The sequence below is a fragment of the Rhipicephalus microplus genome, chromosome 7 (assembly GCF_043290135.1).
Source record: "Rhipicephalus microplus isolate Deutch F79 chromosome 7, USDA_Rmic, whole genome shotgun sequence".
In the NCBI taxonomy this organism is placed as follows: Eukaryota; Metazoa; Arthropoda; class Arachnida; order Ixodida; family Ixodidae; genus Rhipicephalus; species Rhipicephalus microplus.
Genome location: NC_134706.1, coordinates 139,659,361 through 139,731,449, shown reverse-complemented (window position 1 = coordinate 139,731,449; position 72,089 = coordinate 139,659,361). Strand labels below are relative to the sequence as shown.

General features: G+C 46.7%; 2 protein-coding genes across 2 annotated transcripts; both read right to left on the bottom strand.

Annotated features, from left to right (window-relative positions):
- Positions 1 to 14,291: 14,291 nt before the first annotated feature.
- LOC142767886 (phospholipid-transporting ATPase ABCA3-like) lies at positions 14,292 to 65,433 on the bottom strand. Its single transcript, XM_075870130.1, has 16 exons — positions 65,205 to 65,433; positions 61,446 to 61,637; positions 56,516 to 56,694; positions 50,481 to 50,609; positions 49,050 to 49,167; positions 48,746 to 48,900; positions 47,671 to 47,826; positions 45,294 to 45,499; positions 36,272 to 36,693; positions 35,188 to 35,313; positions 33,765 to 33,944; positions 22,627 to 23,117; positions 22,129 to 22,358; positions 19,698 to 19,871; positions 17,917 to 18,130; positions 14,292 to 14,579 (listed from the first exon to the last, which is right to left on the bottom strand). The coding sequence occupies exons 1-16, from the start codon at positions 65,425 to 65,427 to the stop codon at positions 14,334 to 14,336; spliced, it is 3,441 nt and encodes a 1,146-aa protein (XP_075726245.1). The 5' UTR covers positions 65,428 to 65,433; the 3' UTR covers positions 14,292 to 14,333.
- On the bottom strand, positions 39,480 to 42,738 carry LOC142767647 (uncharacterized). Its single transcript, XM_075869786.1, has 3 exons — positions 42,494 to 42,738; positions 40,394 to 40,446; positions 39,480 to 39,985 (listed from the first exon to the last, which is right to left on the bottom strand). The coding sequence occupies exons 1-3, from the start codon at positions 42,685 to 42,687 to the stop codon at positions 39,540 to 39,542; spliced, it is 693 nt and encodes a 230-aa protein (XP_075725901.1). The 5' UTR covers positions 42,688 to 42,738; the 3' UTR covers positions 39,480 to 39,539.
- Positions 65,434 to 72,089: the final 6,656 nt, after the last annotated feature.

Here is a 72,089-nt window from a genome sequence, read left to right as displayed (position 1 = left end):
CCGTCGACGCTAGGCTGAGCCCGGTAGGGTTAGCCGAGCCGCGACGCGTTCCACAAGAAAAGTTCCAATAATTCGGCAAAAGAACCACTCACCGAAAAAAGTCTGGTATCGACGGGATCCTCAGAAGAAACTGCGTCGAATGAAACGCAGCTCGAGCACAGGCACCACAAAAATCCTAACGAAAACATTAACAGAAACGGGAGCCGATCTTCTCGCGTCCGCACTGGTCGGCGCCCCCTGCGTCTCCGTGAAGGGCGCAATATTCTCCAACGAAACATTGACGCGCATGAACGCTGGGCACAGCGACGCTACGTTAGCAAAACGCGTGCACTCTAAAGTCTGACGCCAAGCGCAACCGGCGCGACCAGCGTCCGTCATCGTGGCCCGACGGCAACTGGCGCCAAATGCGAAATGCTGCATTCGGCGCCAATGCGTTACCCAGACAGCTCTGCGTCTCCCTCTTTTCGAGACTGGGGGACGCCGAACGCGCTGAAACGCGAATGCGTCAAAGCAACGCAGCGTGCGCCTGCGAGTATATGGCAGGACCGCCGCTTTGCGTGGCAACGCTGGCGTGACGCGACGAAACGAACAACGGCGCGCACGTGCGCCGGGTCTCGTCGAAGTGTATTGGCGTCTTCACTGTGGCAGGTAGTAATGTTCTCACTTGACACGCACCTCATCATTATCATGTTTGCACCACTTACATACCTTGTTCATCCATTGATGTCACGTAATACCAAATTCGGCATATGTGAGGCTAGCGAAACGGCTGCGAGCGTATCGTGAGTGTGGCATGTTCTCATGTTGTTACATGACACGCATGTCGTGATTTAATGTTAGGGTATGTCGCTTGTGTTCACCGTGCAATCATGTCATACCATACCAAATTTCAACATGTCATGTGAACGAAACTACCGCAAGAGCAGCAACACCATAAAATATAAATCATGACATTCATGTCCTACATATCATTATTTTCATGTTGTGACTAGTCAAATATACTCGTCATGCAGTCATGTTATGTCACACCAAGTTTCGTATCGATACCATTATCCAAACAGCAAGGAGGGCTAAAAGTCGTAAGCGGCTAGATAGATAGATAGATAGATAGATAGATAGATAGATAGATAGATAGATAGATAGATAGATAGATAGATAGATAGATAGATAGATAGATAGATACGCTCGATGTCGCCGAAGTTCGCTGAGAAATGCTTCGTATTTAAAAGCCAAATACAGGGCGTAAAAATGGCAGTGCAATTGAAATGCAGATTTTACAATGTAAAAGACAATAGTAGGAAGGCAGAGTAAATCATTATTATAAGATTTGCCGCTAGTATTCATGAAAAAAAAATTACTGCCGTGCTTCATTTGAGCCTTGTTTGGAGTGCTTTGCTATGTACAAGTTTGCAGATGAGTGCTTGGCCCGGGTGGAGTCATTTTAATGGCAATGAAAGAAAAAGCAGGAACATGGTAACGAATATTTTGTGTTCGTCAGCAAAGCTCATAATTGAATTTGTATAGCTTTACATGACCGGCCAGGTCATGTAATGCGATATACAGAATATGGTGTCAATAAATTAGAGGACTCACACAGGGCAGAGTGAATTAGAGGTAATTCGAAGAGGTTTTTGTCCTGTTGTGCACATAAAACGTAAACTCATGATCATGATGTGGAAAACGGAAACCGCATTTTACACTCACATTAGCTGTAATCTTTTTATTCAAACAAAATTATATATATTCGATAAACGAATGTTTCAAGCAAACATGTTTCAGCGACACTATATCGTCCTCTTTTACATGAAAACAGGAGTACTCCTTTGATGCTTTTATAAAAAAAAAACTTTATTCCACATGAGCCCAAATAAATGAAAGTTCACTTTCAAATGGTCATTTCTGATTTCAAGAAAGAATGAATATCATCTCTTGGTTACCGTTGTTCTCACCCGGCTGAGCAGACACCTACGAATGCCTCAGCGAATATGTAGACAAATGCCGTCTGCTGAGCAGACGACACGATTCTATGCGTATGCTATGGCGTACGTAGTTAGCCGGAATAATGCAGTAGCGATGAAGCATGTACTAACATGGACTCTATGAGCAAATACATTTAGTACCCATGAATGCAATTAATACGCACTCTTTTTTTTTTGAAGCTTTGACACCAAAACGTTAGGCGGAAATAGCACTACTTCATTGTATAAGCGCTAGCATGTATAGACGAGGGAAAAGTTTTTTTCTGTGACTTCATATTTTCATTATTCTGATATTTATACTATATAAAGTGGCAAACTGTGTGTTTCTGGTGCATGGATTAAACTGACTGGCATCTGAGTTAAAGTCATTAGGGAGTTTCAGAATAACGTTTGCAGGCGCTGCGGGCGTCGCCGGCATTGCGGGTGCCATGAGCGTTAGAATAGCGTTTGCCCTCCTGCAAACCGCAACGCACAATCGCAGCGACACCATAGCCTCGAAGCTAGCGTTTGCAGACCGCACACACGGTTGGTATTTCAGATTTTCTGCGGGCGGGCCGCGAATGCGAACGGTGACTCGCGTTACGACGCATGCGCAGTGGCAATGACCTCACCGCAAGGGCTCGCGGTGTCACTTGAAACATGGTGGCAGTTGGATTAAACTCACTGGCACGCGGCCTCATTGAGTTGGCGCTTGGATTAAATATTTGGCACATGCTCGGCGGTCAGATAATTTCAATGGCGTGCAGATTATTTAAGCTGGCACTTGGATTAAAGTGAGCGGGAAAACCTATAGTAAGCCAGCGCCTCGAATTTAGCGACAAAGCAGTATTTTTTAAAATTGCTTGGCTGAATACAACAATACATTTATAAGCAACAAAGCTACCACCCCACTCTGTCCTTGTAATGACTGCCGCTCCAAAGTTTGTCTCTATTCTTAGCGTAACTGTGGTTCTATGCCATTGTTCGGTCGTGCGGAAGTATACGGCCCCAGCCGCCTGCTGTCTCACCACCACCCCACTTTGTTTTAGGGGTGAAGCTCCTTATACCGTGCTCATGCGGCCACGTTCTATGTAGTAGTAGTAGTAGTAGTAGTAGTAGTAGTAGTAGTAGTAGTAGTAGTAGTAGTAGTAGTAGTAGTAGTAGTAGTAGTAGTAGTAGTAGGTAGCCATCTTTTTTAGTTCTTGAAATGTCCGCTGGATGGCGGTACTTGTATATAATGAATATATGATGAAAAGTTGCGAGACGGTAGCACTTGGAGTGTTAACTAGGTAGACGGACAGACGGATGGACGTATGGAGGAATGGATGGACGGACGGATGGACGGATAGATGGACAGACAGACAGACAGACAGACAGACAGACAGACAGACAGACAGACAGACAGACAGACAGACAGACAGACTGACAGACTGACAGACAGACTGACTGACTGACTGACGGACGGACGGACGGACGGACGCACGGACTGACAGACAGACGGACAGACGCACACACGCACTGATGGACTGACGGACGGACGCTGGATCAATGGACGCATGGACGGACGGAAGCAAGAACGAACAGACGGATGGAAGCACGGACGGACTGACGGTGGCTTCGCCCCACTTAAGATCATTCACTCCGTGGATATGCTGTGATTTCTTGCTTCTGTCGCCGTCGGGGACTCGAGCGCATATTCGAGGGGAAAGGATATTAAACGAAAAGAAGAGAAAAGTTAATCCCGTAACTCTCTCAGGGGGGGACCCCTCAACAGTAGCTCACGGAGGATGGGGGTAGAGAAGGTATCAAAAGGATAGGATTATAAGGTAAATAGATAGAGAGAAAGGAAGGAGAGAGCGAGACACAGGGACAGGGAACGACGGAAGTAAGGAGAAGACGGGAAAGGTTGACACGGTGGCAGGAATCTGAGGACGGGGCACCACTTGCAAGAGCTCTTGTCGGCGTCAGGAGATGGCGTAAGGCAAGTCCAGTAGGCCAGAGCTACGCTGTCGTCAAGGCGTCAGGAGTTGGCGTAGGGCCAGCCCAGTCGGCCAGAGCTACGCTGACATCGGAGATCGCGAGAGCACAACCGGTCGGCACGCAATCCAGCAAGCGAGTCCCTAACGTATATTCGAAAAGCGCATCTCTAAGCGGTGACGTGTATTGACGCTGGTGCGACGCCTGTGTTCACTGCAAGCTTTTCGTCATCCCCTTCCTTCACAGTATCTTTGCGCTGATTTTTCATGTTTGTGGTCTAACATGCGAGATTTACGCGAATTGTGCATACCCATTAGTAGGAACACATCAACAGCTGCATAGAACTGCTTTTTAACGATGCGAGATAACGTATGCTGTGAAAATTTGTATCAAGTTGTTTTTAAAAGTCCTTTGTTGAACGTTCTAAAAAAGAATGCCATCCTTATGATTGATGGGACTGATGTAACAGTGCTCAATAGTTTCTGTAACTTCACAAATGCGATAATAATTAAAATACAAATATACCTTTCCTGCTTAAACAGACTTTCACAGTCTTTCTGTATGAGCTCCTTAGAAAAAAAGTTAGAGGTATGGAAATCAGTGACATAAGCCAGTCCGGTGTGAGCCGTCTTGTGTGTTTGTGATGTTAATCTCAGTTCAGAGTAGAATGTACGCTTTAGCTTTGCCAAAGATCGAGAGGTTATGTCGAATAAATGTTTGTGAATAACGCTTTAGGCTGGGTACACGTTTTGGAGGCGAAACTCCTTATGCCGTGGGTAGTGCGTCCGCATTGTTTTATTATTATTATTATTATTATTATTATTATTATTATTATTATTATTAGTAGTAGTAGTAGTAGTAGTAGCAGTAGTAGTAGTAGTAGTAGGTGGCCACCTCTCGTTTAGTTCTTGAAATGTCTGCTTGATGGCGGTACTTTTATATTGCCACGTTCATATTCTCAAGTTTTGTTATCGCCTCAATACACTACACAATTCTCAGCGCAAACCGCGCCTGCAGTTTTGGAGAAGCTTCAGGACTGTAGTAGATCATTTCGATAAGATCACGCCCACTCTGCGAACTGTACAGATTATTCCGGAACCTACGTCACTGCCAGTGATAACGCTAGAGCATTCGATGGCAAGAGTATAAATGCCGACGCACTTCACCACTTGTCAGTAGTTGATCGACGGCCGACGCTCCGTTCGCCCCTATCAGTCCAAGAGTGCTACTGTATAGTTCGACTTTCCGTTTACTGGGCACAGGTTCGCCCAAATGAACAATTTATTATTCGACTTGCAGTGTGCTCAATTCGTCCACGTCATGACCCCGTGACATCTGAGTACCTCTCGCAAGCCAAGCGAAACGTACTCAGATGGCCAGCGCAGTGCGCCGAGGAAAACGGACGTTTGGCGTGCACCTGACAAGCACCCGCTCTGCTACCACTGCGGCGAGGCTGGGCACACATACCGCCGTTGCCAGTACCGACAGATGGGACTGCGTGGCTTCGCCGTCGATGCACCACGTCCGCAGCCATGGGATCGGCCACGTGACATCGCCGACTACCTGACAGAAACTCAATGGAGACCACGAAGTCCTTCCCGTTCGCCGTCGCCCAGCCGCCGCATGCCACCGCACCCCCGGCAGTACTCCGGCCCAACGCGGGGTCGGTCTCCTAGCCCGTATCCGGGAAACTAAGGGCAGCAACCGATGGAGGTGCGGTTGCTGTGCGACGAACTACCGAAGATGCTCCGACGACGCCGCGACGGAGCTTTCCGAACACGACGCCAACTTGGAAAAGTCCTGACGGCGAAATCTCACTTACCGAAGGTGACTTGACGACGCAACATGGAAGCAGCGGAACAAGCCGACGCAGCCGTGACCCGACGCCACGCCCTAACTGTAATGCGAGCCGGCGAACTAGCGACCTCGACGTTCTTATTCGACGGCCACAGTGTGACTGCTCTCGTCGATACTGGAGCCGACTATTCCGTCATCAGAGAGCCGTTCGCAGCGAAGTTGAAGAAAGTTAGTACTGCTTGGGAAGGTCCCGAAATCCGCACAGCCGGAGGTCATGTCGTAACGCCTGCAGGAATATGCATAGCGAGAGTCACCGTTAACGGCCGTATTTATCCTGCAGACTTCGTAGTCCTACAGCGTTGCTCGAGAGATGTCATTCTTGGCATGGACTTCTAATGCCTCCATGGTTGGTACTGTCCTCAACCTAAAAACAATGTCGATAACGTTATCCACAGAAGAAGCACTACCGCTGCGTACGCCGTCAGGAAACCATGCCTTGAATGTGCTGGAAGAACAAGTCACCATTCCGCCTCGCTCCAGCGTCATTATTTCAGTCGGCGCTCCCAAATCACCTGACTTGGAAGGCGTCGTTGAAGGCAGTCAGCATCTGTTGGTCACCCAAAATATTTGCGTCGCAAGAGGAATTGCAGAGCTGCGAGGAGGCAAAGCAACGGTTATGCTCACGAATTTCAGCAATGAGTACAAACATGTGAACAAAGGAACAACAGTCGCATACATCGAAGAAATTGTGGAAGCCACCAGTGCTTTCGCCCTCGCCGATTCTGCGGAACCTGCTCAGAGGGACCAAGCCCCTCCCACAGTTTTCGACGTCAATCCCAGACTTCCGAACCATAAGCAAGAACAGCTCAACAGCTGCTCCTGTGATACGAAGATTGCTTTTCGGCGTCATCGAAAATTCGGCAGACCCCAATCGCGAAACATCGCATCATAACCGAAGAAAATGCCAGGCCACTCCGTCAGAGCCGTACAGGGTTTCGAAGCGAGAACGCGAGGCCTTGAAAAGACAAGTTGATGAAATGCTGCGGGATGACATCCTCCAGCCGTCCTAATGTCCATGGGCGTCCCCCGTGGTGTTAGTGAAGAAAAAGGATTCGACCGTACGTTTCTGCGTCGATTATCGCCGCCTGAACAAATTGACAAGAAAAGACGTGTATCCTCTCCCACGAATAGACGACGCACTTGATCGGCTCCATAACGCCAAGTACTTTTCGTCAATGAACCTCAAGACTGGCTATTGGCAGATTGAGGTCGACGAAAGAGACCGAGAGAAGACGGTGTTTATAACACTGGACGGCCTCTTTGTGTTTAAGGTGATTTTCTTTGGTCTTTGCTCAGCGCCTGCAACTTTTCAACGCGTTATGGATACAGTACTGGCAGGATTGAAGTGGCAGACTTGCCTCGTGTACTTGGACGACGTCGTGGTGTTTTCCTCGAGTTTCGACGAGCATCTTCGGCACCTTGAAGCTGAACTTCAAGCCATCAAGACGTCCGGACTCACATTGAAGCCAGAAAAGTGCAGATTTGCGTACGAAGAGCTCTTGTTTTTGGGGCACGTGATTAGCAAGTCTGGAGTTCGTCCCGATTCACGGAAAACAGCCGCCATCGCCGACTTCCAGCCGTCCACTGACAAGAAGGCGGTGCGTCGATTTCTGGGCCTGTGCGCTTATTATAGGTGGTTCGTGAAAAACTTCGCCCGCATCGCCGATCCACTCACTAACCTTACCAAGGCCGAAGTGGAGTTCAAGTGGGAAACGCTGCAGGAACACGCTTTCTAGGAGCTTAAACATCGCCTCCAGGCACCTCCGTTACTTGCCCATTTCGACAAAATCGCCGAGACAGAAATACACACTGACGCAAGCAGCGTAGGTCTTGGAGCCGTTCTTGTGCAGAGGGCTGACGGACTTGAAAGGGTTATTATTTACGCCAGCCTATCGCTATCCAAAGCAGAAGCCAATTATTCCCCAACAGAAAAGGAGTGCCTCGCCATCATCTGGGCTACGTCAAAATTTCGCCCCTACCTCTACGGCAGGCCCTTCAAAGTTGTAAGCGACCACCACGCCTTGTGTTGGCTAGCCACCTTGAAGGACTCTTCAGGTTGCCTCGCACGATGAAGCCTGGGAATTCAAGAATATGACATTACCGTCGTTCACAAGTCCGGCAAGAAACACTCCGACGCCGACTGTCTCTCTCGTGCGCCTGTCGACCAACCACCGCCTGACGACCCGGGTGACGACTACTACTTGGGAACGATAACTACCGACGACTTAGCTGAACGACAGCGGGCTGACCCGGAACATAAGGCCCTAATAGAATACCTAGAAGGCAGGACCGCCGAAGTCCCGAAGGTATTCAAGTGCTCACTTGCGTCGTTCTTCCTGCGAAACAGTCTTCTCCAAAAGAAAATCTTTTCACTGCCTCGAGCCAAGTACCTCCTTGTGGTGCCTTCAGCTCTGCGACCAGAACTCCTGCAGGCCCTGCACGACGATCTGATGGCAGGGCACCTCGGTGTTTCTCGCACGCTCGCGAGGATACAAGAAAGGTACTACTGGCCACGTCTTACCACCGACGTCACTCGTTATGTGAGGACATTCCGGGACTGTCAGCGACGCAAGACACCACCGACAAGGCTAGCGGGACTTCTGCAGCCAATTGAACCACCTCGATGACCATTCCAGCAGATTGGTATAGACCTACTGGGGCCGTTCCCGACGTCGGCTTTCGGAAACAAGAGGATCGTGGTAGCTACCGACTACCTCACCCGCTACGCCGAGACAAAAGCCCTGCCCAAAGGCAGTGCATCCGAGGTAGCTAAGCTCTTCGTCGAAAATATCGTCCTACTTCATGGCACCCCGGAGGTCCTTATCACCGACAGAGGAACGGCATTTACTGCTGACCTAACTCAAGTGATCTTGGCATACAGCCAGACAAACCACCGCCGGACGACAGCGTACCACCCACAGACCAACGGCCTCACCGAGCGGCTAAACAAGACAGTCGCCGACATGCTGGCAATGTACGTCGATGTCGAACACAAGGCGTGGGACGCCATTCTTCCGTATGTGACCTTCGCATACAACACGGCGGTGCAGGAGACGACGCAGATATCTCCATACAAATTGGTCCACGGAAGGAGCCCAGCAACGACGCTCGATGCTATGTTACCCAACGTAACTGACGAAGAAAACCTCGATGTGAGTGAGTACCTTCAACGCGCCGAAGAAGCCCGACAACTCGCGCGTCTTCGTATCAAGAATCAACAGACGACAAACAGCCACCGTTACAACCTTCGACGACGCTTCGTGGAATACCAGCCCGGTGAACGTGTTTGGGTGTGGACGCCGACACGCCGACGTGGACTAAGTGAAAAGCTTCTGCGACGGTACTTCGGACCGTACAGGGTGGTTCGACGTCTCGGCCCACTTGATTACGAGGTTGTCCCCGACGGCATCACGCACTCTCAACGACGCCGATCGCGACCGGAAGTCGTCCATGTCGCGCGTCTCAAGCCGTTTCATGCGCGTTAACAAACTGAAACAGTGTTTTTCTTGTATTATTGCTGTATCGTAATTTATTTATTATACTTTCTTGCATTATTGTTGTATACCTTCATCTTTAGTTAAAGAAGTTTTGTTATCGCCCCAATACACTACACAATTCTCAGCGCAAACCGCGCCTGCAGCTTTCGAGAAGCTTCAGGACTGTAGTAGATCATTTCGATAAGATCACGCCCACTCTGCGAACTGTACAGATTATTTTGGAAACTACGCCACCGCCAGCGATAACGCTAGAACGTTTGATTGCAAGAGTATAAATGCCGACGCACTTCGCCGCTTGTCAGCAGTTGATCGACGGCCGACGTTCCGTTCGCCGCTATAAGTCCGAGAATGCTACTGTAGTCCGACTTTCCGTTTACTGGGCACAGGTTCGCCAAAATAAACAATTTATTATTCGACTCGCAGTGTGCTCCATTCATTCACGTCGCGACCCCGTGACAATATAATAAATATATAATAAAAAGATGCGAGATGGCGGTACTTGGACTGTTCGCTAGATGGAAAAACGGAAAGACGGACGGACGGATGGACGGACAGACAGACAGACGGACGGACGCACGGACGGACTCACGCACGAACGGACAGACGCACGGATGCACGCACGCGCGGACGGCCTGACTCATGACCGCACGGATGGTCGCATGGACGGACGCACGGCCGGAAGCAAGAACGAACGTATGGACGGAAGCGCGGACAGACTCATGAACGCTTCGCCCCATCCATCATCACTCACTCCGTGGATATGCTGTTTTTTCCAGGAATGTGCGCTTGATCTGCGTGCATCCAATCGAGCGACAAGGTAACCTTGGTGGAAAACAAGACTATCCGCTAAATAGTTTGTTTTACGAGTTCATAGTCCGAAGCACAGTCCCAAACTTTTGGCGAAGTTCATTCATGCTGCATAAATTGTTCCACATTTACAAATATTGAATATTTCCGCTTTTATACGCTGAAGAGGTTTCTATAGACAAAAGAAGCCTAGGTAACCCGCATAGGCTAGTAATGGGAAAATTGTAGTTGGCGATAATGAACAGCTTCTTTTAACAAAAGAATGAAATTATACAGGCCTTAGGAACATTAACAATCAGACGGGTACAGCAATCATTTTAACATAGTTTATACTTTAAGGTATAGTGAAGCCAACATTGCCGGGTTCGAGAAGAGAAAACAGAAGGGAAGGGCGAACCTGATCAAAGCACCTTCGCCAAATCTGCTAGTAGCATTACGAGTTGTTCATGCGAATGAAAACAACGTTCGAATACCGTGCGAGTGATGTATATGTTGGTTTGTATTGAACGGACTTTCAGACTACCACATGGGTACCATGTGTGTAGTGACACTGCAAATTGTAGTCTGTTTCATAGCACTTTTGCAAATATGTTACAGTCGATGTTACACAGTGTCATTGTTTCATAGCCATCAACACGACAAAGTTCTGCAAAAATTGTGGCTTAGTATTAACGAGCTAGCGTTAAAGAGCTAATTTGTTTTGCAGAAATTCCGGCATCGGCGTCGTTGGTTGTGAGCGAAAAACCATAATCTTGGGCGTGACCGAAAAATCGAGAAACATGCGAATAAGATAAATAATAAGAAAAATGATTGCGGGGTTCAAATCGGTCCACCCCATTAATTGGTGTGTAGTTGCTCGAGCATGCACTTTGAGGCGCGTGATAACTACTCCACTAATCAAAAAATAATGATGACTAAGTGGGCTCATTACAACTGTACATGCTTTATAAAATATCTACAGATGGCTCCGTTGGTGAGCCATGATTTTCAAAGCAGCAGAGCACAGGCGTATACGATCACGGACACATAAAATTACGCAAGCACAGCGCTTGTGTATGCGTCATTTTATTCGTTCGTGATTGTGTCCTGTTGCGCGCTGCTTCCCGAATTCTATAGGATAGTTTGAAACGGGCAATGGTACACGCACTCCGTTCCTTTTCTTGAATGCGCACACGTTCCGCTTACGCTATCGCTTTGTGGTCATGAAGGTATCTCCAAGGTTTTATTGTGGGTGACAAGAGGCACCAATGTAGACGTCCAACGCTGCAGATTATCGAGAGGCCCGTAGAAACGAGGTTCTTTTTTGGAATTAGTGGCGCTCACGCGGTTTGTCGAGCTGGCGCGTATGACATTGTTCATCGTGACGGTGTTCTGAACTCGACGCACTGGTTAAAGTGCCGAAAAAACTATCTGAGGTAGCTTACCGGCACAATTGGCATGGCTGACAAAAATAATTATAGCATCGCTTCGAGTCACTCTAGATGCATAACTTATCTGCACATCTCACGATCAAGTAACTCCCAGCTGAATTTCAAGAAAACGTCTGTTTGCGTAATTTTGGACGCCCGGGTGTAACAAGTTATTGCCCGCATCGTACTGCAGACGCCATCTCATCACTATGCATACACACTCATTCGTAGGTCATGAGGGTTCAATGCGGGCTATGGTGGGTGAATCCTTTAAAAAACTTTTTTTTTCAGAGCGCGGAAATACGCATGGACACGAGGAGGCACAAGAGGACGCCACGAGCGCTCGTGGTGACTTCTCGTGTCCATCTGTATCGACAAAAAAAAAAAAAAAACGGCAGATCCCACGTACCCGGGAATCAACGTTATGCGAAGCATGCGAAGGGAAAGCGACCATGTCGCAATTTTATATTGAGTGACACGTCATCAAACGACGCTAAATATATCTAAAATGTTGCACGCACAGGCATACGTTGAAGAGTTTCAGATGTTTATACAACCAGTTGTTTGCACTTGCGCAACGATGCTAACTGGAACATGCGTATTAGCAACACCCTGACGATGACTTGAAGCGCTGATGCTATAGCGAGCATGCAGGCCCTAGACATTCCTACATAAATCAACTTCAGTGCATGGATACTAACCACACTTGAAGTTAACCCGACGTGACAGCTGTATCAAAGGAGTACACATGTAATGTTTAAAAAATTGGGATAGGCAGCACAGCAACCACTATTGACGTTTCACGAATAGCGTCTATCCAAAAAGTAGTTTCGAGACCTAGCGTAGCTTTGTAGTACAATGCTTTATCGCCACGCAGAATGCTTGGGTTCGCCTCCAGCTGGGATACTGACATTTATTCTTTGCATTCGTCGGGTCGACGCTACCATGTCGGGTATTTCTTAACACTCGCGCGTTAAAACTTCCCTCGTTTGTTTCCGTCGTTCCTGGGTAAATACCAAGTGTCTATCACCTGTGGCCCATACTCGCATACCAGTGGCACATACCCTCCCGTGGGTATGTGCCATTGTCTGGCACGAAGTGTTTGACAACGTACGCGACAGGATTGTGACATTATTCAGGTGTTCACCAGAGCGTCATATTCGTCAAACCATGATAGCACTAAAACGTAAGCGGCTAGATAGATAGATAGATAGATAGATAGATAGATAGATAGATAGATAGATAGATAGATAGATAGATAGATAGATAGATAGATAGATAGATAGATAGATAGATAGATAGATAGATAGATAGATTCAAGGTCACCGAAGTTCGCTAGAAATTGCTTCGCAACAAAAAAATAAAGCCGTTCAAACGTAGATCTTGGTTGCGCGACACTTCGAACGGCACCTGGTGAAGCCCAACAAGCCACAATAACGTTACAATCGTGCGCTGGAAGAGGGCCATTCACCTGTAGCAACCAATTAGCCTTGCTTGAAAATATTGTTTTACTCTCTAATGCGAAAGTCTACCTATGCTCTTAAGTTCGCTCTTGTTAAAGGGACTGACAACTGGCCAGAACGTGCGATTAGATCGTAATAGATATGAAAAGAGCGTGAAATATAGGGACATATTCCGGCATGCTTTTCGCATTCTGACAAGGATTCATAGCGTTAAATCATGTTCAAAATGATCAAAACCATCTTGTTGCGCAGCCTAGCGGCAGAGCCTTGAAACTGGACAGTGGAATATGCAGTGCATCACTATGGTGTACCATAACATCACCTTGCTGAACGTGGTGGCGTAGTGTGATGCTTTCGCGCGTGCGAGTCCTCAAAATTAGAGTGTTTACATCATTACCCGGCCCCGTTCAATTCTATGCTGCTTACGACTTAATAGGAGTAGCACGGTGACAAACGGCGCTGCCGTCGCGGCCGCCAGTGGACGAAGTCGAGCCGTGGCGCATGCGCGCGGTGTGCACGCATGCGCAGTACACCGCTACCCTCTAACACGAACCACCCGCACGCTCACTATTTGGAGCACGTGAGCTAGTGAGTGAGAGTGAGTGAGAACAACTTTATTATGGTCCAGTGCAGACACTGAGGTTGCCACGCGTCACCCGGCTACTCCCACGTGGGGACCGGCTGGTCTAGCCTGACGGCCCTGTCGCGGGCACACTGGACGGCCAGGATTTGGTCCTGAAGTTCTGGGCTGGGCAGAAGCACATCCCACTCGGGTTTGCTATAAGTCGGTACAAGCGACCCGCAATGTGTGCTAACGTAGCGGTCTGTCTGCAAGCGGCGCAGGCAGCATCGGGGAATTCGTGAGGATAAATTGCATTTAGGTACGCTAATAACTGGTACGAATGGGTTTGAGGTAAGCTCAACGAGACGGCCTGTACTATATTGAGCTTTGAATGTGGCATTGCGAATGCCCGCCTTGCAGACAACTTCATATTCGCTGCAGATAGAAAAACAATGGCTAGAAAAGTTTCGCGGCGTTTTCAACTTTACCATTCCGGTATAAGACTCACTGACAGCTCAGATTTCCTTCACGCTAAGAAAAATAGGCCCCATAAAGAATGGTTGTTGGTGCCTTGAAGCAATGTGACTGCGGTCACAATTATGAAAGGACACATATATTATACACGCAATAGATATATGACTTTATATTGACCACGGAAAGACCGTTCTTGCTCAGGCTTCGAAAGGCAGTGCTCGTATGCAACGAGACAAGGCACGAAGCTCATTCGATGTCACACAAGTCTTTAATCTTCCCCACACGATGAGGCGCGAGTCACATTCACGCTGGATGTCCTTTCCTGCTGGTCACACCTGTGGGGTCGCCATCGACGGACTAGCAAATGCTGCGGGTACCGTGACTGTCGGCGTCGTGTTCACCGCCACCAGGACACTGTTGTTCACCTGCGCTTTGGCGAAGTTCAGGAAGATGTCGTCGAGGGTGTTCTCCCCGACCAGGACGTGCTCGAGCTCGAAGTTCTTCCGCAGCTCCCCCAACTTGGTGAACAGCTTGCTCCAAGGAATCCGCTGTGCCAGGTGATAGCTGAGCAGATTCTGGATGACAAGGAGCATATTCAGGCACATCGCGCCTGGCATAATAGGAATATATGAAAATTTCGCAGGCTCTATAGAACGCATCTTAGCTGAAAAAAGACGCTATGCCTGCGCGGAACGTTCCCGCAGTCACAGACAAAGCTGGACGAGTGCCCTCAGCCTCGAGCAAATATTATTGGGTTGCTCGAACCAACCCACCAGGTCATAAATCATTATTGGCCTCGGGGACATGCCGTGGCACCACCTACGTGATGACGTCACTCATAGGATGCCAGGTTGTGTTGTCTGCTAGAACACAGCACTTTCTGCGCTTTTGCTGTGGACATCATGCGTGCTTCCCTTCGTTTTCAAGCTCAGTGCTCCAAGAAGCGGTAAGATCTGATGATACGGGCAGGCAAACTACGAATCGGGGCCCCCGGTCGCACTCTCGTGTCTAATGTGCAATCGTAAAGCCGCGACTCAGTGCAGCCATGGGTGACGATGCAAGTGGTGTCGCAAAAGCAAAGCTGCTGTATTGCACAACTACTATCCTACGTCAAAAAGATCGCAGCGTTGGCCTCTCCGGTGGAGGCCCTCGCGGCCAATGGCTTTTGTGAAGAAGGGAAGCACCCCCTACGCAATCAGTCGTTACTCGGCGCTGAAGCAAGGTAGCGGCCGCTGCGTCATTATTCGGCCTTCTTTGGGGAAGCGTGGTACTCAGTATACACCGATCTCGCTGTCAGACGTTGTGTGCATTTTGTTGGTGCTGTGGCTGAAGACGATGATGAATAACGGCTGAACCTTTTGTAATTTTTTCGCGAGCATTCAACGACCCACTCGTTACGCATTGCGTGACGCCTTATTTTTCATTTACTCATCAAAAACACTACATCACACATGTCCACGAATTTCCCGCCCTGACATGAAGCATGCCGTGGGTCTGTTCGCAGAGACGTTTCAAGCACCGGCATGGTTATGAGATAGGGCCACGCTGAATGCCACGCTTCTGCCACGCTGACTCATTCTTTCCTGGATATTTTTTCCTTATTTCGCGTGATAGTGGTTACGAATGAAATCAATGGAATAAACGGGCGATGAAATATAAAGTCGGGAGCAATATGAGCTGCATGGAACAAAGAAATTGCTTCGAAGTGCGGAGCACTTTAGGGTCCCGGGCTGTCGTTTGCTGTCGAGTGATGTCGTCGTTTCATGTCGTTTGGCGTAAAAGCATGCAAAACCGCCCATAGCATAGCCATGCATTGCAAGGAGGTGAGAAAGGGAAGTGAGGCTGAGGAGGAAAGATGTGAGGGTTAGGAGTATGGGGAGGGGTTGCAGGGAAGGGCATATGCTGTCCTCTTATGTCGCCACTTGTCATTACGCGCGCAAAACAGACTATAGCGTGCCCACACATGAGAACAGAAGCAAGCGCGCTGAAACGAGCGAACGACCATGCGCGTCCTTTCACGCAGTAAGAAACGTGGTCCACTGCGGAAACTATGATTTAGAAAATATTTCAAGGACCACGCGACGCGTGTGCTACGAATCAGCAGAAGTTGAGAATTTTCTGCCAAGGACGTCAAGTTGCCTGCTTGTGCTTATTGCTGGACCCCTCCATTTGGCGCATCTTGCGGCGCGTCCTGTCTTGGGGGTGTACTTGTGCAATGTCTTCAGCAGAATACAGCAAGCCGAATGTTCGGAATGGTGGCCAATAGCGGTGGCAATTTAGCCATGCATGACGGTGCTAGAAATACCCGAGACAAGGTTGACGGTGCCACCGTGAAACGAGCCAAATGTTATGATGATCATTTTGTCTGTTAGCAAGGCATAGTCGCAAACTCGTCGTAACATATAATCTAACGGTTGAAGGAAGCAAGTGTAAGTTTAAGGGCTTGTTTTCTTAGTTAGATACGATATTAGAAGTAACAGGTAGTAATGCCAGGAAAAGTATAGGGTACGTTATTTGTGGTATTCAAAATATTAATGTGAAGAAAGAAAAGCGCACGAAAAGATAACCTGCCGCCGGCGGGGACCAAACCCGCTACCTGCAAATAAAGCGTCCGATACTTCACCAACTAAGCTAGAGAAATGCCCCCCCCCCACGTCAACTTTGTTTGGTATTCATGTTCAATTAAATATAATTGTCGGTGATAGTTAAAAGCTCATATCTACCCCGAAAACTGGACGAGAGAATGACCAGCACTGTAGCGCAGTTAGTACAGCGTCGGACGTGCGATTCGAAAGTCGCCGGCGTAGAGTTTCTCAAAATTAACTAGGGGGCACTCTGGCGCTGCGATCGTTCAGCAACCATGGGAATGATGGGTAGCACACACATTTGCCTAGTCTTCTTACTTGCGGGCGGCGAATCGTACTTGTGGCTTCGTTTGTTGCTGTGTTTCGGTTTTGTTTTGAAAGAAAGACTGAACCCTTTTGAACTTCGTGACCCAATTTGGAAAGGTAATTCGAAAAAAAAAAAATTAGGTGGTGAAGCGCAATCGCTGAACATTTGCTGATTTTTGTTTCGTGAAAAAACAACTTCAAGCCACACGAACACACACGGAGCCAAAAGCAGGCCAGAAGTACGAAGATTAGAAAAAATGTGTGTACTACCCATCATTCCCAAGCTCGCTGAAGCGCCGTGCGTTGCAGCTCCCATAGACACTAGTGCCAGAGTTCCCTCTAGTGCATATTGGGAAACTCTATGGTCGCCGGTTCGGACCCTGCCGGTGGCAGGTTACCTTAACTTTCGTGAAACTTTCGTTCTTAATATTGATATTTATATGATAATTACCACAAATAACGTCTCCTATACTTAACTTGGCAATTTGGCCTGAGTTTACTCACTAATCTTATGGTTGTCATTATGTCTCCTAGATATAGGCATTAGCATACTCGCAATCTCGTCGTTCGCGACGAGTGGTGGCGAGTGGTTGTACCGTATATTAGGCCACGCGAGATGTCATTGAATGCTTCACGGATGTCTTAAGCCGGTAGAGCTCTGGTATGCACGGCAGTGCGCCTTCACGACTTATTCTTTTTCTTGTGGAAGTATCGTCTTGTGTATGCAGATCGGCCTGGTACCAAAACAGCGTGCTTGGAAAGAAGCCTCGAGTTTCTTCCCATGCACCGTGCCAAAGGAAACGCTCTTGCGGAGGAGTGCTTTTTTATGTTAACGTGATTACAAAAGGGAGATGATTTATAAAGTGTGGAGTTCGATAGTGCAATGGTCGTGAAAAATGTGGCGCAAAACTGCAGCAGTAGATTGTTCCGCAGGCAGTTTATGAGGAAACACCAGTCTAAATATGTATGAATACGGCCTCCAGGATATTACGCGAAATCAAGGAGTCAAGCCACAGGATACCTGATGAGCTTCTTTCAGTCGAGCTCCGGCGAAGATGGTCAGCACCGCTTGGTTGAGGCTGTGCGCGTCTGCTGCAGCAGTGCGTTTCAGCAGCAGCTCGAGCCGGTAGCCCTGGCCGTATTTTTCACGAAGGTGCTGGACCGTGCCCAGGCACATCATGCGGCCTCCCACCATGATGGTGAGCCGGTCGCACGAGAATTCGCACTCGTCCATGCTGCGCGTATTCAGAGTTGTGATAGAATTAAAAGACACCGCCATCATCGTCATCGACCTGACTACACCCACTGCAGGACAAGGGACTTTCCTATGTTCTACCAGTCAACTCCCTTTGCTTGCTGCTGCCCCCTATACCCGCAAACTTCCTAATCTCATCTGCCCACGTAACTTTCTGTCTCCTCCTCACCCACTTTCCTTCTCTTGGAATCCAGTCTGTGACCCTTAATGACCAGCGGTTTTCTTGGTTTCTCGCTACGTGCCCATATAGACATCATAAGACATCATAATACATCATACAAACATCAGAAAGACATCATAGTCATCATGAAATTGGCTAACGCTGCCGGAAGAAAGCATCTGCCAATGATTTTCGATCGAGCCTGTTCTGCGTAATATAATATGCATGATATGTCATTGATGACAATACTGAGATTATATGTATTTTATGACATGATGGCTTCCACGTAGTGTTTGTGTGACATGTTTGTTTTCATGAAGCTGTTTGTATGGTGCGTACTTGTATTGCTCTATTTGCAGTTAAAATTATGCGCATGCGCTTTTAATTGAATAATTTGGTTGCTCTATACTAGAATCAAACCATGTACGTGTAAGCCGAATGTGCGTATACGAGTAAGAACATCTGTCAGTCAAATGGCTTTTAATTCTTACTCCTCTTTCTGTAGACTTGTAATGTCAATTTGATTTGGCATAACTAAAGACAGCATAATAACCATAAACTTGGCTTCCGCACGCTGCAAAACGGAGGCCTCTTACTATGATTTCTAATCCAACCTGCATCGTGACATTCCATTAGCTGCCTGCATGTTTTCTCATTTCATCGCATCGCCCGCATCATTTGCTGTCCTCAGTAATGTATCCCGTTTCTCGGCCTCCACTTTGACGTTATGAGAGACGGTTATCTTTCCTTCTCGCGATGTGACCTGCCCAGGCCTATCCCTTCGTCGTCATATATCTACCAGGCCCTTTTAATACATAATCCATGTAATGTGTAGCGTGGGATGGAAAACTCGCAAACGTGGGATGTCGCGGAAACCGACGTTTCAGCACGCGGACTTGTCTTCTTCAAGAATGCAAGTAGTCGCAGCCTTAGAGAGGATAAATTGACTCCAGTCCGCTATTTTTTTTTCAACTTGTCGCGTCAAGCTTCCATCCTCCCCTAACCTTCGGCTGTGTTTTTTTTTGTTGTTATATAGGTATTTTTGTTGTTTAGGCGCCAAATATATTGGAACTTTCGCAAGAGGTTGTGGCTGTGGGATTAGGTTGTGTGGTCGGCCGGGGCTACGTGTCCAGAGTGTTCGTCAAGAAACGCGCATGATTTGGCCAGAAACACGAATGAACGCAGCATGTCTACTCCTGTCCGTTCGGCCCTCAGAAATGAAGACCATTGTCTCTGTTCATCACTCCCTCTTGTCTTATAGGTAGAAGGAAGTCACTTGACGTCATACCAAGGCTGCTGTTTCAGTGCTGGTAACTTCACCTAAAAGCTCTCGATAGCGTCGCTGCCCATATCGCTTTTACCAGGATGTGACGCAATGGATGCTCACTTGTGCGACGTGAGGACAAAAGTTGTGCGCGAGCGCTTCTTGATTCCTGCAATGGCGCGGGAGATCTTGTTGCGAGACACCACGTCCACGCCGGCGTAAGGCTCGTCCAGGAAAACGAACGGCTGCAGCCCCAAGAGCGCAGCGGCGATGGACAACTTCCGTCGGTTGCCTCCGCTGGCAGGAAGAGAGAAGGGCGTCTGATCAAGAGGTCGATACCATTGTCCGGTAAACCGCGGCATTTCCACGCCTCTTTGCGTATGCTAATACTGTACGCGCAAAATATCTCCGTACGATCTTACCGCAGTTGTGCTTCAATCTTATGTATGCTTAATATAGCATAAGTGTACCCATCATCACTGTTTGGTAGCATACCCAGCAATTCGTGACATCGCTTTTAGTTTTGTTTTTCACACCACGTGACGTAAACACCTTCATGCTGTACATCACAATGTACATCACATCTGCAGACTTTTGCTGAGGTTTTACCATGATCAATGTTTACTTTCTCATCGATTTACCGACAGATGATTCTTTTACCCATGTAATGCTGCTTTCCTGCACTATTGATTTGGGAAGCCTCTTCAGGAAAAAAAAAAATCCACCCAGCGTAATCCCACGAAATCGCAAACACAAGGACAGGTTGTTCTACGGTATACCGTACATGCCACTAAAGTGAAATTAGCGAATAACTTAAGGTTGCGCTACAATTAGGTTTTCAAAAATCACCTCATAGATTTTCAATAGATACACAAAATTGTCTCGGGAAAAAATCCAGCAAGCTATTTAAAACCAACGACATTGTATAGCATAAGGACATTGTCAGCATTAAGTGCCTGAAGTGCAACTAACGAAAACTCAGGCATTGCTCAGTAATCATTTTTTAAAAGAACGCTCCCCATAGCGTTACGCCCAGCGCTTCCCCTTGGGGTCGGCTTTGCCGCACTAATATATGTACCAAATTGCTGGACGTGTCTACGTAAACGTTTACGATTGCGTCCGCACGTCAGGGTTTTCACCATGAGAACCTAAAGCTCAAGAACACTCGTTGCAATAACACGATAAACACAGTCTGGTATGCCGATAACAAGATAGCTCTAAAAAATTACGGAGAAAATGAAGACCCATAATATTAGTACAAAACAAAACATTTTCAAGAAAAATGAAACAAATATACTCGTATACTGTTCTATATATACAATCGATACGACTTATCGTAAGGGATGACTCATAATTATTCTAACTTCCACTTCCATCCTCTCAATGACATCTACCGGTCCTATGCGAGCCCCATTGAGTGCCTGCAAAATTCATACCTTTGTCACACCGCGTATTTCTCCACAATTTTCGACAGTAACTCCAAACGCCCGCAACGGTGCCATTATATTAGACCACGGGATATACTTGCATCGCTATGGCGGTTTAGTGGCTAAGGTGACCGAATGCTGACCCTACAAGGTTGCGGGATCGAATCCTGGCAGCGGCGGTCCTATTTAGATAGAGACGAAGTACTATAGATCCGTGCACTTTAATTTAGATGCACATTGAAGAAGAACTCCAGATCACATCTAACACCGTGTCCCAGATGGTCGAGATTTCCGCAGCGCTACACTGCGGCGTCCCTTATAACCATATCGTGGTTTTAAGACGCAATATCCCAACGGTTATTATTATTGCTGATTACCTGCCCACGCGACGGTTCAATTTCTTTTTTTTTTAGTTTTGTCAAGCTTTTCGTGCAAGAAAATCAAATGAGCTCAATTATTTCGCTGTATGTGTTACTTGCTTTGAAACAGTTGATCTGGAAGTGAAATTTGGAGCTGTCGCAACGCTATGGACATTCAGAGGTATTGTGCTAGTTTTCAATTATTTGTGACGTTTCTGGTCAGCTCAGTAAATTTACACCTGCATCAAGTATTTATACAAGCAACATGGATAAACCCGATTTCCTTATTTTAGAAAGCCACTTCAATTCAGCCTTTCAAATTAGCCGAACAACATACTGTTCTATGTTCCCGATCTCTGCGGTAGAGCTCATTCGAAACGTAAACAAGACCAACAAGAAATACGCTATAGTTACGAATTAGTTATTCAACATAAAGTTTGTGCATGAGAAACTTAATTGGCTACAATTGACACCTAAACACAAGTGGAAGAATCTTGAGCTCTAGCCCCGCCGCGGTGGTCTAGTGGCTACGGTACTCGGCTGCTGACCCGCACGTCGCGGGATCAAATCTCGGCTGTGGCGGCTGCATTTCTGATGGAGGCGGAAATGTTGTGGGCCCGTGTGCTCAGATTTGGGTGCAGAACACCAGGTTGTCGAAATTTCCGGAGCCCTCCACTACGGCGTCTCTCATAATCATAGGGTGGTTTTAGGACGTTAAACCCCACAAATCAAGCTCTGCGGGTTCGAGTAATTTCTTTGTGCGCCAACCTGTACACTCCGCACTCTTTTGACGCGTGCTCTGTGAGGTCGACGACGGCTAAAACGCCGTCCACCATAGGCTGCAGTTCCATTTCAGGGATTCCTCGCAGCCGACCGACCAGGCACAGGTACTCGAATGCGTTGAGCCGGTCCAGCAAGCCCCCCAGTTGGAAGCAGTAGCTTATCTGGGACTGCCACTGCGGGTCACGTGTAAAGAACAGGTAGGCAAAACTTATGCACTTTATGCATGGTAGCACTCACTACGTGTTACCTTTGGTTCGAATACAATACCGGCTAATGTTGCCGTCGTAAAAAAAAACACTCTTCAATATCTCACACATGAGTGATTTATGAAGCGTATTTGACGCCACTGGTATTCTAGAAACATATCGACGCGGACAGCAATTCGAGATGACTGAAATCTGAACGCTGACTTTGAAGTATAAATTTTTTTGTTTCATGGTTGTTTTGACGCATGGTCCGCGTGCTTTATTCACATGTACATGCAGCAGACGTGGCAGATACTCGGAAGAGGCCACTCACCCTGCGGGCGTTTCGGCTGAGTGTGGCCACCGCGGTGCTCGCGTCGCCGCAGGAGACTCCGATGAGCGCCGCTAGCATCTGGAACGTGGTCGTCTTGCCGGCTCCGTTGACGCCGAGGAGGCCGAAGCACTCGGACGGCCGAAGCGCCAAGTGGATGCCTCGGACGGCGTGCAACGTGCCGAAACGTTTGTGCAGGTTCCACACGAGAAGCGAGTGGGCCGAAAAATCTCCTTCTTGTCTCAGGGTGGCCACCTTCTTCTGCTCCTGTTCGACGTCTTCGTCACCGCTGGTCGACTCGTCGGCCACAAAGTAGTCACCCCTCCTCGCGTAGCCCGACGTCAGGAAGACCATAATGGCCAGGTAGAGAATACCCTCCGCCAGCAGGGCCACTAACTCCCAGCCTATTCCTTGGGGGGTAAATGAGAATATACCAACGCTGCAGTCGGCTCCGATGCCTGCAAACATAAAAGACACGTTGTTATTAGTGGCGCTGCAGACAAGCTCGAACAACACTGACACAAGTGCTAATTCGATCGGTATTTACACGTAGGACTACCAAAAGCATACTAACACTACGTTTCCTGGCTCAAGATGGTGCAGTTCAGCCAACAGAATTCCACATTGCATCAGAGCTGGCGTACTTCGAAAGAGTGGTAAGCTTGGCCTGTTGGTATAGATGCATAATAATGAACACTGCAAAAAAAGAAGAGGAAAAAAAAAAACGGGAGGAGCTACACAGTATAAGCGCTTCTTTAAATTTTTGTCCTTCATTTACTTCGTGTTGTTGATTACTGTGGTAACATATTTTTTGTTTTTGTTTTCTGCACCCCTTTATGCACCGGGTCCTCATACATCAGGCGCAACGCAGTGAAAGTCATGTACGGAGTTTGGTCAGCAAAATCTGTTAGTCCGCGTGTTTCGCAGCTTCGCTCTTAGCTTTCGTAGCTATTTATTTTATTTGTTTATTTAATACATACTGCGCACACAAGATCCACGCAGGGTAGGCAAAACACATTCAAAAAGTAAAACAATGTTGTTAGTTGAACTATACAGTCTTTATCATACAATTGAAAAAAAATTGCCCGCAGCTTCCCTCGGGGGAACACTGAGGAGGATGCGGAGCATATAATTGGTTAACGGGGTGTTAAAGTGCGACTTACTTGGGTCGATGGCTAAATTGGTTAACGTGGTTGTGAAATGGGGTGTTAAATTGCGACTTACTTGGGTCGATGGCTAAATTGGTTAACGTGGTTGTAGGAGGGGGTGTTAAATGAGTGAACACGTACACACGTATGCGAAAGGACGGCGCTGGTCGAAGGGACGTCGATCATTGTGTTTGTGGATTCGTTGGAATTCATTTCACCGCGACCTTGGACGTCGACGCGCCGTACAAACCAACCGACGAGCGGCAACTGAGCGAGCGAGCGCCGACCTTGAGTATATATACAGCGCGACGGCGCATGCACTGTCAGCTGTTGAATGTTCTCGAAGGAGAAGCGCGCGCGCGGCACAGATGGCGACGGCGCGACGGCGCATGCGCTGTCAGCTGTCGAATGTTCTCGAAGGAAAAGCGCGCGCGGCACAGATGGTGGGCGACGGCGCGACGGCGCATGCGCGCGCGTCAGCTGTCGAATGTTCGAGAAGCGGTGCGGACGGCGCGGACGGCGCGGACGGCGCACTACAAGGCGAGTGTATAAGATGCTTCCGCATCTAAAAAACGCATTTTAATAACCCACATTATGCAATACAACCGTGCAAAACAAGTGATACAGCGTGTTAGTTGTTCCAATTATTGGTTGTTCGCGGGAAAAAATATTTGAATCAGTCAGTTCAGGTGAAATAGGGGGTTAGAGCATTCGGGTGGTGTTGGCGAGTAGGCCGCGTCAGTAGTGGACTCGTCAGTAAACGCTGGTGCGAGCCGAGCACGAGCCTACGCGTGAGGCGTCGCGACAGGCTCCAAGAGTAACACAAAGAAATGAAAACAAATAAACGCTAAGAGCTCAAGAACTATACCCATTGAAAGCCTTACAACAGGGTTTGCTTACTTTTAACACACAAGGCATCGTTTGTTACTCAGCCTCAAAATACACACAAAAAAGTAAAATTATTGTTGGTAAATTCATTAAACTAATTGTTCGTGCGAACGCATCTACTGCAAAATAGTATCCGTAGCCTCCACCGCACCTGATGTATGAAGCGGATTATGTCTAAATTATTATAAACGGTATGGACTAACGTCTGTAGTCTCGAGAGTCAGGACAGACAAATTGAATGACATTTCCTTTTACAGGCAAATAAATGATTACTTTGTCAGTGCTTTCATGAATGTTTTGAACTACTTCGGGACTTCAAGAACCTAAAGACTATGTTACTTTCGGTACATACTTGATTATTTTATAATTCGACCATGAAGCTTATAATTTATGCTCGTCTGCTTAACAACATTCGCTGGGCACCTCCGATATCCTTCAGATCTGTGTGCTTTTTATGTTTCCATAAATGCCCAGAGCATTCCACTGCTGGGCTGTTGAGACGCAGAGTCACGTCCGCTTGATCAACAAGTCTAGGCTGCGTCAAGATAGGACTAGGAAAGTGCACCCTTTTTGGGACGAAGCACTGTGTCTCTTCTGCAGAAAATCGTAGCGCCGACTGTGTCTCGTGAGGTCGATGAAGTTCAAGAATCAAGAAAGAAAAGAAGGGTGTCGCTGCTGAGCGCTTGTTATTCTTGCTCGTTCTGTTAGATCCAGCTGACGGCGCACCATCAGTCAACCGAAGTCGCCAGTTGAGCTGAAGGACTTCAGAGATGATGTTTCATTGCAATCGGTGTCGCAGCCGTCGCAGTGACCCTATGTGACAGTACGGACCAAGAAGGCAAGCAAGGGGACGCTCGATGAGGTCTCGCCACGTTGGCTTCGTGGTAGTGGCGAGTAGTTCAAGGGCGTACAATTCTAGCAGTCCGTACATAAACCAAGACACCTGAAAAGGTAAATTTCGCAAATACAGTAATCTCGTCGTTTCTGAAAACAAGCAAAACTGAGCTAATGTTCGACAAACATGGTTTAACCATGCACGTTACACTAAAGAAATAAAATGTTTCGGTTTATTGTTTGTGCTCGAAATTAAAGATTATGAACAATAATGAAAAGTATTCGTCCGGCGAGGGGTCCAATGAGCTCATCAAGTGTTTAATTTAGATCAGTATTGCCCCCTTCCGACGTCCAAACACTATGGGAGTGGCGCCGCTCTGCCGGCGAGGTCAGGTGCCGCTCCCATAGTGTTTGGGAGTGTGACCTGTGCCTGTGATCAAGCACGGAAAACAGCATGGTTTTATTAGGCTTGACGTGGTCGGAGACGGTCTGCTTTCGGAAAGGTCAGTGGGTTCGATTCCGCGGCCCACTGCCATGGACTCCTTCGTTTAGTAGAACGTCGACGAAGCCGCATTCACGGTACATTCTGTGTCTTATGTTCCCTGTGTGTTCAAATGGCATGGCAGTGAATTTTTTGGCGTCTTAATTCAGTTATATTTTAGACTTGGCCGGCGAGCTTGCCATCGGATATACATAAAAGCTCTCGATAAATGTCAGCGTTGTCTTCATTTGTTCCGAGGTCTATGCTGTTCCGAGACCCTGCACCCACGCTCAACGTGGGGTTCTCGAAATTTCGGACGGTAACCTTAGCATAGCTCTCTTCTGTTTGTGTTATAGTACATCAGGCTGTCGAGTTTTTTTTTTTTCGAGCGTACGCAACAGAAGCGATGGCGTCCGCGCGGCTGGCCATCTTCAGGACATCGTCCTGAAGATGGCCAGCCGCGCGGACGCCATCATGGCAAGTAATGCGGGCAAGACATCTCAAACAACGGAGATGTCGTGTAACCTGCGTATCTGCCTTCAAACCGAGGCCCCCAGGGGTCCTGCTCGCAGCTCTCGCTCAGAAGCCGTACGGGCGCGGGTGCGAGCGACGTTTTCCCGTACCGACACGCGATGACATTCGTCTTTCGCGCCGACTACCTATATGACGCATTTATGGAGCTTAGGCCTGGGGTCTCAATCTCGAGCCTGCAGACAAGCGGTGTGAACCAATGGTAGTGTCGCGGTGCGCGGACATCGGTTAGACATATTTCAGCCACATGTAACATCTTTCTATTGTCAGCTGGTGTAACTTTTTGCTTATTAGGTTTATTTGTTGGTGCATGTGTTTATTTAAGATTGGGGGATGGAGGATTTACGTGGCATTGTCGGCGAGATTGTACGGGGGTACAAAGAACAGCAGGGTCTTTTGGGTTTCGACGATGGTTGCGGTGGTGGTTCGAAGAAAGAGGCACTCATTGCTGTAGGACAATGGGTAGCACGGTGCAGTGCCTTGACGATGGGCGGGAAGGGGGGGGGGGCAGAAAAAAATGTAGGAGGATAAAAAAGTGGGAGCACTCAGCACCCAGCAGGCACGACAAGAAAAACGTAGAACAGGGAGAAAAGATAGGGAGTCGGTCTGAGGAGAAAGAGGATGGGGCACCGATTGGCGAGGGCTACACGGGACCAGGAGATGGTGGACGGCGAGCTGATCGGCGAAGGCAATGGTCGGCTCTCGGGAAGGTCCATGCGAGAAATTCTGCCGCACGTTCCCGCGGACTTCTTGGTGAGTACTGAGTAGAATGTCGGCGACGCCACAATCATGGTAATTGTGTGTGATACATTCTCTGTGCGCCTTACTGGCACCATATTGGGTTAGTTGGTATGTTACATCAGTCACTTATTAGATTCGGCAGGTGAACTTCCCATTAAGAGGTGTTAATAAACGTCCACGAGTACGTTATAGAACAGCGTGTGCTGTGTCCGTTTGTTCCGAGGTTGAGGCTCTTTCGAGACCTCACAACACCTCAGAAAAGAGCCCTAGAGCATTCCTTGCAATACCCTCTAAACGGCCGAGAGTTCCACAGAAAACACACATTTCTTACAAATAAATGAGTTCAACCCAAAAATTCACAGAGGTGTCGGCATTATTTTTACTATGCCTCTGTAACATATTGAACCACCCTTTTCATTCATATAGCAATTTATCCAAGACCGAAGTAAGCTGTTTTAATATGAGGAGAAGAGAAATCGGCATGCGGCCTTGAAAGAAACACCCTGTAGTGCCATAGAATACGTCGCACTGAAGACGTACGAGTTCTGTTATTGCTGCCGTCACATGCGTCTTCCATTGACGCTAATAAATTCTACATGACGATGAGTGGCAAAAAACAGGTGACATTATTTGTGGTTTCCTAACTGTACTATTAATGGTGATTAAAGGGATACATGGTGGAGCGGACGAAAAATCCGATTTGCCATCGGTTGGACAAGAACATACCGCCTTCAAATAGCGCGTGTCATGCTCTACCATTTCAGCTACAACGTAAGGTGGTCTCCCGTCCACTTTTTTTTCTAGGGAGTTTACGCATGCTTAATACCAGAGGGCGCTAGTCAGCGCCACTGGGTTTGGTTCAGACTGTCATGGTGAATGGACGTGTTTTTTGAGCGCCCCCGATCGACTGTTTTGAGTTGTTTTGCATGTTTTAAGCTTTTTTTATAATTAAAAGGCAGCAGTTAAAATCCCTGTAGCACTTATTTTATTGTACGGCTTTTTCGAGGGTCAGTCACCAGGTATTTATTAGTTTGTGCTTGTGTGTGTGTGTTTGGTTTTTGTCTTTTTGTTGTTGTTTTTTTCTTTTCCCACCCCGTGGGGGAGGTGCACGTGCATTGAACACGCAAGTTTTTGTAGGAGAGCTTAGACTTTCTCTTTTTCGTAGGGCAGGGATCGAGTTTTGTAATTATCGAGTGAGACAAGTCATAGGTACCATTGGTGTCAGAAAGACATGGTTAAAAAGACTGTAAATTGTTCAGGATGTGGGGTGGCTTTGAAAGTGGACCCAAGTGTAGAAGCGGAGGGAGAAGAGGCTGACGCGAAGTGTAGGCGATGTGAGGTCGAGGAAAAAATGGAGAAAATGATGGTTGCCCAGAGTGACCTGCTGATGAGAATCACCGAACTCGAGATTGCGTTGGCGACAGAGCAAGAGAAAACGAGGGCTATGGGAGAAAGGCTGAAGTCCGCCGAGGAAGCACAAGCCAAGAGGAACAGAGGAGCGACCTACGGAGAGAACAGTAGGGAACCGGAAACCAGAACGGCGAAAAAAAAGAGCAAGCAAGTTCGGAAAAAACAGGTTCAGCCGGTTCAATTGTCGCAAGGCCCAGCTTCAGCGAAGTAGTGGTGGGGCTGGGAGGGGACAATGCAGCTGGCGTCACAGGTGCGAGAAACCCCCAGGTGCAGGACGCTCCAGCTGAAAAGTCACATCATGTGATATACGCCGGGGACTCGAATTTAAATTGATGCCCAGAAGCCATCAAATAGAAGGTAAAAGGTGACAAGAGGGTTGCAGTAGGGGCGTTCCCAGGACGCAAGCTGGAAGCAGTCATGAGGCAAGCGAGCACTAAACTCAAAACTACAGCTGATAGACGAAACCTCGTGATAATTTCAGGTGGTTTAAACGATGTCTTAAATGAAGATACAGCAGGACTAGCAACCACATTGGCGAAATGCGTTGATGACATGAGTGCCACTTCTCCTCAGGTACAGGTAGTGATATGCACGATACCGAAGGTACCGGTGCGTGATAGCAACCTGAAAAGAGCTGTTGTCAACGCAAACCAAGAGATATCGCAGATGAGTCGAGAAAAAGGCTTTGAGGTGGTGGAAATAAACAGAGAGGTGCATAGGTGGGGTGGTTTTCAACGAGACAGAATTCACTTCGATGGGCGGCTAGGTCATGAGGTGGGTTGGCGACTTGCAGGACGCGCAGTAGATTTTTTGGGGGGCAAGCGGGCTCTTCGAGGTGCAGGATAGCTAGTAACGAGGAACACAACCAGGGAGACTCTATGACAGGTGGTATTGACAGATACGATTTTAAAGTGGCACCAGTAACTAAGATAGGTAGAGTCCGGGGCAGAAATAGACATAGCCACGAGCGCCGAGCCTATTCAGACATAGCGTATATTAACATGCAGGGTGGTAGGAACAGTCTGAATTGGGAAGAGATTGAAGAACAGCTAAGGGAGGGGAGGCCGATGGTATACGGTTTCGTAGAAACACATCTCAGGGACATAGAACAACCTCCTAACAATGCAGACTACGCGTGGGAATATTGTAATAGAACGGAAGGCAGCAGAAAGGGGGTGGTATTGGGGCATTCATTCATAAAAGTACAGACTGGAAAAGGGTCAAGCAGGAGTGCAAGGAACATTTATGGCTGAAAGGGAAAGTGGCAGGACAAATGACACTCCTTGGTTTCGTGTACTTGTGGAAGGGAGCAAAGGCCAGAGAGGAAAACCTGGCAATGGTGGAGTGTATATCAAATGACATTCAGGAGTTAGGAGGAGAGTGCGAGATAATTATACTAGAAGATATGAATGCGCACATAGAAGATAGAGATGGGTATGCTGACCCGACAGGCAAAATGATCATGGATATGTGTGAAAGGTTTGATTTGATCATTTGCAACAGTACCGAGAAACGTTAAGGGCAAATAACATGGGAGGTAGGAAGGCTGCAGTCGACGATAGATTACGCACTGATGTCACATAGGATGTATGATAAGCTCAAGGGAATGCACATAGATGAAGGTGGCTCCGGAAGTCTGGGTAGTGATCACAAACGTATCAAACTAAGTTTTGGAAGAGCAGTGGAAGTGGGAAGGAGACAAGATGAGCAAGTACAGGAATTTTTTATTATGAAAGGCAAATTGAAATAGCCACTAAATAAATTGAGAAAGTAATCACTGAGGGTAATAAAACAGTGTGGACATACGCGAATAAAATTAGACTGTTTGAGCTAGAGCTTGCTAAGGCACGCGACAAGTCACCCCGGAAAAGAAGACACAAAACCAAAAGTTGGTGGGATGAGGAAGTTAAAAGAGCCATAGCAAAACGTCAGGAAGCCTCTAGGGAACACAGACATGCTAAGCAGTGGGGTGAACAGACATATGATGCTGAAAGAAAATGGGGAATATTTCTAAGCTGTAGAAGGGAAGCATCCCTTCTGATCAATGAAAAGATTAGAAGAAAGGGGGCTCAGTGGCTGGCCGAAGTACATAAAAAGAATAGAAAGGCAGCTGCAAAATTTTGGAACCATTTAAACTCCCTAAGAAATGAGACAAGCCTAGAGCAGAGGTATATAACTACAGCTTAAGGTGCTAGGCTAGAAGGGGACGAAGCTATTGAATATATAAGAACAAGGGTGACAGAAAAATTTCAACAGAGAACTGCCTTATGCACCACAATAGACAAGGATGGATCAAGTGACGCAATTGCTCCATTTTCCTAACGAGAGTGGGAAAGGGCTCAGAAGAGGGTTCCTAGTAGTACATCAACAGGCCCAGATGGCATTCCAATTATGCTGATAAAGACTTTGAGTCCGAAGTCTAAGCAGACTTTGAGAGAGGCAGTGAGTAAAACAATAATCGATGGTGAAGTCCCCGATGGATGGAAACTAAGCAGTATTAGCATGATCTATAAAGGAAAGGGGGACAAAGCTGACATAAAGAACTACCGTCCTATAAAAGTGACATCAGTGGTCTACAGGCTGGCGATGCAGATTATAAAGAAAAGACTGCAGGCATTGATAGAGGATGAGGGGGTGCTGGGGGAACTGCATAATGGGTTTCGGAAACACAGGAGGTTGGAAGACAATCTGTTCTCACTGATGCAGTGCATCGAAATAGCAGAAAAGGAACAAAGGCGCTGTGGCTAGCACTTTTGGATATCAAGGGAGCGTACGATAGCATGGTTCAAGAGGACTTGTGGGGAATACTAGACAGACTAGGTGTGAAAGAGGGAGTCACTAATCTTTTAAAGGATATCTATAAAGGTAACAAGGCAGTTATAAAGTGGGAAAAACAGGTATCCAAGCATGCAGAGGTAGAACGGGGGCTTTGGCAGGGGTGTCCTCTGTCACCCTTGTTATTCATTATATACCTACAAGGATTAAAGGCCAAATTAGAGGGAAGTGGATTGGGCTTCAACCTCTCTTTCGTCAAACAAGGAAAATTCATTGAACAGCACTACCAGCACTGATGTACGCAGATGATATAGTGCTAATGTCCGAAAACAAGACAGATTTGCAGAGACTGATAGACATCTGCGGTAATGAGGGAGATAGGTTAGATTTCAGATTCAGTAAGTAAAAATTAGCAGTCATAATTTTTAATTACAATGAAGGTAGCGAGCTTAGAATACAGGAGGTCACGCTAGAGATAACAGATAAATACAAATATCTGGGCGTATGGATAAAAAATGGGACCGAGTAACTAAGGGAACACGAAACATACGTGACGACGAAAGGTAACAGGAATGCAGCGGTGATGAAAAATAGGGCACTGTGGAATTACAATAGGTATGATGCTGTGAGAGGAATATGGAAAGGGGTCATGGTTCCGGGTTTGACGTTCGGCAACGCAATCTTGTGCATGAGATCAGAAGTTCAAGCAAGTTGAGAAATTAAGCAACGTGGAATTGGTAGGCTTGCTTTAGGAGCTCACGGGAATACATCAAATCAGGGAGTACAAGGTGATATGGGATGGACATCATTTGAGGGCAGGGAAGCTAGCAGCAAGATAAAATTTGAGAAGCGATTGAGAGAAATGGGGGAGGAGCGTTGGGCTAGGAAGGTTTTCAGCTACTTGTACATGAAGAATGTCCATACAAAATGGAGGAAGCGAACCAGGAAATTGACTGGTAAATACTTAGAAAGCAGCAGGTGGCCAAAATAAAAAGAGCTATCGATTAAGAAGAAGGTGAAGGAAGCTGAGACCGATATGTGGAGAATTGGCATGATTAAGAAGTATGCACTAGAGATCTATTGAATCTTTTAGCATGAAATTGTCAAGGAAAGGATCTATGATAATACTCTGGATATTTCTCTATTGTTTGAGGCCAGGACGGGAGTGTTGCGAACCACGACATATCGGGCCAAATACGAAGGGGTAGACACGGTATGCTGTGCGTGTGGAGAAAAGAAAGAGGAAACTGCCGAACACTTGATAATGTTCTGTAATGGGCTTCACCCTATAGTTCAGGATGATAGCGCAGAGTTTTCCAAAGCACTAGGGTTTAGGGACAGGGAGGGCAAAATAGACTTTAAGCGGGTAGAATTAACAAGAAGGAGTTTATCTGATTGGTGGCTAAAGTCAAGGCACGAGTGAAAATGAAACCCTTCACTGCAAAGTAAGAGTCCTCAACCTCACTATTTAAAGGGGAAAAAATAAATCTAGTTTTTGGTTCACTAAGTATTATGGCTTGGTGACATTAGCCACCACCAGATCTTAAGGGTACAGCCATATCAATCAATCCATCCATTCATCCGCAAAGCCTGGCTAGGACTGGTGCTGTAACAATACAGTTAACTGGACCAAGACCGCGGTCATTTACCAAATCGCTCTTTTCAGTGTAACATAGCAATATAGGGTCGATTGTCACTATACGAATATGAAATGCGAACTGTATAAAAGGGTATTTCTTTGCGAAATGACCGCAAGAAGCTGCAGCTACAACGCCCGCCCACCACCGGCGCCGCCATTTTGCCATGGTGGGTGTGACGTCAATAGTTTCGTAGAATAGAGCCGCCATCTTCTACCCAAGGTTCAACCGCTTCAAATTTATTACATTTCAATGCTAAGCTTAAAAAAGCTGAAATAGCTCAATTGTACGCGCAGCTGACCACGAAGGAAAATCGTCGGCCGGGATGAGACGCTCGCAAAGCAAGCGGCTTGTTATGTCACAGCTCCCGAGGTGTGCCAGTGTTGTCAGACTCTCAGGCTGCTCAGGTGTTTATTAAAATATATAACAATAAATGAAGTGCTCGGCCAAATGTGCCGAAGTTTCTCCAGCTTGTTTCTGATCAAGCAAGGGTTAACCGACATAACGCATACAATGAGAGAAAATTGCGTGTCTTGGCCCCTTTAAGAAACGCAAATGTTGTCCCTTTTCACTGGCTTAATTTTATGAAGGTCTCATTAGTTTGTCATAACAATGAGACATATGAGCGCGTTGATGTAGAGACTGAAATAAATACCGCACCGAGTGCACGGAATTCGGTGAATTCCGGTAGCTTGCATTGTACGGCTTTAATATCCTCGTTCCATATTTTCACGAGCATGGACAGCAGCGCGAATGGATGGACGATCAGCGACGCGTAGGTCACGACATCCGATTCGAGCCACGCCCAAAGCAGGTTGCTACCCATGGCCGTCACTGCACCTGCAAGCCACAGCAGGTAGCAAAGATTTACGTATAGATACTCATGAAAAAAAAAAGTTGCAGAGAAACTATTGAAGAAAATAACGTTAGCAGGAACGACAACTTGACGACATCACCTGTCAGACACTACACGGCATAGTTTAATGAGTATCCGCTGCGATGACTCAACAGCCGCGGCATCGCACTGCCATGAAACAAGTCGCGGGTGCGATTCCCAGCCCCGGCAGCCGTCTTTCGTTGATGGTGAAATTACGTGTGTGTTCATAATGGTAAACATACAAAAAAACTAATCACGAATTCCACAGTATGGCGCATATGATGGTGCGAGCTATAAGATACTTTGATTTATAAAATACTCAATTTACATATCAAGTAATCAATCAATCGCTCAATTAATCAATAAATAAATCAAGCAATCAATTTCAAATCAGTTTTTATAACAAATAAAGGAGGGAAATGCTTCGACAAGAACAAAAAGCTATACAACAAATTAGCCTGGCAAGCTTCTCGCTTCAAGCTGCCCCACTCATGTATTGGCAAGGTGGCAAAGAGGAAAGGAGCGAGCAAATCATGCGAATAAACGTTCAACATAATGCGTATATACGAGTGAACAAGGCATATGAAGGTACACATGTCCACGTGTGGCGGATCCAGAGGGGGGAGGGTAAGTGTGATCTCTCCCTCCCCCCCCCCAAAGACCTGACGGCATCCGCTCCTTCTCTCTTTAGTGCTTGCCGTCCACCTGCTCTCACTAATCAGGACAAATGAGTGCGTCCACTTTGACCACATTTTACAGTATTTATGCTATGACAGAGTTTTTGTGCTCGTAAAAACAAAAAAGTAATGCCCACGCCCCCCTCTCCGGTGTTACTTCAAGCGAACCCCCCCCCCCCCCCCCCGAGGATGAATGGCTGGATCCGCCCCTTATGCCCACAAAAGGGACACTGCTTTTATTAACAAGTTCATTGGCCAAACAACGCAGGAGCTTCTCTGGTTTCTGCATATATATAGTTGCTGCCTGTCAGTGCTGCCTACTAAGTTCACTGTAAAGGGCCCAATCCTTTATCGCGCGCGTGCACAAAACTAAGCCGCTATAAGCATTTTTGCATCCTCTGCAATTACGAAAATGTTGGCCCGCTTAGAAAATTTCACATCCACCTCATGTCAACAATATTTCACGAGAATTTCGATGATGCATATCGGCAGAGTTTGCGATCTGTATGTAATTGGCGTCGATGCTTACCTCCAATGTACAGCACTAGGAAGACCTGAACGACCGCAGAACCGGAGGACTGTGCTCTTTCTGCCATCAGATAGCCGAAAGAAGTGGCTGGCAGCCCGAAAGATACAAGCGCGAGCAAAATGAGGCCTGGAGGAAACGACATGCAAGATGTATGAATGTCGCAATAGCGATGTAACACTAATCAGCATAATCGTTATCTAGTCTCGTGCGTTATCAGGGCCCAAAAGTTGAGTCTGAATAATGTCACACATTTGACAGAGCGAGTTCTAGTAAAACTAATTAACATGTATATGGAAATCACGTGTGGACTTTATATTGTCGATTGTTTCATTTGAGAGAAATTCCTTCGTGCCCACGTATGCTAAAGATATTTCGGAGGTGTTATCGCTTTGCAGATTTACGCAGCGCACAAGAGAGCCCTGAATAGTAGTGCACCAGAGACAAGTCCGCTAGGGTTTGCAAGCGCGGTTGCAGCGCTGGGCTGCTTACTCGAAAGAAGCTACAGTTCGATCCCAGCCGCAGAGGGTGTTTTTCGACGGAGCCGAAACGCTAGTGGTATATTGGCTGAAAAAACATTTTTAGCCACTATACTAGAGACCCCTATAGTAGCCAGTAGCCAGTAGTGTAGCGAGGAGTTTTAATTATACTTTACGTGCATTGGCGCGTGCTTTTGTATGCGCGCGTGGATAACATGCGACATAGCAAACTTTCGGGGGGTGCAATCCAACTATAGTCTTCGCTTCGCCAGTGCTATAAAGGACCTTGTGCACCGCGATTTCAGTGGACATTAAGAAGGTTGAAATCATCTGGAGCTCTCCAAAATGCCGCGTCTCACCATGTATCGTATGAGTCGCTCTGTGACACAAATTTAGGTTGTAACAGACTATAGGTTTTTGTAGGTTGTAACAGACTTAGGCTGTAACAGACTATAGATAGTTAACGTAACTTCTGTCGCCAGAAGCTGGACCCTGTAGGATGAAACGCTGCGATTGCGGATGTGCTTACGTCATCACTCGTGGTGTGCACGATTATGGTTTTGTACAGTATAGATCGTAGCTATGACGGAAGGGGACCGTAAGCGTACCGGCCGTGCTCAACGAGTGGTTGCCAAGGCTGTAGTGGACGGCGCACCACACCAGGCTGAACAGGACGTGGTAGATAAAGTCGAACACGAAGTTGGCGAAAACGAACTCGGCGCCCCACATGCCCGTCATGAGCTGCACGTCTCGCGCTCCGCTCAGCCGCTCGGCCGCTGGGAACGAGGCGTACACGGCGAAGCCGAGCGAGTAGGTCAGAGCCAGCGAGAGCGTCCAGTAGAGCCAATTGAGCAGCCGGGAGCCGAGGACTAACAGAACGGGAGACAGCGCCCTGAACTCCAGCACAGAGACGGTGACGTTGATCCGCGCCTTAGGGAGCGCTGTCAACGCACGAAGCCAAGCCGTGGCCACCAGGTTGACGACGATGGGCAACGTGATGGCGCTAGTCGGGTTGGCCATCATTCGTATGCTGCGTGAACGCGCATCCAAATTGCTTCATTAGTGGGCAGTGCCCCGCCGCGGTGGTCTAGTGGCTAAGGTACTCGGCTGCTGACCCGCAGGTCGCGGGTTCGAATCCCGGCTGCGGCGGCTGCATTTTCGATGGAGGCGGAAATGGTGTAGGCCCGTGTGCTCAGATTTGGGTGCACGTTAAAGAACCCCAGGTGGTCAAAATTTCCGGAGCCCTCCACTACGGCGTCTCTCATAATCATATGGTGGTTTTGGGACGTTAAACCCTACATATCAATCAATCATTAGTGGGCAGTGTGCCCGGTCTCACTTATTCCAGGCCAGTAAGTATTTAAGCGTTCTGGTATACTTGGCGAATTTCATCACCCCAGGCTAGTGCAGTTTCGCTGACATCAAGTGTGATTCACCTGCCATTGAAAAAAAAAACATCTGTAAACGATAACAATGAGCGTCCTACCATTAACTGGCTTCAACTTATTATATTAACCTATTTCACCATTCGTTCTGGCTTGCAACGAGTGTGGTGTTGTGCATGAAGGCGTCCAGAAACAGGTGTTCAGGAATGAACAGTTCACAGGGTGGCATCGTTTGCGCGCACGAATGACTTTGCAGCGGTAGGCCAACACCCCCTAAAATTCTTATTATTCGCTAACAAATCAGCTATCGCCATTCTCTACGGAATCGTGCCACCACATTCCCAGTGGGAAGCCCTTTTAGCATTCTGCTCGAAACGAGGCACTGTTAGATTTGGTCAGCATATACGCTTTGGTTACTGACGCAGCGACTAATGTGTTGGTTGAGATATCCTTCACTTTAACGTTAAATTCACTTTGACACTTGATTTACTGTTAACTTGAAATCAATACCCGTGCATACTCTTACTAGTTTATTTCAGTTACCACCAAAGTAAAAAATTCTAAGCGCCTCCCACTGCCATCGCTGTCCCCCGACTGAGAGAATTTGTATGAGCTCCCATCCAATCGCACTCACTCATTTTTTTGTGACGTCAAGAAAGCAGACTTCTGCATGTAGGCACGCTTGTCTCACTAGTGTAGGTCACAGACTTGCACGTCCCGGTAAATTTTGCCAGAAATTCCAGCACATACCACTACCCAGAAAATAACATGATGTTTTTATGTAGCAACCAATAACCTTAAACTCTGGTTATGCGTAATATTTTCATTAGCCGAAAAGAAGTTTTTACAGTTCAAGCGGAAAGTGACTAGTATGACTGTCTTTGAGGGGTGAAAGCATGCGAGTTGGCGTTCTATGAATAGAGCTCACTTTTTCTTTTTCTATAGGCTATATGAACATGTGACTGCGTATAGTTCAGCTCAGCATAGAAACGCTTCAAGTTCAGCGAAACACCCCTCGAACACTGTAAACCCCTTCGCATACTTACGGGGGTTTTAAGCCAGCACCCTTTTGCCTTCCGAAAATTTGTCAAATATGGGTTTAAAGACGTTTTTTTTCCACAAACAGCCCTTAGGGCGTGGTGTTCCAGATAAAACACTTTTTAGGAGGTAAGGGTGCTTTGGGTTCTAGAATCGCCCATAGGTACAACAGTCACGGCCATTGGATGAAAAAGCGCTTTTTCATCCGGCGGCCATGCAACAGTGAACGAAATGAAAAATGAGACTCGCTGATTGGAAATCCATTGCATCCTAGGCAAGTTCTGATTAAACGATATGTCCCCTTTATTGCGATAGCAATTATATGGACACTCTCGACTGGATTTTGCCGCTGGCGTCGACGTCGGCGTCGGCGTCACTCACCGTATATGTATATGTATCTATATATATGGAAATGCAAGAAAGAAAAACAGAAAATGACACTGGCGCGCGGAATCGATCTTGGGCCCTCTGAGTCGTGACTGCGAGGCGTGAACAACTGAGGCACTGAGGAGCACGTCCGACACCGTTCAAATGGCAAGCTATTTATATCTACCACCAACCGCTGCGGACGGCCATCTCAGGGGGAGAGAGATTATCGTGTCTTCAGCATTACCAGTAAAATGGTGCAATGAGCGCACGCTCTAATCGCTCTAATGAGCGCAAGCTCATAGGTACGCCCTAATCTTCCACGCGTACTTTGCCACACTTAGAGAAAGGGAGCGATGCTTCTTCGCGCGCCCTTATCTTGCGGGGGGAGGGCGGGGAAGGATCGTACATCTTGGCTGGCCTCGGCCTTCACCTCGAACGATAATGTTGTAGTCACCGGGCGCACAAAGGTCACTGCAATCATTGCAGTCTTCATTTGCGAAAAGCGCACGCTTTACACACATAGCTAAGTAGCAACTGAGCCGCTTATTCGCATGAATTTGTACATGTGAATGCGTTTCGTGCGTCATTTGTGCGTGAGGAAAGCGAGGCACGTTTTGATCTGCTTTCCATTCTGCGCGTGACTTTCCAATTTGTTGCTATCACGTTCATTGCTTCGCCTTTGCAGCAGAAAAGCTATCCACAATCATAACATAAATTTAGGCCTATTCTCTTAACGTTTAGTGTTCATTTTTACCTACACTGAACAGTGGCTTAAGATACAATGGCTTTATATATCAGAATCGTCACTTTAAAGCTATGTAATAAAAAAACGCGAGTGTTTCGTCCATGAAGTATTTTGCGATACACTCGGTTGTGCGCTTTGGCGTGTGCGTGCATCTTCTATGGTGATGTTATCTGTAAATGCATGTTCTTCGACTGGTAGATCTTATTTTTCCACGTACCTACGCGAAAGCACCCTTTTCTAGGGTGTAAACGTGTTAGTTACAGACACGGCGAAACCCCCTTGAGGATGCAAACTCGTTTACTGCGAAGGCATGAATTGAGCCCATGAGCCCGTGTACACTCACTCGTTCGAGTCGAAAGATACGGTCATCGGGTATGTTTTGATGTAGCTCGGGAAGTCGGCCTCCGACATCTCGCGAAGGTCTTTCCGCACGTCCTCAGTAGAATGCACGCTGCAGCGTTCAGAATCTACGAGTCGCCTCAGTTGCTGGCTCACGTTGGTGGCCCGCGACTCGCCAATCACGACCACTGAGTTGGGAAAGTGGTCTCCCAGACTAACCGGGACATCGAAGGACTCGGATTGTCCCTGGGTTAACCTCGGCACGCTCACTGGCGAAGTGGACAACGTAAGGTATGCCAACAGTGCGAGTGGTACCAGGCAGAACATCACGTAGAGATCCCAGCTTCGCGCGAGGCTTAGGCGCCGTTTGGTGAACAGGGCGCCGAATGTCCGTGCCATTCCGCGATGTTTTCTGATTGGCTTGCAGATGGTGAAGATGTCGTTTTCTGTAAGAAGAGTGAAAAAAACGGGCAAGTTTAGCAACTGAAGCCTATACCACTTTCTCCCGATGAAGATTTCGGGGAAAGAATGTTGCACTGAAAATGAGTCCTGCGGAATTCCGCAAGGTGGCAGAAAGGCCACGAAAGGAATAATTACTTGGGGTCGCCCCGCAAACGCATTAGGCCTGTTTCAACCCTGGAACAAGAACAACTTTTCATTCACCTCAGAACCTTCCCTCTCTGAGAAATCCGCATGTATTTTCTTATGGCTCAGTTTCACAGACGGGTGGCCGTGCAATAAAGGAGTTACAGTAAACCTTGGGTGTCAAATACGTGGCCCATGGTTTGTGACACAAAGGTTTCTAAATGTGGAACGCCAACATTATATTCTAAAGCGATTCGTATGACACGAACCTTCGACTGGCTTTTCTCGTTCCTTCCCTCCCGGTGCCCAGTCCATGTTTATCCTGCGAAAAATAAATAAGAGGAGATTAGAGGGATGACAGATAATTTTGCTATAGCGTAATTAAAACGATGGTGAGGAATCGTTTGCTAACTCCTGGAAACTGTTTGCATCCTCTAGCGGAAAATGCTTAGCCTTACGCCAACGCTCGTTCGCGCGCGCAAACATCAAGCGAAGTCTTCGCGTCCCTATATATCATTCATGACAGCACACGTGAATATGCGATGGAGGCTCCGCTATTTTATTCCACAGCGATTGCTAGCGCATTTATTCAAATATTAGCCGCGAGTCAACATTACTAGAATAAATGTCTGCAATTCATAGAGGCGAGTGTTTTAAATGCCTTGGGATGAACATCAAAACGCTAACGTATTCAATCAGTTAAGGATGTGGACGTAATTGTGCACTGCTATGTCATCGAGAGAAGATTCGACTGACTGGATGGACCTGAAATTGCACAACTTTCGTGCACGTCGTCACTTGTCCGATGCTCAAAACGCAAGCACTGAGAATCTTAAAAAAGTCTTAAACAGCATCGACAACATAATAAATCTCCCGCAGTTATTATAATGATGTGGAGAGCCTGTAAAACTTGCGGGGAAAATAATATAAAAAAGGGAAGCTAAACTTAAGGAAAAGAAAGAGCTGAAATAGGAGCGATCACAAGAGAGCCCCGTGAACTGATTGAGGCTTATCATATTGAAAGAAGCGGTAGTGTTTTTATATTTATAAAAGTGAATGTGCGTTTTTTACATGCAATGACCTAAGGATAATTTTTATTGCAATGACAAGTTTACAATGCAATGACCATGGCTTTGTCAAGCTGTCTCTGACAGCTTTTTCTGCCCGTCAATTTTCTATGCCCCTACAAGGCAAACAATTAAAGAATTTAAAATTGGAGCTTAAAACAATGGTTTTAATCCCCATGGTCTCCTTTTTGCGGTTTGCTCTGCGCATATGTGGTAACTTCTTCCTAATGTTTCCCTCTCTGAGCCCTATATGTTCACTTGCGCAGGTGTCTTCACGAGAGTAGAACGCCAGCGAAGCGTGGGCCCATACACCCGGAGTACTTTAGCACGAGAACAGTGTCAATGTCACGGCGAACTGATGGTGAGATCATTTCGCTCTTCTTCTTAAGGATAGAGGTCCCAATTCCTTACCCTAATAAAGTTTTTTTTAGCCGCGTCAACTCCCGTATCCTATCGACTACCGTCCTTTTTTTACGCCACTGATTTCAGTGCTATGGCATTGGCGGTGAAATTCGGGTCACACTAAACCACCACAACAAAAAATATTAAAGGTCTTAATAAAGCTTGAAAAATTGATTTGCTGCAGAAACTTGAAGGAAAACAAAGGAGACACGAAACAGCGCAATCTCCCTTGTTTTACGTCAAGTTTGTGCAGCAAATAAATTTTTCAAGTATGAACCAACTAGTCTGCAAAAAAGTATTGCATTAATAAAGCTGTTTGAATACAGCTTTATTAAGTTTGAATAAAAAGAGTGCAACTTGCAGAATCTGAACGGCGGAAATGTGTACACAACAGAAACTGTGACGATCTTACTTCTGCACCTAAAATTTACTACAAGTCATTTTCATTTTTAAAGCGAATTGTCGAAGTTCCTTTTCGTGGCTAGGTATCCTAGCTGGTTGAATAACAACTCTTGCTTGGAAATCCTTGCCATCCCACACTATACCACTAAACCCTACATAAGCATGTTTCAAGATATAATTTACTCACGACTAACCACATAATCTTACGCTCAATATTAAGCCTTCGCGTTGATTTTTGTGCGATGTATTCCGCAATTTATGTTCTCCTACCTATTTTGTGCATTCTATGTGCTTAACTTTGTGCTATTTAATTTTTTTCAGAATGACGTGTAATCAGCGACCAATGGTGATGGGCTTTTCCCAATGTTCCAATAGCAAAGTATCGGTCTTATGCATTTAGCTGTCTCTTTAAGCAACCCGTTTGTGCGTGCCCCCTAAGGCTACCTAAATAAACGCCACATTCATTCATCCACCATGGAGTGTCTTTGCTGAACTTACTTGAGGTAGACGTCCTTCATGGAGGCAACTGTTACACCTATGCCTGCAATGCCGAACTGTTCTACAGAGTTCTCGAGCGCCTTGAACATTTTCGGGAAAGAGTGATGTTCCAGCGTTCCCAGCGCGATTGACACCTCTTCCAGCTTGTCGTCATCCACAGCAGCTTCGGGTGTCGTCTCGTTAATGATAGACATCACGCTATGAAGATTGAACGTGTGCGGCACCTTCGTAAGCGTCAGCTTGTATCCAACGCCTGCGTTCGTAGAAAACACGTTTAAACGTGGCCCGTGATAACGTCCCCAATTGCAAAGACACGCTTTGAACTGCCGCTTTGGCTAAGTGTTAGAAGTGTTAGGCTGCCATGAACGGAATGGCAAGTTCAATACCTTTGTGCAATAATAACGCGAGGAGGTGTGACAACGGTTTATTTTTTATACATGAAAAAGTCATATTAGGATGTTAGAGCTTATTCTGGTATATTTAATCAATTTTTAGTTAATAAAGCAGATCAGAATCACTAAATACCGCTCCCAAAAGGCTAGGACAGCGAAGACGCCTGGTGGCAGGGTAGAGGGAGATGAAGAGAATGTGAACTAACGTTGGAATGAGCAAAAAAACTGTTTTCCTATCTCGCATATGAGTATATAAGTTCATTATCTTTCATTAGGCTTGTTTTTCTCACGATGCGGCAGCGAGGGCAAATCTTGTACGCTTTCAGAGGAGGCATCGAGAAGTCTGCTAGAGTCTCCTTTCACAGCTAGCAATATGGTCCTCGGCAATCTCGGGCCACTACAGCATCGTATCTACTACTAAGTGGTTCTTCAAGAGAGAAAGGAAGAGAAATGTGAGCTCCGTAACTGTCTGCTTCAGCGAGCGACACCTCAACAGTAGCTCACAAGGGATGGGGTGAGGAGGGATTAAAAGGGTAGGAGTAAAGGTGTAGAAAAGAGGAAGAAGCGTGAGGAGGTAAGCCAAAGAGAGTGACGACAAATCGAGGGGATAGTAGAGATAGGAAAGATGGAAGCACGGTTACAGGAGTCCGAGGACGGGGCGCCACTTGCGAGAGCTCTTGTCGGCGTCAGGAGATGGCCTAGAGCAAGTCCAGTCGGTCAGAGCTACACTGACGTCGAAGGTCGGCGTCAGGAGATGACGTCGCGCGAGCCCAGTCGGCCAGAGCTACGCTGACACCAGAGATCGCGAGGGCACAACCGGTCGGCACGGAATCCAGGAAGCGAGTACATCGTATCTTTAGCCGAAAAGAGCTCGCAACATTCCACGTGCATTCAGCTGAGATGACTTGAAGGTGAACGCCAACTTTTTTCTTCTCAGTCGGTGTGTAAGGGAGTAGGGAACACCAGCCGTGGTTTTGTGTGCCACAGTGCCGTCCTCATTTTCCTCTCCTGAGGCCGCGTACTCTTCGTATTCGTTTGCCGCCAAAAGAATGGCGCAACTCCGGCGTCACGCGGTGCTATATCATATGACGACACGCCAGAATTTATGGTGTCGTGACGACGTCGCAAAATTTCGCGTTCTGTGGCGTTATATGACGTCATATGGTGCCGTCGTTACGTGATGACACTTTTTGTGTCGCCGTGGGACACTCGACGCTGATGGTCAAGCTTCTCGTTTCATGAGGTATCTACAGCTTTCGCCTTAACAATCGAAGAGACACTGTCTATCAGCTTTGGCCGCCAGTTCCATTCCGGTACGCCCATTGTGTGTTGAAGGTTCTTGAACATACACATTAAGAGAGCAAAAAAAAGTAATGCGTCGAGAGCCATGAGCGGGCTGTACCGCTAGCCAAAGGCATACGAGACCCCTGGCATATATGCCAACATGAGAGCGTGGAGTTCGCACTCGCGTAACACGGTGTTTCGTAAACACGACTGCATCAAAACAAAGAGCATGGCATTCCGATAGTATCGGGCACATAACTCAGTCGAGGCTGTTACAGAGCCTTGAAGAATCAACGATTAAACTAATATATGAGCACACATAGCTTTGGTTCAGGAGATGACATTATAAATGAGTCATTACAAGGCGGAATGAGAGCAAGTAACAACCACCGGTTTGTAACGATTTTTCTTTTCATAACCGTTCTACCACTTGGTGACGTTCTATAAATTTTGATATGGAGTAGACTTGGAAGTATGCAACGCACTACTAAATGTGTGATGTCTACATTCAAAAGCAAAACTAGCAACTGTCTGTGTTCAAGTATTACCTTTTTGATCAATGCGGATAACTATGAAGTCACTATATCACTTTTTATTTCTTTGTGGTTATAATTGAAGTGTACGTAACGCTACATTTCAATGACAGATTGAAAATTTAACAGAAAAGTATGACAAAGCTGTGAATTTTGTATTTTCAGACATATGACATGATGTTATAACCTTGACACCTGTAGCAAAACTCTGTTGGGTGTCAAAATTTCAGGAAAATTACTGTATGACTATTTGTTGCCTGTTGTGACAGCATATTTTTCTGTGGTATACTACAGACATTCGCTTCAGTACATCAAGTCTATTTCATAAGAGTGCACTATAGTGACATACTTCACTCTCGTTGTCGCGACAGAGAAGCTATGCTGTAGATCAGGAACTTGTAGTAACTTCAGAAAAATCTTGTAACCTCAATAATTTCATGTCACCACATGGCTAGCCTTGCTGTCGTGTTCAATTGTTCCTATATAAGTGTACTGATGCCTCACGCGCATCTCATATACTGCAAGCGTCGGCAAAAGGTGGTCGACAGCTGTGAATAAGATAGAATGAGAGGCTGATGCAGCTTACCGCACGCTTTCTTCAAAAACGCTGTCGATCCGCTGCAGATGACCGTACCCGAGGCCATCATGACTATCTGGTCGGCGATGGCGTCAGCCTCCTCCATGTCATGAGAGGACAAAAGGAGCGTCCTCTTTTTGGCCACGTCCTGCAGGGCATCCCACACGTTCCGCCTTGTCTCCGGATCCATGCCGGCCGTCGGCTCATCCAGGATTACAAGCTGGAATCGATAGGGTCGGTCTTTACCATAGTGTGCATTTTAACGGCCCTCGTATTCGTATGAGGCGGAAAGTATCGTGTGCTGCTAAAGGTACCCACTGTGATCCTTATGTTTTAATACGAAGGTATAAAAGAAACACTCGTGAGTGTAGTCTATTCATGGGTTGGAAGTGCTCGGTGCAGTTACTGATGTAGAACTGCTTTTGATTTTATCGTACTTTCCATATTTCGATGTATATAGCTCCGAGTAGTGAGCATTTACCTCTGTTGTAGTCAACCTCGCGCAATGCATGGTTGTATGGGTTGAGAAATATCTGTTGTGCTTAGGCGACGGGCCTTCCTGAAACATCGACAGGCAGTAGCGCATTCGAGTGGTATGAAGGCACTCTTAAAGTATGGCTGCATACCGACCATGTCAACCAGAAACTGTAAAAAAAAGCACAACTACTGCTTTGTTGCACATCGGGAAGTAGCGACCGTCGCTTGAGACACATGGGGAAAAAGAAATGTAAGTGTTAATAATTCCGTGGGGGCTTCGTTATTTACACTCGCAGCCCAAATAAAGAGATGGTTATAGGAGGTCAGTTATTTCCGCAAAGAAGCGACCTTTACACTCCTCTTCCTCTTTTCAGGGTATACGTACTGGAGGTTGGATACAACTTGTCTGTCTCACTTCTAAATGTTCAACGACGATTAAGATACTTTTTTCAATCGCATTGTGAGCGCAGCTTCGTGTTGGGGCAACGTACGCCAACTGTGTCTGAAATTACAGCTATCTTAACTAGTACCAATGTACCATTCACTGCATATTGCCATGAAAGCTGCCAGCGTTCGAGTGCAACGCAGAGCACTCCGTGAATTGCATGCGTCGTGAACCAAGCAACCAAGCGATACTGACCGAGGGGCCAGCGAGTGCGACGGAAGAAAGAAGCGAGGTGAAAGCGACCACTGGCTTGTGATATCGACAAACTTCGCGTTCGCTCTATCGGTTATGTCGACGACGCCAACGTTGACGCTGCTGCTCAACGCAGGAACGAGTGGCTCACGTGCCCGTTGCAGCGCGTGAGCGCGTGGATTTTTTACGTGATACCACGCCCAAGGGAAAGAGTAAAGCGCGTGGCTACGCGAAACTACGCGCTCTCTTTTTCTCTTGATAAAGAGAAGTGGCACCGCATAAAAAAAACCACAGCGTATCCCCAGAGTGAATCATGATGAGTGGGGTGACGCTTGGGAGGGCTTTATCGGTAAAGCGTGAATCCTCCTGCTGTGTGTCTGTCTGTCCGTACGTATGTATGTCTGTCCGTCTGTTCATCTGTCTGTCCGCCTGTTCGTCTGTCTGTCTTTCTGTATGTAAGTCCGTCTGTTTGTCCGTCTTGGAGAGTGGCCAAGTGAAGACGCGATGAAACCTGGCGTCTTCACTTTGCCACTCTCCAAGCTTTAACCTTCTTCGCCGGAAACACGTCGGCTTCACACACGCAGCTGTTGCCACGCGTCTTCGCTCGATAGCGGTAGACACACGCTCTTGCCTGTAGCTCGAGCCTTCACCCCTCAGGTGGAAATCCTCTTCTTCTCCTGCTTTGTCCCTGCGGACAAAACCTTCGCCGACTACACGGCGGAATCCCTACGCGCTCTGGCGCTAACTTCCGTCTTCTCCTCTGAAGTTTCTCTTCCAGGAAACCTCACGTCTTCTCCTGCTTTGTCCCTACGGACAAAACCTTCGCCGACTACACGGCGGGACACCCTACGCACTCTGGCGCTACTTCCGTCTTCTCCTGCTCTCTCGTCTCGGCTGCTCGATTAAATACCTTCCGCGCGAGATTCCAGAAAGTTCTCATCATTTCGTCGGCGCGATACGCAGCGAAGGCTGGAGAGAGGGCGAGACGGTTCGAAGGCCGTCCGCGACGGATGACGCACCGCGGCATCACCGCGCCCCTTTCCATCTAGAAAATTCCAGTGCTTGCTCGGCCGCCGATGTGGGGTGAGGAGGTTCGTCGGCGAACCTACGCTTCCGAGGGGAGAGGGATGCGTGCCCGAGGAGTCTTTGGATGCTTGTTTTTTTTTCTCGTAGACCTCGCGGTGTCACTCCGGCGTTTCGTCGCGAGAAATTGGCGGCGCGCCCTTTTTTGAGCGCTCGTTTTGTGACAGCCTGAAGAGCTGCACTGTAGCACTCACCTCTGGCTCCGAAACAAGTGTCATGGCTATGCTCATTCTCCTCTTCATGCCACCCGAAAGCTGTCTGGGCATGCTGCCGCTCTTGTCTTGGAGCCCGACCAGCTTCAGTGTGTCCCTGACGGACTCTGCAAGCCTGCGGCCATGGACTCCCTTGAGCTGCGAGACAAATGAGAGACGAGAATCACAGCTGTCTACGTGGTCATCATCGAAAATACGATACTGAAAGCAAGAATGAATTTAAGTTACAGCTGATTCCGCCCGTGAATGTTCGTCACGGTCAATCAGCACAACCTATACCTTGACGAAGACTCATCGGCGCTGCTATTTGATTGAAAGGCGCATCGCAAACACAGCATCTAAGAGCTGTGAAAACGCTTTGAATGTCTAAAGTAGCATACTGCACTGAAATGTGTTGAGAAAGCCATCGAAGTTGCGGGAAACGCGTTTGTTCGCTACCGGGACATAATAAAGGTGATCTATTCTGACTATGAAGCATGCGTCCGCAGCTTAATAGCGAGATCATCCCCATTCTTTAGAGACCCAGCCTGTTCAGGTATAGGTTACGAAAGGACACTTTATCTTTGCGTGTTTATACACAAAATGTTTCAAAATAATGTCCGCGAAATTCTCAAAAGCAAAGTAAATGCGATATTTGCTCACCGCCTTTCCACTTTCACTCTCTGTAGCCGTAGGCATCGCTAAATCCATCTCTAAATGAGTCTAGTGCTAGTGTCTCGACGAGTGAAGGCAAGCAAAGGTCAACAGTGCATATCATGGCGTTGATAGTAACTGCGATTGAGAGCGTCCGATACATCGTTTAGGAGAGTAAATTAACACTGGACGTATTTCTTCGCAGGGAAGAAGCCGCACTGTTCTTGACCTGTAGTCGAGTATACGTATCCTATAGCAGAGCAATGCATGGCCTAAAAGTTGTACGCTGTTTTCGTTGAATACAGGGCATTATCGTTAAATACGCCTATATTCTTGTTGCGCAGAATATAATGAAAAGCGCAGTGACAAAGAAGATGAACTCATAATTTTAATAACGCGTGACGATAGAATCTATAGTACATACCGATCCAAAGTAGAGAAGGTTCTCAGAGCAAGTCAAGTCTTCAAAGAAGATGTCCGTCTGTTGGCAGAAGCTGACCCGTTGGCGTACCTGGTAGCGCTGCTTGGTGACGTTAAAACCGCACACTATAGCCACACCACTGGTCGGGGCTTGAACACCTGAGTAATTTAAATGAGTCACTGAATAAACAGCTGAAGAAACACTTCATTGTAAAGCTTAACGCGCTGCCAGTCGACGCGAACTTGGGGAAAACAAATTTAACATGTAATTCTTACGCCTTCTTACATCACAACTTGGTGCCCCTTACCTGTCAAAATGCTCATCAGCGTAGTCTTCCCGGCTCCATTGTGGCCCAGAAGCACAGTGATTTTCGAGTCGTACACTTTCAAGTCAACGCCATTTAAGGCTGGCTTGTACCCGTAAACCTGTGTAGAAAAAGTAGCATGGTAGCAAAGAAATTTACATCTAGTTTTTAACTTTACCAATAAGCCTTTTGATATATATCTACCACAGGCTTTGTGCACAAAGCTGCTGTTTTTTTTTGTAAGGTCGTCGATCAAGGAAGCGTCATCTGTGGTTAGTGCTAATAGGATTAAAATGTATGACATTATTCGTCATAAAGGAAATTCGTTCACCTTCTTTGTGCTTTAGAACGTGTGTCTCTTTCAAGCCTATAATTTCGAAGATTCAAATTTATGGGAAAATTTGTTCCATGACTAATTCGCAGCCTATCATTTCATAACTTTGCAAAGAGCATCGTATACGGCATTGTTTAGGAGAAATACTGTTTTACAGCACACAGAGTGCTCTGTAGTGAAGATAGTGAAATCATCAGACATGCGAATTATTTATTGTATATACAGATGTGCAATAACTAAATTCCGTGCCATTGCTCAGTTAATTACTGCAAAAGTACCTTTGGTATCTTTCTCGAACTTTCTAGTTACTATTACTCATTTTGTCTTAACCTTCACCTAGAATGAAGTAATAACTCAATTTTTTCCGTAAGTAGTGAAGTATCTCTAGGATGAATAATGCAACGTGTAAGTAGTAACTGCAGTTCGTCAAATATACATATGCTATGGGACGCTAAATGGCAAAGAATAATAGTAATAAGTGTTTGATGCTCGCTACTGTGGCTCCGAGTGGCGCTGGCCAGCACTGTCAAAATTACACGCATAGAAATTATCGGATGAGGCGTACATAAGAACGATGCAGTCGTAACTCGATTGGTGCAGCATAAGACACCTTATCTTGAGGTTAAAACTTCAACTCGCACTCACAGCAAGTTGCTTTTTCTGCCGCCCATAGCCTATTTTCCTTTATGTAGAAGTTACTAAAGTCCATTTAAAAAGCTACAAATACCTTACCTTAAGCTTTCGTTGGCTTTATTGCCTGCTGGCTTCATTTTGTCTAACAAAGAAAACCTGACCTCATTCCACTCTGCTCGCCGCGTTCATGTATCTTACATGGCGATTTGTTTATAGTTAATAGAGGACCTCATAGACGTCTAAAAATCGCACGAAGGAAAGTACAACCAAATGACATGTTGTGGAGCTTATCCGTGGTAATCTCTCTCATTCATAATCGCGGTTCCACCGTAACAGCACAACTTTGGTTTCACGACGGCCGTTGCTACATGACGGATGCCGACAATTCCCGTTGAGAATGTAATCGCTTACAACACCCTGACATTATGCGTCGCAAAAGAAGCGTGGCGTTGTCATCGTTTCCTCACCTTGGTTAGGTTATTGATAGCGATGACGACTTTGCTGTCCGGTGGAAGCGCTTCGAATCGGGAGGCATCTCGATGGGCCTTGACAACTTCCTCGGCAGTGTCTTCGCTTTCGAGACGCCAATAACTCGCCTGCGAGTTTTCAGCACAATACGCACAAATACCGGGTGTTCAAAATTAAGCTTTATGATTTTTTTAAAATTAGGCGCTCGAAGGCACGTGAGAACCACTTGTGCAAATAAGTTAAGCGGCCAGGGGGACAGAAAGTTAGATGATAATTATCGCTGTCAGCAGCCCAATTAACTAAAATTTAATAATTAACTTTTTACTGGCTGCGGTAAGTTGGCATGTTTATATTGAAAAAAATGTAGGCAGTGGTGTTTGTACACAGTTTCAGTTGGAAGATTTTTTCTAGCACGCCTGTGTTCCGAGATATCCGGCTCCAAAGTTTAATTGTCTTTCGCACGATTACGCATGCAAGAGGGTGAGGGTCCGCGCAAAGCTCCTCCCTAAAGTGACGCATCTGTTGCGTGTGGTGTTTAGTGTGTGAAGAGGGTGGAAGCGTAGGCATAGGTGATAGCAATTACCCTTGCCCTCTTCGGCCGGCGAAATCAAAATGTGACAGCGCGGTGCGCCATGAGCCTTACGCATGATCCTGATGAACGCGATAACAGGAGACCATTTTTCGCGACGTTTTTTCGTGACTTTAGATCACACTGAGACATCTTCTTGTGAACGCGTTAGCAGGACCGTCCTGCACTAGGGTGCCTCCGGTTAGAGCACAGCGTCTCTGCATTGAAGGTCTACCAAGGAAATCCACGTGGAGTCCTTTCGAGCTAATATGGCTGCTTCTGGCGTGAGGTATTCTACCAAAGTAAAAGTAGACGTGGTGCTTGCAATGGCTGAAATGAATGGCAACGCTTCGTTAGCAATGGAGCTTTACGCGTCTCGCCACCCACACCGTCCCCTTCCAACAAGGCCCACTTTCACAAACCTGTTTCGACGCTTCTGCACAACAGGCTCTGTCCACCTTCCGAGACGGACCAGGAAGGCAATCGTCGATGAAGACTTTGAAATCGACGTTGTCGCGTGCGTAACCTCGATGCCAGAGCTCAGCATCCGACAGATTGCCGATCAGTGCGGTCGCAGCATCGGAACAGTCACAAATGTTTTAAGAAAGCACAAGTTCCATCCATATCACGTTTACCTTCATCAGGACCTAAATGAGGCGGACTTTGAAAGGCGAGTTGACTTCTGCAATTGGGGCCTCATCAAAACTGATCAAGAAAATGACTTTTTGCACAGAATAATTTGGACTGATGAAGCTCGGTTTTGCCGAAATGGAAGTGTTAATCTTCACAACGCCCATTATTGGGCACAAGAAAACCCACACTGGCTGAGGCAGCACAAGCATCAAGTTCGCTGGAGTGTGAATGTGTGGTGCGGCATACTCGGGGACAGGATCATCGGACCTCACTTTTTTGAGGACAACTTGAACGGAAAGATGTACACAGAAGAAATATTAGGTGTTGTCATTGATGATCTTGTCTGCAGTCTTTCCCTGAATGACCTGCGCCAAGTATGGTTTCAGCACGATGGAGCACCACCACATTTTTCTACCAGGGCGAAGAACTGGTTGGACAGACGTTTTCCACAACAGTGGATTGGGCGCGCAGGAGCGATGTTTTGGCCACCAAGATCACCTGACCTTTCTCCGCTCGACTTTTTCCTTTGGGGCTACGTTAAAGATCGAGTTTACGTAACAGAGCCCAGCGATGTTAATGACATGAAGGACAGGATAACATCTGCCTGTGCGAGTATTCCTGCAGAAGTACTGCGCCGAGTCATCGAGTCGACGCGACAGCGGTTCATGCTTTGCGTTGCTGCCGAAGGCAGGCATTTTGAACACTTTTTGGGGCATTGACGTCTTGAGAGGTGAAGAGTTTCGATGAGATTTGTGCATGACCGAAATATGCTTATGTAGCAGCAGGAAATATGCGTTAGCAAGGATAAAACTGTTTCAGTTATTATTGGTGGAGTTGTTGCTCTTGTTTCAATAAAAGTTACAGTACTCGGACATCAGCAGTCACGCTATTCGCGTAGCCCAGGCAACGACCACGCATGCTTCTCTAGTGATTATTACGCACGCGCACTGGCATCCAGATTCTCCGCTCGCACCATTATCTCGGCATGGTATCTGCCACTATCGTTAGAGGCTCTGCAGTTGCGTGTTACGACACTGGTTGCAAGCGTTCTTCGATTTTTGATTTCGACGGCCGAAGAGGGCAAGGGTAATTGCTATCACCTATGCCTACGCTTCCACCCTCTTCACACACTAAACACCACACGCAACAGATGCGTCACTTTAGGGAGGAGCTTTGCGCGGACCCTCACCCTCTTGCATGCGTAATCGTGCGAAAGACAATTAAACTTTGGAGCCGGATATCTCGGAACACAGGCGTGCTAGAAAAAATCTTCCAACTGAAACTGTGTACAAACACCACTGCCTACATTTTTTCAATATAAACATGCCAACTTACCGCAGCCAGTAAAAAGTTAATTATTAAATTTTAGTTAATTGGGCTGCTGACAGCGATAATTATCATCTAACTTTCTGTCCCCCTGGCCGCTTAACTTATTTGCACAAGTGGTTCTCACGTGCCTTCGAGCGCCTAATTTTAAAAAAATCATAAAGCTTAATTTTGAACACCCGGTATAATGCATCCGCATATCACGTTTCAATAACCTGCAAGGCCCGCCTAAACGCTGATTGCAATTGAATAGCTCTAATTGATTGATACGTGAGGTTTAACGTCCCAAAACCACCATATGATTATGAGGGACGCCGTAGTGGAGGGCTCCAGAAATTTCGACCACCTGGGGTTCTTTAACGTGCAGTCAGTCAGTCAGTCAATGAACTTTATTTACAAATTGTCCTGAGGAGCCGATTCCCCTCAAGAGGGAGGGTCAGCTGCGGGCCGCACCCACGTGGGGACAGGAAGAGCGAGCCCCTCCACCAAATTGCGGGCCCTCTGGACAGCCCGAATTTGGACCTCTCGGTCCGAGCTGGTAATTGCCGTCCTCCAGGCAGCTTCTGTGCTGAGAGGCTCGCCATCGCGCAGCGCCGCGCATTGCCAGAGCATGTGGGGTAACGTGCAACGTCTCTCTTCGCAATGAGGGCATTGCGGCTTTATGCTGTCGATAAACTTGCTGTACACTAAAGGCGACGGGTAAGTACCCGTTTGCAGCATTCTTAAAGTGACTGACTGGGCCCTAGAGAGTTGCGGGTGCGGGAGCGGAAAGCTACGCCTGGCCAATTGATAATTTTTGCAAATTTCGTTAAAGGTGAGGAGCGAATCAAGCTGCCGGATGCCATCCCCAAAATTAGATGCCGATTGCCCGTCACGGTGGGACAGTTCGCGTGCTCGGGCATGGGCAAGCTCATTGGCATTGGGGATAACAGGGTGGACATCCTTGCTCATGTGGGCAGGAAACCAGGTGATGTGGCCGTCGATTTCCGTGCAATGTGGTCTTTTGGTAAGAAGATGGGCCGCCTGCTCACAGACTGACCCGGTCATGAACGCTCGTGCAGCAGCTCGAGAATCAGTGAAAATGCGCGTGCGCATGGGAATCGCCACGGCCATTGCTATAGCAGCCTGCTCTGCCCTAGCCGGCGTGGTATCTCGAAGAGATGCTGCTGTGAGGATTTTACCGTGAAGGTCAGTGACCACAGCCACGAAATTGGATGTGCCGGGGTACTGTGCTGCGTCAACGAACGCCACGAGTTCAGGGGTGGCAGCGGCGGAACTGAGGAGCGACCTAGCCCTAGCGGCCCGGTGGCCGACATTGTAGAGAGGGTGAACATTTCTAGGAATTTGTGAGACCGTAATCTGCTCCCTCAATTTGGGTGGAAGCTGTATCTTTTTGTCTGCTACCATAGTTGGTTCGCAGCCCAGAAACTCCAGGATGTGTCTCCCAGCTTTGGAAGAGGACAGTCGTGCAGCTTGTGCTGTTTGTTGCGCTTCTGCAATCTCACTAAATGTATTATGCATACCAAGAGCCTTGAGCTTTTCCTCATTTGTGTTGTTTGGAAGGCCCAAGTTTAACGTGCACCCAAATCTTAGCACACGGACCTACAACATTTCCGGCTCCATTGGAAATGCAGCCGCCGCAGCCGGGATTCGAACCCACGACCTGCGAGTCAGCAGCCGAGTACCTTAGCCACTAGACCACCGCGGCGGGGCTTGAATAGCTCTAAGGTAATCCGCCAGTTTTTATGCCACGTCTGGAATACCTCATTTAATAATATGTTATGTTGTAATAGCATTATTAGCTCGTTCAGGAACCTCATTCAGCGTATCGAATTTGCACAATTAAACTTCTGATAATGCATGCATTTTCATGCGCCCACTCCTGAATGGGGCGTTAAGGACATGCAGAATGTTCAAATATCTAAAAATGTGTTAACACGCAGATATTTTTATTCGCTTGAATTTGGGGTAAATGTAATGTTTAAGTGTGAAACCTAGCAACCAAGGCTCTAACGTGGCCATTACGGCACGTATCGAAATATCCATGCAAAGTACCGCATGCAGGCAGCTTTCGACGTGTACATTATCTCTTCATATAATCTGCCGCTGTTTATGTGTCCCTGCAAGTCAGAGTCGTCTTTATTGCTTATTGAAGTAACGCTTCAATTTATTATGTGCCACTCGTGCAACAGCCCTGCTACAAGTATAGGGTGCGGGAAAAGGCAATAAAGAAACATATATACGTGCACATGTGTATTCAAGTAACGCTTCAATTTATCATGTGCCACTCGTGCAACAGCCCTGCTACAAGTATAGGGTACGAGAAAAGGCAATAACGAAACATATATACGTGCACATGTGTATTCATGTCCTTGTTTCACACATGTAGCTGTGTTGGTAGGCATATGTATTGTGAACTCTTTAGGCTAGGTATCGTTGGGCAGCGATATTAGGTGCTCGATGAGTTGTACAAGATGCCTCGAGCTGCCATTTAGGTCGATTAAGGAGCGATCTCACACGGCAGTTAATCGCACTTGCACTGGTTGACATATAAGTTCCGGTTGTAAATTAGTTTAGCTACAGTTAGACTGGTTCTCGCATGTTACAGTTGCACACTAGTGAACTATGTGTTAAAAGTTTGGCTGGTTGGTATGTCACACTTCTAGCAGATTTTGTTACACCAATCTTCTAATTAAGCCGGACATTCGACACGGGAAGCAATCTCAATAAGGTGCGCTAAGTGTTCCGTGATACTCGGTCGTCGAAACTATAAGTACACCCGAAGGCAAGAGAAAGCATATTGCGCACTCGTTAGATACGAAAGAAGTGGATCTGCCTACATAAACACTAAATACAGCTTGCAGTGGACGTCTAAAACGGCTGCCATGTTTTACGCCCACTATGTTAACCGCGCAAACACGGCAACGTAAATCTGGAAAATAGAGCGCGTGCGTACGGTAAACGCTACAGGTCGCTGAGTGAGCTGCGCACGCGCATATCGATACCGCTAAGCCCGCTATTCTTCTAGGCTCGATAAAGTAAAACTGCCAATTATGAAGTCGCTGCTGTGAGCAGTGTTCAGTGCATTCTCAAGTATACTACGACATTCATTTGAGGGTTTTGGACACCCGAGTTTTTTTTTAGAGCAACATTCCGAAAATACTTAAAATTCATGTCAGTACTCCTTCAAATGAATACTGAGCAAAAATTTGAAAAACTGATGAAACTTGGAAATTCGACTTCAAGGGTGCCGCTGTCCTAATGAACGGCCGTGCATCAACTTAGCAGAAAAAAAAAGAAAAGATGGTTTTCGCTTTCGAGCTGTCTTTAGGAGAATGCACACGCATTGTGGGTTTTATGTATTTACTGTACCCCCATCGAAATCCGGCTGCTGCGGCCGGCAGGCGAACCCGCGTCCTCGCGTGTACCAGAGCGACACGTTGAGTACTCTCATTTACTGTACAAAAAAAAAAACGCCTACTAGAAATTTGAAGCGCCTATACACACCCGAAAGCAAAATAGTGGATTCTGTGGATTGTCGGTGCTCCAGGGAAGAATCTTCGAGAGGTACCAGGCCAAGAACAGCATAACAATGTCGCTGATAAGCATGACCATCCAAATTTCTACAATCGTCACAGTGTCTCTTTGAAGCGCCCTCTTGCTTGCAATCGACCATGATGCTCCTCCTGCGGTGTTAAAGATCATCATCATCATCGTCGTCGTCGTCATCATCATCATAATCATCATCACCATGATTGCGCTCAATGACGGGCAAAGGCCTCTTCCATGTCCCGCCATTCAACCCGGTCCTGTGGTTGCCGCCGCCACATTTTCCCCGCAAGCTTCCGGATCGCATCTGCCCCCGTTCTGCCTCCGATTAACTTGCGGAAAATAAAGCATGTCATCGAACTCTTGACATCCGTTAACATGGTGACCCACCATAAAAATTCTGCTCTTCCAACGAACTGATTTCTTTGACTATGATTAATTATGGCGACCGTAACTTGATTCTTCCTATTGAATTCGATTTTATTGAACATGTGTCAGATGTTTGGTGCACAGACAAAAAAAGTCTGCAAAAGCTTGACTCGGCCTCTGCACCACACCATCGCATACAGTGGTGTGAATTACGTAGCATACAAAAATACGTTATAAAGCAACACATAAAGGAAAAAAGCATAAAAGAAGTACATAAAACCATACATGGCTAAAAAACCATATATACACAATAAAACTACAAGAACTTAGTTTTAATGGAAGAACCATATATACACATTAAAAGTAAGAGAAAGGATAACTTGCCACCGTCAGGGACCAAACCCGCGACCTTCGAATAACGCGTCCGATATTCTACCAGTTCGCTACAATGGCTGTCATTCCTGCGTCCGCTATATAAGGTATATATACCGGGTGTTCAAAATTAAGCTTTATGATTTTTTTAAAATTAGGCGCTCGAAGGCACGTGAGAACCACTTGTGCAAATAAGTTAAGCGGCCAGGGGGACAGAAAGTTAGATGATAATTATCGCTGTCAGCAGCCCAATTAACTAAAATTTAATAATTAACTTTTTACTGGCTGCGGTAAGTTGGCATGTTTATATTGAAAAAATGTAGGCAGTGGTGTTTGTACACAGTTTCAGTTGGAAGATTTTTTCTAGCACGCCTGTGTTCCGAGATATCCGGCTCCAAAGTTTAATTGTCTTTCGCACGATTACGCATGCAAGAGGGTGAGGGTCCGCGCAAAGCTCCTCCCTAAAGTGACGCATCTGTTGCGTGTGGTGTTTAGTGTGTGAAGAGGGTGGAAGCGTAGGCATAGGTGATAGCAATTACCCTTGCCCTCTTCGGCCGGCGAAATCAAAATGTGACAGCGCGGTGCGCCATGAGCCTTACGCATGATCCTGATGAACGCGATAACAGGAGACCATTTTTCGCGACGTTTTTTCGTGACTTTAGATCACACTGAGACATCTTCTTGTGAACGCGTTAGCAGGACCGTCCTGCACTAGGGTGCCTCCGGTTAGAGCACAGCGTCTCTGCATTGAAGGTCTACCAAGGAAATCCACGTGGAGTCCTTTCGAGCTAATATGGCTGCTTCTGGCGTGAGGTATTCTACCAAAGTAAAAGTAGACGTGGTGCTTGCAATGGCTGAAATGAATGGCAACGCTTCGTTAGCAATGGAGCTTTACGCGTCTCGCCACCCACACCGTCCCCTTCCAACAAGGCCCACTTTCACAAACCTGTTTCGACGCTTCTGCACAACAGGCTCTGTCCACCTTCCGAGACGGACCAGGAAGGCAATCGTCGATGAAGACTTTGAAATCGACGTTGTCGCGTGCGTAACCTCGATGCCAGAGCTCAGCATCCGACAGATTGCCGATCAGTGCGGTCGCAGCATCGGAACAGTCACAAATGTTTTAAGAAAGCACAAGTTCCATCCATATCACGTTTACCTTCATCAGGACCTAAATGAGGCGGACTTTGAAAGGCGAGTTGACTTCTGCAATTGGGGCCTCATCAAAACTGATCAAGAAAATGACTTTTTGCACAGAATAATTTGGACTGATGAAGCTCGGTTTTGCCGAAATGGAAGTGTTAATCTTCACAACGCCCATTATTGGGCACAAGAAAACCCACACTGGCTGAGGCAGCACAAGCATCAAGTTCGCTGGAGTGTGAATGTGTGGTGCGGCATACTCGGGGACAGGATCATCGGACCTCACTTTTTTGAGGACAACTTGAACGGAAAGATGTACACAGAAGAAATATTAGGTGTTGTCATTGATGATCTTGTCTGCAGTCTTTCCCTGAATGACCTGCGCCAAGTATGGTTTCAGCACGATGGAGCACCACCACATTTTTCTACCAGGGCGAAGAACTGGTTGGACAGACGTTTTCCACAACAGTGGATTGGGCGCGCAGGAGCGATGTTTTGGCCACCAAGATCACCTGACCTTTCTCCGCTCGACTTTTTCCTTTGGGGCTACGTTAAAGATCGAGTTTACGTAACAGAGCCCAGCGATGTTAATGACATGAAGGACAGGATAACATCTGCCTGTGCGAGTATTCCTGCAGAAGTACTGCGCCGAGTCATCGAGTCGACGCGACAGCGGTTCATGCTTTGCGTTGCTGCCGAAGGCAGGCATTTTGAACACTTTTTGGGGCATTGACGTCTTGAGAGGTGAAGAGTTTCGATGAGATTTGTGCATGACCGAAATATGCTTATGTAGCAGCAGGAAATATGCGTTAGCAAGGATAAAACTGTTTCAGTTATTATTGGTGGAGTTGTTGCTCTTGTTTCAATAAAAGTTACAGTACTCGGACATCAGCAGTCACGCTATTCGCGTAGCCCAGGCAACGACCACGCATGCTTCTCTAGTGATTATTACGCACGCGCACTGGCATCCAGATTCTCCGCTCGCACCATTATCTCGGCATGGTATCTGCCACTATCGTTAGAGGCTCTGCAGTTGCGTGTTACGACACTGGTTGCAAGCGTTCTTCGATTTTTGATTTCGACGGCCGAAGAGGGCAAGGGTAATTGCTATCACCTATGCCTACGCTTCCACCCTCTTCACACACTAAACACCACACGCAACAGATGCGTCACTTTAGGGAGGAGCTTTGCGCGGACCCTCACCCTCTTGCATGCGTAATCGTGCGAAAGACAATTAAACTTTGGAGCCGGATATCTCGGAACACAGGCGTGCTAGAAAAAATCTTCCAACTGAAACTGTGTACAAACACCACTGCCTACATTTTTTCAATATAAACATGCCAACTTACCGCAGCCAGTAAAAAGTTAATTATTAAATTTTAGTTAATTGGGCTGCTGACAGCGATAATTATCATCTAACTTTCTGTCCCCCTGGCCGCTTAACTTATTTGCACAAGTGGTTCTCACGTGCCTTCGAGCGCCTAATTTTAAAAAAATCATAAAGCTTAATTTTGAACACCCGGTATATATATGTATCTAAACATGGGAGTGTCAGTCAGCGCGGCCTGTTGCCATTTCTGCGAGTGGGGAACAGATTCATTTAGCTTGTTGGCGTAATGTATCACGTGATCCTATTACTAGCGGCCATCTCACCGATAATTCCTTGCACATTTCCCAAGCTTAAATGCATATGTATACACTATAAAAATGGGTAAGCGGATGACCACCACCATATGGTAGGGCATTGGGTGCTTTATTCGAAGGTCGCAGGTTTGGCTCCTGCTGGTGGCAAGTTATATTTTCGTCCACTTTTTTTCATTCCTATTAACATTACAATTACTTATAATAGCATATCCTATACATTCTTTGGCATCATTGTCTGTCAGTTTTAATAATATGTCTAACAGACAAAACGAGCCCTTAAATTTACAAATATGTTCTTCATTTCAATTATTTTATATATTTATTATGTACATACAAAAACGACTGGAAATTCGCTACATCTCAAATGAAAGTAACAAACACATGAAATATATTGACCGAAAAGAACAATAGGCATAGCACATAGTCACACATATATTTCGTACCTCATTCTAAGACATACTATTTCTTGCTAGTTCATTCAGTGATGTTGGTAATGTGTACCCGAAAATTGGCTTTCCATAGGTCGTGCGACATTTTCCAACTTGCGTATTCAAGGATGGCGTGTGATATGTCAGAGCAGTTTGTGTCAATAAAGCCAATGTACTTACTAAACCTAGCTGTGATATCTTATGTCTCCTACACAATCACTTGGCTTGAAAGATTATCTTATTTCTGCACGAGTTTAAGTTATTTTTTAATTGGTGCTTCATAACATGCGAGCCACCATGAAAGTTAAAGTTGGCTGGGGGTGAATTCGACGTTCTCTTCACAAACATAATGTCTCTTAAATCGAGCGCCATAAAATGCGGTGCCCAGCGTCGTCAATGCAACTGTTCCCGAAATTCTCTGGAAGCTCAATACAGACTTCATGATACCAAATGATCAGGAGTACAAATGATCAGGGGTACAAGCTAAAGTGAATTCAAAGTGAACTTGAGGTGACTCAACTTGCAATAATATGAATAAAAGGTGCCTAGAAGAGCATTGGCTTTCGCCTGCGCTTTCCTTAGCGTTAGCTCCGGTAGCTTTTCGCCGTTCCATAGAATGCTGCGTATAGCTAGTCTTTAAATCCCTCTTGAATTTCTTAGGCATCCAGCTCATTTTTCTCCATGTTTGGTTAATAGCGGCGAAATAGGATTAAATGTTTCGGTGGGTGAATATCAAAACAGCAGGCAGTTTGGTTATTCTGCAAATGTTTCTTATTCTTTACTAGGTATTGGAATAACCAGCAGATTAGCAGGGAACACAGAACACCATCATGTTATAAGGGTTATCACATAATGCAGAGCACAAAGCGAACAATGTACCACGCAGCATTTTGCCCATAGTCGTCTGTAGAATGGAGTATGGTGATACGAACCTTCGTAGTCTCTGGCGATCCTGATAATTCTCATTACGCTGAATGCACCAGTGTGTGGCATAAAACCGGCGCGGAGCTTACTGAGCTTTGACTGCAGGAAATATTGCGACAACGACAGCGGCATCGCAGACTGAGAGAACGCATTGGGCATTCCCTGTACGAGAATGATGCCAGTGATGAACGCCAGCCAACCTGTGAAGAAAAGCAGGAACTAGCAATGCTGTTGTGTGGGTGCGAAGGTATATTTGCAGAGTTGTTTGCCGCTAGGTTTAGATGCAATTTCGCAGGAGAAACGGAAAATAACCTTCGCGAGCCTTCAAACCAAGACAGCCCACTATAACATGAAAGCGGAGTATACGATACATGTTTACCTGAGAAGTAGCGCCTGCAGAGACAAGGCACAAAAGGAACGAAAAGGATACCGCTAAGTCCTTTGTGTTCCTTATGTGCTTTGTCTCCGTGCGCTGCGGCTCAGGTAACCATGAAATATCACCAACTCACGCAACCTTCAACGTTACTGTATAAAATAAGGACGTGGACAAAAAAAAACAGGATGAAAATTTAATGATAAGGCTGCGTGGAAATGAGAGAACGACGGGCAAGCGAACCTATTAGATGCTTACATTAGAAATACATGTATGACACATGTGCAATAATAAGCGAGAATAGAGTGGTGGTACATATAGAAGCATGACAATGTTCCAGGTTTCACTAAATGCTCTAACGTTATGAAGTGATGTATACGAACAGGCTGTCAAAAACGTTACAAAGTTATCCGCTGAAAAATAAGTTTATAAACAAAGTAGTTCAAGAAATGTCACAGCGAAATGAAATTGTGCAAGCCCCATGGCATGAGGATACACGTATGTGTAAAACGTGTTGTCTACAAGTTTCAAGTCATATTTCTGCATTTGCAAATTTTTGTTTCGAGCACTACAAAATGGGAGTATTTAGCCTCCATGATTTGCCTCGTATAGTTGAAATTATTACTTCGCTAACTCGTAGTTTGAGTAGGGAATGAATGAGTAAACACTATTACGATATCTGGCATGTTTGTGGTCCCAGCTATACCCCGCAGACCAGGAGACCATGTCAGCGTTCGCCTCCTTGACCGGCTGGATAGCCCAGTTTTGGGTTTGAACCACTCAGCTGAGCAGCGCTTGCCACCACTTCTCCCGGAAGGCCGCAGGAGAACTTGTGCATAAGTTGGGACGTTCCCACAATATAGTTTGCATTTATTGTCCAGGTACAGGTGTGGATATATCCCTTTGGAGGTGCATAGAGTTTGGGCAGGATTTCATTTGTAGCTGCAGATATTTAAATGCATGTTGCCTGTCTAGACTGGGGTGAGGTACCGGGAAGACGCGCCTTGCCTCTCTCTAGTATCGTGTGTATTCTGTGTAGCATGTAAATTGGCCTTTGTGAGGTAAGTCGGCAGTGACAAGCATATTGACCGATGAGTCTGTTCGGTTTGCGTTCGGGTTGCGCAGCGGACCCATTCTCGAGACAACTCGTGGGTCATCTCGTCCGGAATGGAGGCACCAGTCTCTGAGAGTTTTGAAAGATGACCTTCGACGCAATAATTTAGCTCTGTCTCTCTGTCAACTTGTCTGTTTGTCCGCCCTTAAAGATAATTTAAATGGTCGACCCCATCCGCAGTGCCCACCAATATTGCTCAAGATTTAGCGCCGAAACTTGTGCGATTGTCAATTAAAAAGCAATTATTGCGCATATCTGAGGCACCATAACAACACGTCAATATATGTGTGTACTTTTAGTAAAAAAGGTATACACAAGTAATTCTAAGGACCGCAGCGCTATCACGCTGCGCTGACAATGCAACGCTTGCACGAAAAGGCAAGCGTTCTCAACGCTTTGCTAAGATGACACGGTGGTGGCACCTACCCGTCGCCTTGCGTTCTACACCTTATCACTTCCGAGACGGGTGCGCACTCCGCGCGCTTCATTTTCCAAGGTAACTGCCAGATAGCGCTCATGTCTCACGTGTAACCCGACTTGATGCGCTCGTTGGCCTCCACTGCACGCTCGAGCATAACGCAGCGTCTCCAGAATGCCATTCGTCGATTTTCTTGTGCAGAACATCAAACGATACGTTTTGTTCACTCTCTCCAGACACAAGACTATCGTCTTCCGACGACACTTGTAGTGTAACATGCAGACACGGGGCCATTTTTTCCTACATTTATGATGCAAAACAATACTCTCAGTCTAGGCTTTACTTATATGTATAAGAAAAACTATTATGTTGCTATTGCCTTGCGGATAGAGTTATTCAAGAGTGGGAGTTCATCACCAGCTTCAGCCCCTCCTGCCTCGTTTCCCACTCTCGAGCGTGTTGAAACATTCGTCGTGTGCGAATAGAAAGTTTTCGTAACCGAATCGAATATAACTCGAATACCATTTGAATATTCTTCAAATATATAGTGAGGCGACTATATTCAAAGCCACCCTAAAATGATAATGTAACCATTGTCAAAACCTTCCGAAATTCCACAACACGTTACAACAAATATTCACAAGCTTTATAAATGAGCGTTACGCTTATTTTCACCAACAAGAATAACCACAATACTTTGAAGTTTGTGTACAGCAGCAAATACCGCCTTAGAAATATTGCGTAACTGCAGGTTCAAATACAGATGTAGCAGCAGTATTCAACGTAACACTTTGTCACTACATTTTAGATAGACCTCATATATAAATAATAAACAATAGTCATGATTAAACATCATCATGAATGTCTCAATGAAAACAATATATTGATAACTCTATCACTTAGGCGATAGCAGTGTTTTAACCGAAAACACATTTATTATGTGCTAAATTCAGCTTCGATAGTCCGGTAAAACCTCGGGCTGATTGTGTCTATAGGTAATTCTACAATTGAACCGAAAAACTTTGTGCCTCTCTGTTCCAACATTTCTTTTTCCTTTCAGGCTTTTTCATAGGCGCTTATCATTAGAAAATACCCCCAAAATATTGTTTTTCTATTCTACATTCGATTTAAGTATCAAAATAATATAAAATATGCTGAATATATTTCGACTATATTTATATAATAAGCACCGATGAGAAAAAAAAACTCCAATGAACCGTTGGAAGAAAAGGGGCTACCATTTCTCGTTTAAATCTTTGAATTTATTTATTACAGTATAAAAACTCCGGGGTCACTGAAGCACCAGAGACGTTATTTCACTACATTCATCATGACAATCAATAAGATGATGACTCATAAGTGTAGTTTGAAGTCTACAGTTTTATTCCAAAGCCGTGGACAATGAACCACCTTGAATACAAAGTTACTGATGTATTTCAACCTGCACTTAGAAAATATTTCTAGGGCTCTAGTTGAAGCTTTCTACGAGCTAGCCTAAGTTTGCAACGTTATGGCATTTTTACTTGGTTAGAAGTAATGTTAACGTTCTCTTGTAACACCTAGTGAATATTTGTTTCAAATAAACGGTAGAAATGAAATCTTTGCCTGTTCCAACAGTGGTTTAAATAACGTGCTTGGACAGGCGCTTTGAACACGGCTGCCTTACTATTCGAAAGATATTCGAAGAGTATTTGATTCTTATTCATACTCGATTCGGGGTCATCACTGTTTGATTTGGTTCGAAAAGTCACTATTGGCACGTCCCTACTTATTTCTACTCTTACTGTCTAAGGCGACCCTAGGGTCGCAGGCCATGGTCGATAAAGTATAAAATAGTTGCCGTAACATTCCATGGACCTCACCTTTTGGGAACAACGACGTGATAAGTAAGGTGAACATACTGTAGCCAATCTGGTAGATGACGAACGACACGGACACCAGGCTAGGGTCCATTCCCGCAGCGTACGTCTTTCCATTGACTTTTGCTAAAAACATTACTAACATACCGACGGCACTTTCAACGAGGCCGATTATCAAACACGTTATGAAGTGGCCGCAGAAGAACTCGGCATCAGATAGGCCCATTACGCATTGGTGTCCCTGTAAAGAAAAAATAATCACACTAAATACAGTAACCTAACACTCAAGCTACTCAACCTTCACTGTCTTCATTTGCTGCAAATATATGTTAATTACCTTCTAACCTGTAATATAAATGTGTTTAAAATATTATTTTTTCTTGATATTTTTATTTGTGTAGTTATGTTTCTATGCGTGCTGTATTGGTATTCGCAATTGCACAAAGAATACTTTTGCTCGCATAACCGACTGTTTACTTGTACTATTTTGAACGCAATGTATGCTACCCGTCTTTGTTTGGTTGGCTGTGTATTTACCGTGATATGTATTTCCACCCTGCTACCTCGCTAAAATTCCCTATATATATATATATATATATATATATATATATATATATATATATATATATATATATATATATATATATATATATATATATATATATATATATATCTATATATATATATATATATATATTGTGAACGCTGACTATGTACTTCATCTTCATCTGCATGAGCGAACCATTGTAGTGATCATCATCGTAGGTCACGCGGGCTGGGTCTCTGGCTCGTGCGTCTGGATTGAAAAGATAACCTGGTTACTGCCGTACCCGACGTGGTCTCATAAGTGGTGGAGCGTGCTTTGGTTCCCACGTCCTCCGGCTCTACCCGTCACCCCTGGAGCTCCGGTCTGGTCGACGGTTGTGCTCTCAAGCAACAGCGATGGCAGAACCTAACGCGTCCGCCGCTGCGACCGCTCCTTCTCAGCCACTTAAGCTCCACTACACCGTGAGTACCCCTCACCGAGACCCTCCGATATTTTCCGGCCTTCGCGGCGAAGACGTCGAAGAATGGCTGGACCGTTATGATAGAACCAGCGTTTGTAATTATTGGGACGAGGCGCACAAACTGCTCTACGTTCCTTTTTACCTCGATGGCGTCGCTAAAACCTGGTATTACAACTACGAGAGCGACTTCTCCAATTGGTTGGCTTTCACGGGGCATCTCCATCAGGTATTTGGCACGTCTGCAGGATGCTCTGCGGTAGCGAAACAGAAGCTCGCAACCCGCATCCAGGGGGACGACGAATCATATACGTCCTACATTGAAGATGTTCTGGCTCTCTGTCGCCGAGCACAAAATGACATGACGGAGGCCGATCGCATCCGACACCTACTGAAAGGTATCAACTCTGTGGCCTTCAATACTCGCGTGATCCAAAATCCAACTACCATCCGGGACGTCATCACCACATGCCAACGCCTGGACGCGCTTCATTCCACGCGCCTTCCACGTGCCTCCTGCGACTCTCGCTTTACCGGAGAGCATGAATTGCGAGCCCTTATCCGCAAAATTGTCAGAGAGGAACTCCACGGCCTTATTCCAGGCAACCCAAACCTAGCGTCTGTTCGCACACCTCCTCCCAACCTGCGTGAGATAATCAAAGACGAACTGGCATCAATGACAAGCGCTGCACATGCCCCGTCTCCTGTGCGCTTCCCAGTGCCTTCGTACGCAGAAGTTGCATCGCGGGCCCCTGCACCAGTTCCAACCGTGCCTGCGGACGTCGGATGCGACCATTTGGCTGCGATGACAACGCAAGTGCCAAGGCCACCCCACTATTCTACGTGGCGTCCTCCGCGCCCCGTCTGCTTCTACTGTGGCATAAGGGGTCATATATCCCGTTTCTGCCGCCGTCGCCAGCAGGATGAACGACGTGGTTATCCAGCTTACGAAAGAGACTTTGCCCCGAGACCGGATGAATACGATCCCGCACCGTATCCGTCCACATCCCGACGGTCGCCCTCCCCTCCACGGTCTCAAGCTGAGCCTCATCCTCGTTCACCTCGCCGCCGTTCTCCGTCACCATTTCGGCGTACGTCATCACCCCTGCGTCCCGCGCCCATCTCTCTGAACTCGGAAAACTAGAAGGTGCAGTTTTTGGAGGGGAAACTGCTTGTTGTCGGAACGTTACTACGCCTCCGTCTCGTCCAGCTAATTTACTGCCTGTTTGTGTGGAAGGTGTTTTTGTTGACGCCCTTATAGACACTGGAACCACCATTTCGGTAATTGATCGTGAATTGTGTTTTCGCCTGCGTAAAGAGCAAACTCCTTATGCCGGTGCCATGTTTTGTGGCGCTAATGACAGTCCAATTTGCTCGACCGGATCGTGTACTGCTCGTGCTCTTATCGATGGAATCCGTCATCACATACAATTGGCTGCACTGTCTTTGTGCGCTCATCAGATAATGTTAGGCTGGGACATCTTGTCAGCTGCGTCTGCTGTAATTTCGTGTGGTCGGCCCCTCATTCGTATTACGGACACTGACCTTTCTTCTGCTGCCGACCTTTTGTCGCCCAACTTTGACAGCTGCGGATCTGCCTCCTGGACAAGAATGTGTCCTTACGATTAAGTCACGAGACATTCTAGATGGTGACGCTGTGGTTGTTCCTTGCCAGCGCTGCATTTTTCGAGGGATCACCATCGCATCTTGTTTAGCGCGGTTCTCACGTGGTTATGCAAGCATCACCGCCTGCAACACGACGCCAGAACCACTACTGCCAGAGGGGACCACTGTTGCCAGCATTACCGAAGAAGCACTGGTTTGTGTCGTCACTGGTTCATCTGCTTCGTCATTCGCAAAGTGCATGCCAGCGGAAGATTCATCTCCTGCTCTCAAGGCCACTTTGTATGAATATCTCAACCAAATGCAAACTGATGCCTTGCTAGCGTTATTAATGAAGCACAAAACTTGCTTTGACGTTTGTTCCGAAGGTCTGGGTCAAACAACAGTGACCGCCCATCGTATCGACACCGACGGATCCCGTGTGATTCGCCGCCGCCCTTACCGTGTCTCGGCTTCTGAACGCAAGCTTATAGAAGAACAAGTCAACGACATGCTCGCACGCAACGTCATCAGGCGTTCGACAAGCGCATGGTCTTCTCCTGTTGACTAGTCAAAAAAGGATGGCTCGGTACGGTTTTGCATTGATTACAGATCACTCGACAAAATTACTCGTAAGGACCTCTACCCAATGCCTCGTATTGACGGTGCTTTTGATACCTTACAAAGTGCCGAGTGCTTTTGAAGTCTCGACTTGTGCTCTGGTTAATGGCAGATTCCGGTGCACGAGTCTGATAAAGAGAAGACTGCGTTTTCTACGCCAGATGGGCTCTTTGAACTCAATGTGATGCATTTTGGGCTAAGCAACGCCCCAGCCACATTTGAACGAATGATAGACATGGTACTGTGGGGATTAAAATGGAAGACCTGCCTTTGCTACCTGGACTACATTGTCATCTTTTCGTCCAGCTTCTAACAGCACCTGGAACGGCTAGACGAAGTCCTCACGTGTTTAGCGAAGGCCGGTCTCCAGCTCAACACTAAGAAGTGCCAGTTTTCCAGTCACAGCATCAAGGTATTAGGTCACATTGTCAGTAAACATGGCGTTGAGCCCGATCCCGACAAGGTTGCTGCGGTACTGCACTTTCCTACACCAACCACACCCAAAGACTTCCACAGCTTCCTTGGCTTGGCGTCGTATTTCCGCCGCTTTGTACGTGACTTCACTACTTGCGGCTCCTCTGCACAAACTTCTGACCATCAGCGCACCCTTTGTCTGGTCGGATGACTGCGAAGCCGCTTTTTGCACCCTCAAGCAATGCCTCACATCGCGGCCAGTGCTTCGCCATTTCGACCCTGCAGCACCTACTGCGCTACACACTGACGCAAGTGGACTTGGCATCGGAGCTGTCCTTCTTTAGCGGAACCACGCTCTTGAAGAACAAGTCGTGTCCTACGCGAGCCGTACTCTTTCACCTGCTGAGAGAAATTACAGCATCACTGTGCAAGGATGTCTCGCCATCGTGTGGTCCGTACAAAAGTTTCGCCCTTATTTATACGGCCGGCATTTCACAATAGTGACTGACCATCATGCTCTGTGTTAGTTATCGTCTCTCAAAAATTTGTCGGGACGCCTTGGCCGTCGGGTACTACGATTGCAAGAGTATGACTACAGCGTCACATATAGGTCGGGTCGACAGCACCAAGATGCCGACGCTTTGTCACGTTGCCCGCTCTCGCAAAGCGCCGAAGTGTCATCTTCCATCTGTTCGTCACCACTCAACAAAGTGACCAAACAGACGGCTGCTGCTTCGAAAGAGTTCATTGTCTCGGCGGACCTTCTTTCGTCCACAGATCTCGCCTCGCTCCAATATGCCGATATTTACTGCCGCACAATCATCGATCGGCTCACTGGCTTATCGCGTATTCCGAACAGCCACCTAAGACGACAACTTAATCGTTTCAAGCTTCAAGATGGAACATTATGTCGGCAAATTTACCATCCTCTCGGTAACCAATGGGTTCCCGTCATTCCTCGCTCACTTCCTCTGAAAGTTTTACAAGCGTTTCATGACGATGCGACAGCTGGCCACTTAGAGTTCCACAAGACTTACGACCGCCTCATGACTCGCTGCTTTTGGCCTTGCCTCCCCACTTCTGTCGCCAAGTACGTCGCTTCCTGCGCGTCATGCCAGCACTGAAAACGTACCACGTCTCTTCCCGCGGGACCATTGCAACCACTGCCGTGCCCGTCCACCCCCTTTGAATTTGTGGGAATAGACTTATACGGACCTCTTCCGCTTACGCCAGCTGGTCACCGTTGGATTGTTACTGCCGTGGACCACCTTACTCGCTACGCGGAGACGGCAGCTCTTCCGTCTGGTGCTACCTGTGAAGTCGCCGATTTTTTCCTTCGCGCCATTACTTTACGACATGGCGTACCGCAAGTGCTTCTTAGTGACCATGGCAAGACATTTCTTTCACATGTCCTTGCTGAAGTCCTTCAGGCCTCTAACAACATCTACAAGACCACATCAGCATATCACCCAGAAACTAATGGTCTGACTGAGATTGAAGTAAGTATAATAATAAGAATGGTGCGGAGCACATTCGGGAAGTATTCTCAGATCATTAATGGTGGATTGTCACTATCCCTCAAAAGGAAGGTTTGTAACAGTTGCATCTTACCAGTGCTTCACAACGAAGCAGAAACCAGGAGGATTACAAAAACGGTTGAACTTACGTTGAGGATGACGCAGCGAGCAATGGTTAGGAAAATGATACGTGTAACGCTATAAAGCACACGAAGAGAGCAGAGTATATTAGGGACAAATGGGTGGTAAGGACATCATAGTCGAAATTAAGAAGAAGAAATGGTCATAAGCAGAGCACGTTGTGCGAAGGAAAGAGAACCGCTGGTCATTAGGGATGACAGGTTGAATTCCTAGAGAAGGCAAGTGGGTAAAGGGGAGACAGAAAGTTAGGTGGTCAGATGATATTAGGAAGTTTGCGGGTATAAAGTGGCAGCAGCAAGCACAAGAACGAGTTGACTAGTGGAAGATGGGAGAGGCATTGCCCTTCGGTGGGCGTAGTCAGGCTGATGACGATGATGACTATTATAAGGACACATATGAGGAATGAAAAGGCACGTACACGCTTCAATCGGGGTTCTTCTAATCAAGTCACTTCTCGCCCTCACGGAATGGAAGAAGTGGACTCCTCACAGCGCGAGTGACTGTAGCTTTGTCTTGGTGTCTCTCTTTAGTGTGTTTCTGCCTCTATTCAACATGGCTATGATGCGCCTCCCAAGTCAACTGGCTGGGGGTGGAAGGTGGTCAACACGCTGCCTATGCCTTCAGCGGGCCACATCCATTGTCGAGGCATATGCCAACGACTGTAGACTACAGTGTGCTCCAACTAAATCAGAGCTTCTGTATGTCAGAGTGAATCCAAAAGGTAACACAGGTATACACATATCTTCGTCTGGTGTTCCCATTAGAGAGGCGGGGGAGATCCACATTCTAGGCATTTTCGTTCACCACAGACTTAGACTAGACTGTACTATCACGCAACTCAAGAGAGTAGGTGAACAGGTAGGGCACATGATTTACCATGTTACCAACAAGCGGGGTGGCCTGCTGAGCAGGGACGCGCTTCGTCTCGCCCGTGCCTTCGTGACAAGCCGGATCAAGTACGCCGTGTCATACCTTCGCTCTAGCAAGCAACAACATGAAAGAATAGACGCCATTAACAGCAAGACTACAACGAGGGCTCTGGATCTCCAGATGGCTACTTCTAACACAAAACTCAGGGCGTTGGGTGTGCTCAAATCCTACCAGGAGTTGCGGGAGGCGCACCCCATAATTCATTATACACGGCTTGTGCAGACGGCTTACACATTGAACGCACTTGCAACCGTTTACACGTGCAACACACTTGCACTACAAAGAAGGCGGAGCGTATTCGAGAACTCTGGTATCAAATGATCTGGTTCTCTCCACTCCCCACTAACATGGACACGCACACGCATAAAAGCAAGTGACGAGCGTGGGCTCGCACGCTTGAACGACAACATGGCTCTGAACTGGTGTACACTATGCAGACATAGCGGGGCCGACGCCCAAGGTATTTTACATGGCCACTGTAGTTGATCAGGGAAGAGACGTCAACGGGCTTTCCTTCCAAGCACAGAATTCAGAGTGGGCTGAGGAAGTATATAGTGATAGCGCTTGCTGCTGCGGATCGCAATTCGAAAACGATGTAGCGACGGGTCAGCGTCTGACGTAGACGTGCCGTCGTCGCTGGTTTAATAAAAATAACGAGA

What these genes read in the sequence shown, in the direction of transcription:
- LOC142767886 (XM_075870130.1), bottom strand. Translation starts at nt 65,427, where the DNA reads ATGGGCCTATCTGATGCCGAGTTCTTCTGCGGCCACTTCATAACGTGT. An exon ending in GCTGATGAGCATTTTGACAG is followed by an intron (nt 48,901 to 49,049) that starts GTAAGGGGCACC and finishes TAAATTACTCAG; the next exon opens with GTGTTCAAGCCCCGACCAGT. An exon ending in GAGTATCTGCCACGTCTGCT is followed by an intron (nt 22,359 to 22,626) that starts GCATGTACATGT and finishes CCATGCATAAAG; the next exon opens with TGCATAAGTTTTGCCTACCT.
- LOC142767647 (XM_075869786.1), bottom strand. Translation starts at nt 42,687, where the DNA reads ATGTCTATCATTAACGAGACGACACCCGAAGCTGCTGTGGATGACGAC. An exon ending in ATGAAGGACGTCTACCTCAA is followed by an intron (nt 40,447 to 42,493) that starts GTAAGTTCAGCA and finishes TATTTTTCGCAG; the next exon opens with GATAAACATGGACTGGGCAC. An exon ending in ACGAGAAAAGCCAGTCGAAG is followed by an intron (nt 39,986 to 40,393) that starts GTTCGTGTCATA and finishes CTCTTCTTACAG; the next exon opens with AAAACGACATCTTCACCATC.